At 41.1% G+C, this 72,089-nt stretch overlaps 4 protein-coding genes across 5 annotated transcripts in view; all 4 read right to left on the bottom strand.

The window, feature by feature from the left end:
- LOC143119050 (sialoadhesin-like) overlaps positions 1-4,178 on the bottom strand; it is a 16,586-nt gene extending 12,408 nt beyond the window's left edge. Inside the window, exons 1-8 of the mRNA XM_076280278.1 lie at positions 4,137-4,178; positions 3,916-3,979; positions 3,405-3,734; positions 2,299-2,643; positions 1,964-2,218; positions 1,542-1,811; positions 985-1,066; positions 793-847 (exon numbers count right to left, since the gene is read on the bottom strand). Coding sequence (XP_076136393.1) covers positions 793-847; positions 985-1,066; positions 1,542-1,811; positions 1,964-2,218; positions 2,299-2,643; positions 3,405-3,734; positions 3,916-3,970 — 1,392 coding nt within the window. The 5' untranslated portion in view covers positions 3,971-3,979; positions 4,137-4,178. The remainder of the gene's footprint in view (positions 1-792; positions 848-984; positions 1,067-1,541; positions 1,812-1,963; positions 2,219-2,298; positions 2,644-3,404; positions 3,735-3,915; positions 3,980-4,136) is intronic.
- A 7,779-nt stretch (positions 4,179-11,957) lies between these two features.
- On the bottom strand, positions 11,958-22,573 carry LOC143128982 (HEPACAM family member 2-like). 2 transcript variants are annotated; one of them, XM_076289875.1, is made up of 10 exons: positions 22,545-22,573; positions 22,323-22,386; positions 21,341-21,653; positions 18,962-19,306; positions 18,632-18,886; positions 18,242-18,511; positions 17,566-17,647; positions 17,355-17,409; positions 16,739-16,936; positions 11,958-13,065 (listed from the first exon to the last, which is right to left on the bottom strand). In XM_076289875.1, the coding sequence occupies exons 3-10, from the start codon at positions 21,408-21,410 to the stop codon at positions 13,060-13,062; spliced, it is 1,281 nt and encodes a 426-aa protein (XP_076145990.1). In that variant the 5' UTR covers positions 21,411-21,653; positions 22,323-22,386; positions 22,545-22,573; the 3' UTR covers positions 11,958-13,059. The 2 variants fall into 2 exon arrangements, with proteins under 2 accessions (XP_076145990.1, XP_076145992.1); XM_076289877.1 differs by having other exon boundaries at positions 16,739-16,933.
- A 3,263-nt stretch (positions 22,574-25,836) lies between these two features.
- LOC143128966 (sialic acid-binding Ig-like lectin 14) lies at positions 25,837-30,882 on the bottom strand. The gene is made up of 9 exons (XM_076289874.1): positions 30,849-30,882; positions 30,628-30,679; positions 30,103-30,429; positions 28,671-29,021; positions 28,347-28,601; positions 27,901-28,170; positions 27,270-27,351; positions 27,064-27,112; positions 25,837-26,838 (listed from the first exon to the last, which is right to left on the bottom strand). Exons 2-9 carry the CDS (start codon positions 30,668-30,670, stop codon positions 26,785-26,787), a joined length of 1,431 nt encoding a protein of 476 aa, XP_076145989.1. The 5' UTR covers positions 30,671-30,679; positions 30,849-30,882; the 3' UTR covers positions 25,837-26,784.
- Positions 30,883-35,477: 4,595 nt separating this feature from the next.
- Positions 35,478-70,269, bottom strand: LOC143119042 (uncharacterized). Its single transcript, XM_076280265.1, has 32 exons — positions 70,266-70,269; positions 69,855-70,175; positions 65,288-65,632; positions 64,958-65,212; positions 64,517-64,786; positions 63,892-63,973; positions 63,678-63,729; positions 63,134-63,166; positions 59,468-59,491; positions 59,230-59,293; positions 58,601-58,921; positions 56,225-56,569; positions 55,895-56,149; positions 55,450-55,719; positions 54,771-54,852; positions 54,560-54,614; positions 53,915-54,141; positions 50,996-51,068; positions 49,522-49,573; positions 48,999-49,325; positions 47,563-47,907; positions 46,929-47,060; positions 46,160-46,241; positions 41,689-41,722; positions 41,468-41,519; positions 40,945-41,271; positions 39,512-39,862; positions 39,188-39,442; positions 38,742-39,011; positions 38,111-38,192; positions 37,432-37,483; positions 35,478-36,950 (listed from the first exon to the last, which is right to left on the bottom strand). Exons 1-32 carry the CDS (start codon positions 70,267-70,269, stop codon positions 36,909-36,911), a joined length of 5,481 nt encoding a protein of 1,826 aa, XP_076136380.1. The 3' UTR covers positions 35,478-36,908.
- Positions 70,270-72,089: the final 1,820 nt, after the last annotated feature.

Genomic DNA, 72,089 nt, shown 5'->3' with positions numbered 1-72,089 from the left:
TCCTCCGCCTCGCCATCCATATTAACGGTAACGAACAATGTTGACTATTTGACATTAGGTAGACTATTCAATCTTCACTGCTTCTGCCGCCTGTAGTAGCCTATAGCTGCCAAGACAGACTCGCTAGATAGGCTACAGAGCCAATGATAGGGTATTCTACACACAAGAGACACCGACCGCTCTGTGTACAACGCAGGCTATTTCAAGTGGAGAGAAAATAGTAAATTGAACATACATATTCACATAGCCTTTTGAAAACCAGGACATTCAGTGTCCCGAGAGAGTGGATACATTTCCCGGGACAGGCTATTAAAAAAAAGGACAATTCCTGTAAAACCGGGATGAGTGGAAACCCTAATTCTAGCTCCTGGAGTTTAGGCTGGCCTTACATTGTCTCACTGAGATTACACAAGTAGAACTGGTCTGATGAAACCAGGATTCCTGGAATCACCCTTTCAGTCCTTCCTCTATCTATCTGTGTCCCATCCAGCATATGCACTGCGCAGTTCTGTGTTCTGGGATGTACTCACCTCACATCTGAAAGAAAACTTTTCACAGCGCAACAATGCTGAAAATATGTCATCATACTAATGCCAGTACGGCAGTAGTTGTTTTACACACATTTTAAGTAACTGTTAGTTTTAGATCAAAACTTTTATAGTGCTGCGTTGATCATAAGAATTTGGACAATCCTGTCTGGATTGAATCTATCACGTGTGTCAGTGTGGTCTCTGCCGTCACTGATTTTGAGTTTGTTTGTTTGTCTCTCTTTAGCACAGTCAGTATAATCACCTGTTGCGAAATCGTTGCGCTTCCTGTTGTGGGGGGAGCGCTAGATTTCCGCCTGCTGTTGTGGAGAAGAAAGACTTAGGGCCAGTTCTCATGAAACATCAACAAAATGAACATATAATGTTTTCCGTATTACTATATGTTTCACCACATTATTATATTATGAAAGTCATTTTAAGGACATGTATTTCTCACCTCAGACACAGAAGGCAGGGGAGCAGTAGGAGAGCCACTACAACAAGGATCCCAATAGCTGCAAACTTAGCAGAGTCTTGCCCTGTAAACAGAATATTTAAGCACACTTAATCACAATGTTTCACAATAGTGACCAATCATTACCCTTAGTATATTTCTTGGTCTTTTTGCCTTTATTGTGATAGGACAGTGAAACAACTGACAGGAAGCGAGTGGGAGAGAGATATGGGGTAGGATTGGGAAATGACCCGGGTCGGACTCGAATCCAGGTCCCTGTGGGCACTTGGACCCAAATGTGGTACGGGTGCTGAAACCACTGTACCACTGGATTTTTCACTTATCATTATTAGCACGTTTACTAACAAGTAGGCTTCCAAATGGTGAGAAAACAATGAGAGTGCAAAACTAACTGACACACTATAGTTGACAAACTTGTCTCTACCTATCAACCATAAAACCTGTCAACCATAAAACCAGCCAAAATTAGGCCTAATCATCAATACTAAGTTTAATGGCATTATTCCAGTGAAGAACATAATCTCAACAGGTGATCTTACCTGCTATTGGCACTGACACAGCAGCTGAGTGCTGTTCACCAACACTATTCTGTGCAACACAGTAGTAGAGTCCACTGGTCTCGTAGCTGATGTTAGCGACAACGTAACTCTGGCCTCCTCCTAGCAGTGAGATTTGAGTTCCCGTCTTCCTGTACCAGGTGTAGGTGTGTACTGGTGGATTGGCATCACTCCGGCAGGTCAGATTCACCGACTCACCCGCCACTACTTCACCATGGTGATCCACAAATACAGCAGTGTTCCGTGGTGGATCTACAGTACCAACAGAAAGAACGACACTACCATTCAGACTTTTTTCCTTTACTTGTTTGGTCTCACTTATAATCAGTTTAACATTTGTTGACATTCTATTTGATCAGTTAAATTTAATTGACAAGTTAATATCCAGTAGCTCTTTCACATACATCTGACATCTAAAGCAGCCTCAGGTGATTGATGTTGTTCATGTCCTCTAACAGCACAGGAGTAGCTGCCTGCATCCTCACTGCTGACTGGGTTTAGGTGGAGGGTGTTGTTGATGGCTCTGTGTCTGGTAGGCTGTGTGTTCTTGTACCAGATGAAGGTGGTGTCGGACTTTAGATTGCAGCTGGTCGTATCACAGGTCAGTGTGACATTGCGTCCCTCTGTTACTGTATCAGCTGTCATTGACACCTGCAGTTCTGGCAAAAATGGCAGGAGTTACTCCTCTAAAACCTTTATTATATATTATACAGTAACTTAACTGATGTACAGTACTTACCTGTGACTGAGATTGTTACCCAATTACCAGAGAAGGCCCCTCCTGTTGTGTTTGTCACGTATCTGAATCGATATTGTCCTGAATCACTTTCTCTCACGTCTCTGATTCTCAGAGTGCAGTTATGCTCCTCAGTACTGAGATGTTCCACTCTGCCCTCATAGTCTTCCTCCAGACGCAGGTCTATATGCTCCTGACGCTTCTCCACCTCTCGGTACCAGAGTGTTGTGGTGACTGTCTGGTCTGTGGGGAATCCGTATGTGCAGGGAATGTCCACCATTGAGCCCCTCGAGACACAGAAGCTGGTGGACGAGTAGGACACTCCCCAACAGTTTTTACGTGGAACATCTAGATCGGAAAGCAGGATATATTAAAGTTTTCAACTAAACTTCTCACTCTCATACACACACACAATTACATTTGAATTAACCTGATTTATCTAATGCATCTGGCTCTGATACTGACAATCAACATAAATGAAAAGCAAGAAGCTCAGTAGCCCAGTAGTCCATCAGTTCAGACTCAAAAGTTCAAGTGATAAAATGAAGACTAGTCTTGTCTAAGTTAGTGTAAGATATTAATAAATATGAATTTATATTGGGGTCATCATTGTGTTCCCAGGGCTCTATTACCAGAAATGACAAAGCTTCATATGCTACCCAGTTCTAGGTTCCAATGTTCTATGTTCCCCAGTCTCTGCACATCAGGCAATAAAAAGGTTCCTCAACCCTGTATTCACTTCACATGATATGGGTAATTGTGTGTGTGTTACCCAGCACTGTTGTATGGCTCTTGGTTTAATATACCAATATTAAATGGTTGGAGTGATGGAAACAAAGAAATGGGTGCACATCAGGGGAGTTTAGTTCAAAAATAATATTTATCTTTTCTTATACATGTTTCCAAGCTACACATAGGGCTAGTCTTTAGCTTCCACCATTGTGGTTGATCCTTCTGGCTAAATATACAAAAGAAGAGGGGGTTGGGCTGCAATAATAGCTCACACAGCATGCATCACCACAGCACCCATTTTATACTCTCTCTTGATCCTGGTATAAAACATTTACAATTACAATTAAAGCTATGAACCAAACAAAAAGTGTACTTACTTGAAACAGACAGAGTAACTCCATCTTGTCGTTGGAAATTTGTGGAAGGCGTCCGAATTCTGTAGTCATATACACCAGAGTCGCTAGTTATCAGATTGCTTATTCTCACTCTACACTCTGGAGAGACGTAGCTATACTCAATACGAGTTTCAGATGCTTTCACAAGTGTTGAATGCTTCTGACTATCAGTTTTGTACCAATATCCTTCTTTAAAATAGTAATATTGTGGAAGTGTGTAACTGCAGGTAAGGAGCACTGAGGAGCCTGTGAGAACACAGATGTTCTGAGGAGAGTAGGTCACAGTGAGGGGTGGTGTGTTGGCATGAAGACCTGAAACACAAACACACTCATCATGGGTGCACACACTCATCATAACTCACTGACTAACTCACACACACACACACACACACTCACAGACTTACAACAGTATTAAACTTATGCACACTCCCACAAACATAAGACATTAAAGCAACCCAAGCAAGATATCAGTGTTACTGTATGATATACATACCCAGTGTGCATAACAGCAGAATGATGTATCTTATTCTGTGCGTTTTCTTGTGCATAATGAAAACCTGCCAAGATGTTCATGCATTTTAGAGCCTATTTTATGAATAATATACAGTGTGACAGTCACAGTTTAATAATATAATAGTCATCATAATCAATCTCTCGGTAATACATTGTTTTCACTTGTTCATTCGTATTAAGAACATTTGTGTTGACACTTACCCCAGTTGATACTTCTAAATTGTCTGAGACTACACTGAAACATTAGAGGAAGTGAAAATGCAGCTCTGAAAGGAAACAGGGTATGAGGAGGGTAATTTATCCTTCCCCATTTCACAGATACTCTCTCTCTCGCACACACACACAAACATACATATTCACTTCTCACTCTCTTGTGTAACAGGACTTAAAATTACACAGTATTTAAAATCCATATTGTTGTTCTGGTTCCAGTCTGAAGTCTCAAGTCACCATGGCCCATTGTCCAATCATACAAGGGACAAGCTGGTGACAGAGCTGTCATTTCTCCATCCAGGACACCCACACCTTTCCCACTTCAGTAGAGCAATACACACACACACACACACACACACACACCTTTCCCACTTCAGTAGAGCAATACACACAGACGCACACACACACACACACAACACACGCCTTTCCCACTTAAGCAGAGCAATACACACACACACACACACACACACCTTTCCCACTTCAGTAGAGCAATACACACACACACACACACACACACACACACACACACACACGCCTTTCCCACTTCAGTGGAGCAATGCACTCTTCCAGCTGTAGCTTTTCAACAAGGTCTTACATCTGTCCAATTCTCATCATCTATGGAAAGGTAAAACTCAATTGTTTAACTCGAGGGGAGGTGGAAAATTAGTGTATTTCCCCAAATGGTGGAATATCCCTTTAATGGTTCTTTGTGCTGTGTTTCATACTGCATCCTCTCTGCTGCACAGAGGCTGAGGGCGTCAGTTCACACATACACCACATGAGGAGGGGAGGGACTAACAGCTGATACCATCTCCACACGGTGCTAAAAATGACAGGAAAATGTCACACTCATTTCAAAAGCAGTTTTTTTTCTTTTCCTGTGGCCCATATCGCATGATCTGGCAAGTCCTAGTTGTCATCTCCTCTTGAGTGGGGTAGAGCCCAACGGCTGATGGCTCCTTCTCCTCACACTGGCCGTCTATCTGAGGCCTCTCAGAAGCTTACGCTGGCCATTCGCCTTATTCACTTGGCGGCCAGAATGAGGCTAAAGGGTACATTTGCCATTACACCTCAGTCCAGCAGATGGTGGTGGTAATGCACTCTGTTTGCAAACTGCCAAAAAAAAGCTCACTGAAAAAGAAGAAGGGTTCACTGGCCTGTTCTGTAATGGCAAGTGTACCCTTTAGCCTCGTTCTGGCCGCCGGGTGAATAAGGCGAATTTGTCTGAAGCCTCAAAATCCTGGGCTGAACTTTCCTCTGATGCAGGGCAAGGTGCCACTAATGTGAAAGATGTGAAAGATCCGATCTGAGACACTGCTCTGTTCCTGTGATGCTGAAAGTCAGTTAAACCAATTTGATGCTGTTTTAAGCAACTGACTGTTTCTTGGCTTAAGGTTTGTGTTATAATCATAATGTCTACTGCTGCAGCATTATACTATACTTTCAGAAAGTATACCACTGCCAGTTTTTAGCTGAATCGTTTTAATTATTTGTCTCCTTCATCACGTGACTGACCGCAAGGTGAATTAACACATTGAATCTCAGGTAAACTGACACAGCACTCAAAAAATCCTCTATAGAAATACATGGGGTTAGTTTGTAACGTCAATATGGCAGTTGTCTACGCATATCACACCCCTTCTCGTCGACATGTGAATACATTGAGCCAATCATGTGCTGTGTTGTGAATACATTGAGCCAATAATGTGGTGTGTTGTGAAGACATGTGCCAATCATATGTTGTGATCTCACCGCTGGAGCAAGATTGGTGTCGTAAAGCCTTGCACACGCGCATTTCTGCCGAAACGGATGCCCGATGAGTGCCCAGAAAGCGTTGCAATATGGCTGCCGAGTGGAGGGACTTGCCTAAAAGGACTTTGGCTCAGCCAAACAGTATGAGAATAATGTACCCTCCTAGTGGTGATTGCCAGGACCAGTGAAAGGGCCAAATTTAACAAAGTTGCACGCTTATCTGTCCAGCCAATACCAATATCATGCCTCCTACCAATGGTTTAAAAAATATTGCATCTAAATGCCTTTGCTTTCTGGTTTTAATTCAGTATTTCATCTCTGATACCATTCCTTGTCAAACTAGATGTACCGCAGAGCGGTACAAAATATGACCGCCGCCCAGTCCAGCACATTTTTTCCACAAAAAGAAATCACGCTGAAAGGCCTATATGATTCTAACCGTCTCACTAAATTGCATTATCCACACTCAATTCTCACTGGTATCTGCTAGACAACAAGTACCAAAACATGATTAGTTCATAGATTTCACATGTAAAATTCATTTTATACAACCCCACCTCCATCTTGCCTGTTCATAATTATGAGAAATTCTTGATTGTTTGTGTTATGTTTATGTTATGTGTGTGGGTGTGTGTGTGTGTGAGTGTGTGTGTGTGTGAGTGTGTGTGTGTGTGTGTGTGTCGTGTGCGTGCCTGCGTATGTGCCTGTGCATGGAAGCGTACATATGTCTACTGTGTGAGTATGTGTCATACGCAGTGCCGGCCCAAGCCTTTTGGGGGCCCTAAGCAGAATTTGATTTGGGGGCCCCCTCCCACAACGCAGTCACCTGTGCTTGGCGATAATTGACAACTTCACACTATAATGTCATATTATAAATTAATACAGTGAGGTTATGTATTAATACAGCGACTGATTATGAACTACTGTCCCCCTGGACACAGATGCATAAGGACTAGGGGTGTAAAGATTAACCGATACGTATCGGTATCCGTTTTTAACGTGTAAGATATGGCTACATCGAAACATGAAGCCCCGTATCGGAAAAAAACTGAAATGAACCGGTCGTTATATCGATTTACTTGTTATGAATCGGTTAACAACCTTTTCTGCTCTCTCATTCACGTTCCAAGCAGCGCGTTCATCCCACTTCCGGTTTTGAAACTATACGTGGTACGGAATTGTGGGTAATGCAGTTCGTTTTTGGTTACATTCATTGCCTTAAGTTGTCAAATGACCTCATTACCCATACATCTACTGCAATTTAAGCATGTGACAACTCGCACTCGGTCTGCTTTTGTTTTTCGAAATCCAGCGCGAAATTAAACACTTATAGCATTCCTAAACAGCAACGATAGTCTGTAGAGTAGCCTTACCTTTGATGAAGGGATTTCCTTAATGTTAAATAATAATTTGGCTCTTGCTGCTAAAACGATGCACGAATTATTAGCCAATGATTTTGTTCATATTCACTCAGACTTGTGGCATTATAGGTTTCTGCATTAGGTCTACTGTTGGAACAAAATAAGCCCAGAGAGTTCATTGATTTGTAGGCCTATTTTATGCTTGTAGGGTAGGCTAGGCTATATGAGAAAAGGCCAAGAGTTTCTTAAGCACTTTTATTTCGGTATTGTCTTACCTCAACAAGGCTACAGCTCCATGAAAACAATCAGATATAACTCTATAAAATCTGTGAAAGATCTATAAAGTCTATAAAAAAATATTTTTATGTTGTATTTGGCTGCTGTGTTTGACTGAAATGTAGACTAATCTTTTTTCATTTCAATACAGTATATGAAACAAACCTCAGTTTAGATAATCATATTCACACATTTTTTTGCCTAATTGACAACCATGACCATGATAATTGATAATATAAAATGAATGTGCGCCATGAGCAAATGATCATTCAGAATGCTTTCCATTCTTGAACTGCATCGAATTGCATCGAATCGCATCGCATCGCATCGAATCGTACTGAATCGTTTTTTATAAACATGTATCTTTTCTTGTATCGAATCGTGCCCATGTATCTAGATGCAAATCGTATCGTCTTTTACATGAGAGATTCACACCCCTAATAAGGACCCTCTCCCCCTACCCTGTTTGTGCAAATGTGGGTACAAACGGGTGTGTGTGTGTGTGTGTGTGTGTGTGTGTGTGTGTGGGGGGGGGGGTTAGATGTGATTTCCTGTATTCTGGTGCATTTTTGGGATGGTCAGCTGGAGAAGGGCAGTACCTAAATTTGTTCAGATTCATAGCCTTTTGCTTTTTGACTTATTGGTAGTGAATTCACACAACTACTTGGGGTTCAGGGTCCCTTGACCTCTTGGGCTCGGTAGGCTCATTCAGTAATCCATCCTTGCTCACATGCCAAAAATGTTTTGGGGCTCCAATCTAGACTTCTGGCCCCATGTGCTTGGTAAACCAATGTATTAATATAGTTGTTATTTACACCAACCCTGTCACCTTTTAATCTTAGAGGGTACTAAAATCACAGATTTATTTGAAACATTCATATTCAAAGTGAAGCACTAAGGGTGGTTTACTGAAGTTGAATTGACAAATAACAAAATACAACAGCATTTGTATTTGTTGTAAACAAGTACATCAGTTTAATGACTTGTTTTTCAACAGATTTGCTTTACAAATCCGCAAATGTGCATTAAATGAGCAATTTTCAACTACAAAATAAAAACAAAATAGACAAACATTAATAATCAAAAATAAAATGTCCCAAAAAATAGATAATTATTCCTACTTCGTTCCTGGTTTTTAGGCATCTGCAACTCTGCAGTGGACGAACCTGCAATGATTAAATAAATACATAAATAAATAAAAAAAAAAACGATGTTAAATGTGTCGTGTCATATTAACAGGCTATGTAACTATTTGCCATCAAGAAAACCTCACCTTCTGGTAGGTAGAGTTAGGTAGAGGTAGAGATGTGCTCCAAAGGACTTCAACAGTGTCTCTGAAAAAAAAAAATATTGCATAAGTGCATAGTTGATCGAGCAGAATGAGTTTATTTTGCTATCATTACTTACACTCAAATAACAAGCAATTCCACATGTAACAATTCATATTCTATTGGCAAATGAGGCATAATCAAAAGAGTATACTTAATTGCAGTATGGTGAACGCTTAACATGGTGATCTACTGCAGCCTAAATATTAGGGTAGCACCGCTACATCACTTGCCACTATCTTAATCAAATGTAAGTTTATTTTCATCACAGAAGTCTCCCCACCCAACATGGTATATTTTCTCAAACACTACCATCTCTCTCCAAAGATCTTAGAGCAGAGCGCACTGCTGTTCCATCTTTGCCTATGAAGCTGGAACGTTACCGATGCCCAGAGTCACGCTAGTCAGTGGGTTGGGTTGGGACTTGGAGCCTGGGCTTAGTCTGTTGTTGCTATCAGACTTACCACTATGTCACATATTATAGAGCAGTAATAAACTATCAACACTTTCAGGTGCGAAATCAGAAACAATCCCTCTGTGGTAAATTTGCCTTCAGCTAGCTGCTACGTTTTCATGTAGCTACTGTAGTGCTAATGTCCACTTCAGTCAGCTAGCTAACTTTAATTTACGACATAATAAGCCCACCTAGAGCTAGGGTACATGCTTGATTGAACATCCAAAACAATCCCAATATCCTTGACATCTGAAATACATCTAGATAAATATATATTAATGGGAGACATTTCTCTGTTGATGGCGGAGATTTAGCTCTGGTGATGGCTTATATTAGATCATGACAGCTAGCTAGCTACCTCAAGCACAAAACATACTGTAAATAATCATGCAAAACATACCTGTATCTTGCTCGTTTTTCTCCTCCTCTGTCATTTTCTTCGTTCTGTTTTCGGCACCAGAGGGATACGTCCTTTTTTGTGACTTGTCTTAACATTACCGTCTCTTCCGATTGTTGAACTTGATGCAGTGTCTGCACGAATTGTAGCACTATATGCACCCGAGGTGTCTACTTTATGCGCGTGACTCAAAGGCTGGCAGACACAGTAGCAGTAGGCAGGCATATTGATCATGAAATCATAATTTTCTTGATTTGAATGATAATTGTTTCATTTATTCATTCATTGATGTCACTTGTTTACGTTATTTATTATGTAAAAAAAAAAAAAAGAAAAGAAACTCGATTGGGGGCCCCCTGGTGGCCAGGAGGCCCCAAGCAGCCGCTTAGTTCGCTTATGGCTCGGGCCGGCCCTGGTCATACGTATGATTACTGTGAATGTGTGTGTGTGTGTGTATCTGTTTGTGCACATGTGTGCACATGAACTGGGTTAACATGACCCCTGGAGGCAAATATACGGAAAAAATGGTCATCCTAGGCCCTACAGTTCTCAAGATATTCACAGAGAACTGTGTCTGGCCTACCCTCCTTTCGGGGGGTCCAGTCCAGCGGGGGGGCTACAGATCAAAACGAAAAATGACAGTTCCATGCTATCCATGTGGGGGTACATGCCCACCAAGTTTTGTGTACCCCGGTCTTTCAGTGTCCCGGGAATCCTTGTTGGTGTACGTCACTAAATGTACACATAAATTGTTTTATTGTAAGGCCCCCCATGAACGAAAGTACACAAAACTTGGCATGCATTCGGAGGGTGTCATAATGATCCTACACTTTCAATTTCGTGCAGTTTTGACCATGTCAGCCAGAGATATTGTGATGAAAACACCTAATTTTTTGCTTTTTAATTTTTAACTAGGTGGCACTATACATGAAATAAGTGGTAATGGGATGGGTTGACATGGCCCCTTGAGATCAACATACAAAAAAAAGGTGGACCTCCTAGGCCCTACGGTTCTCGAGATATTCACAGAAAACTGTCTCCGGCCACCTACAGGCCAGTTGGTGTATAGTAACATAAATTAATTGATTGTGTGGCCCCCCATGAACGGAATTCCACAAAACTTGGCGTGCATTCATTGGGTGTAATAATGATCCTACACTTCCAATTTCGTGCAGTTTTGACTATGTTAGGTCACAGATACCTGCGATTACAACACCTCATTTTTACTTTTTTGTGTTTAACTACGGGGCGCTATACATGAAATGAGTGTTTATGGAATGGGTTGACATGGCCCCTTGAGATCAACATACAAAAAAAAAATGGTCCTCCTAAACCTTACAGTTCTCGAGATATTCACAGAAAACTGTGTCTGCCCTACCCTCCTTTCGGGGGGTGCAGTCCAGCGGGGGGGGGCTACAGATCAAAACGAAAAACAATGGTTCCATGCTATCCATATGGGGTTACATGCCCACCAAGTTTCGTCTACCCCGGTCTTTCAGCGTCCCGGGAATCATTGACGGAAATTTGGACATGCGAAAAAAAAAAAAAAAAATCTGACTAAACCTATATGACCGCCACTTCGCTGCGCGGCGGTCATAATAAGACTATAGTACAGGTGACATGTAAATACAAGATTAACTCCTTCACGCTCATGATATGCAACCTCCTGCTCTGTCTTTCTATGAAATCGTGAGAGATGAATGTTCAGTGCATTAATAGCAGTGTTGGGAGTAATGCGTTACAAAAGTAATGTAATTACTGTAATATATTGCTGTTTGCGGTAACGCGGTAATGTAAGGCATTGCAAAAAAAAATTTGGGTAATATTTACTCGGTACAAACTTCAGTAACGCGCGTTACAATGCAGTTTAACCCAAAATTAAGCGCTTGTTTTGTTTTGATACATATTCGCAAACACCACGCGAGAACAACAGAGGAGAAAAAATCCTCCTCGCAAAATAGTAGGCTAGAACGTTATCTCCTGATACTGGTTGAAAATGACTGTGGCTGCAGCAGACTCACAGGCGGACTCTATTTTGCGGGAATACACCGAAGCCTACGCTCATTATTTTCAGCTTGTCAGAGACAAGGCTATGAAGAACATAATAGTTCATAGTGAAACCGAAAGATCTCTCAACTCGCGAAATAGCACAAGTAAATTAATGAAACATCTAAAGTAGTGCCACGCTAATCTGTTTGATTCTTGATAAAACACAAACTATGCTGCGCGGCGGTCATAATAAAGTAGGAATATATATAAGCTTTATTGCAGACACAGGTCCATATCATACACACACATAATACATAGTATAAAAAGGAGATACAAAATACATAGAAAATCACATATTAGCCTGTAGGACATACTGGCATTTGCGCCAATGCCTTCTTAACCCAATAAGTGAATCTGTAGCAGCTTTTCAGAGGATTGACTAGGGCTTCAATTATTTGGTTCTCTGACTTGTCCAGGCGGCACATAAAGCTAAACATCAATTGTTTCAAATGTTTATTTCACCCAAAGTTTCGGTTAAGTTCATAATCATGTCTCTTAATCATCATATTCTGCCACATCTGTTGTATGGAGGAATAATATTCCTGAAAAACAGGAAACAAATAAACAGCTGATGGGGTGACAGGGCACAAACTCAGAGAGAACATAACAGGTGAAAACTATATACAGTATATATATTTACACAAGAAAATAGACAAACAAAATGGATGTTTCCCTTCATATATAAGCAAGAAGTGCATGGACAGAACAACTTCATATCAATGGTAGAAACTGGTTCTTGAGCCCAGTGACACGCATTTGCATATGGGAAGCACTGATGGGAACTGATGCTTATCGTATTCATGTTCTGGGGTGTTTGTTCACTGTACTGTAGATCACAGGGTCCTCTTCAGCTCTATAGACAAACATAAACATCTCATCACATCATCCTCAAAATGACAAAGTGAACATCATTCTCAAAGTAACTAAACACACATCGCGCACAAAGCATCAATATACATATTACACATTACCCCACACGCAAAGCATCAATATGCATGACACATTAACCCACAGACAAAGCATCAGTGTACATGGCACATTACCCCACAGACAAAGCATCAATATATATATTTTCTATAACAATTCAGGTACATAACTTGGTAGTTGCAATGACACTTTTTTTCCAAGAGGCTAGAAGTGCATGGACAGAACAACTTCATATCAATGGTAGAAACTGGTTCTTGAGCCCAGTGACACAGGACATGCATTTGCATATGGGAAGCACTGATGGGAAGCTCATCGTATTCATGTTCTGGGGTGTTTGTTGACTGTACTGTAGATCGCAGGGTCCTCTTCAGCTCTACAGACAAACATAAACATCTCATCACATCATCCTCAAAATTACCAACTGCACATCATTATCAGAGTAACTAAACACACATCGCACACACAGCATCTATGTATATGATATCCTACATTACTAGCCTGGCGGGCCGTCCTATATCATTGAAATGTATAGTCTGGAATCGACCCATTCACCTCGCTTAATCCAAGGGGCGGGCAGAGAATTGTCTTTCAAACTGCCTAGGCATGCAATAGGCCAGTAGCCTGGTAAACCAGACCCTGGAATCTTTCAGATTAAGGGTCTGGCCACGAGTAATGAAAATGGCCCAATTCGAGGGGCGGCACCAAGCATGTGTAACAAGGTGATACATAGGAAGGGCCAATGGGCCAATCACAGTAGCCTGACTACGCCACCCTAAAGCCTAATGCGTCAGGGAATCTTTACGAGATTGTACCGCTTTCAGGTTCGTAACTACACAGTGGAGACACGAATTCCAGGAAAACAATATTTATTAAGACAAAAGGTTGGGCAGTGGGGATCTGAGGGTGGCAACTATGGATGTCCACACCAATATTTTACATGCAAGCATCAAGAAAGGCTCACCTGTTACACAGCAAAGGCACACCGCAAAGCGATAAGCAATACACAAAACCACACCACACGTGTGCTTAGACTAGCCCCCCTCAGAGCCACCTCCCTACTAAATAAACATAAAAGTTACAAACAAAAGGACAAGACAGGCAACACAAAAACCAAACACAAAATAACCAAAGCAAAGAAAAGACAAGACAAGACAGCAGCACGACCCATGTTCCCCATCAGCATGACCGTGCTGCCTAAAAGACCAGAACACAGAAGATTAAACAATGAACACCACAATATACATAACAAAAAAAACAAATGTTTATGGGGAGACAGCATACCTGACGGTAGCACAGACAGGGGGTACACCAGTGGAGTCTACATTACTACTGCCCCTCTTAAGTAGCACTCCACTGGTGCCAGATTGATTATATGCCCCGCCCCCTTCATTAGCACTTGCAGGTGCTATGGTAAATAGCAGGCAGAGAAGGTCTACCTGCTACACATGCATTTGAAACTCTCACTGCACGCAGTTGGATAACGCTACAACCAATCACAACAATTCACGGTGTGACGTATCCAGTCCTTCTTGCAAAGGAACGATTTGAGGGCGATTTTCTGCTCCTCTTTTAGTTGAAAAGCCAAATCTAAATCCTTTATTGTAGCGGCCAAAGCCGTTTCAAACAACTGGTGTTCATCGGTAGCCATCTTGCAATGTTTTCTAGATCAGCGGTCCCCAACCACCGGGCCGCGGCCCGGTACGGGCCGCAGGACATTCCTAACCGGGCCGTAGCCTACGACATGAGTTTAAAAAAAAAATGCATGCAAACTAAACTAAATTTAATTCGCAATAATGTCACGTTTTTACATGGCATAGGCCTATATGCAGTTGTTTGATTGCACGCATGTTTGCATTATGCAAGGTCTATTTTCTTACGTCTGTCTGTCCCGCCTTCAACACTTTTACATACAGTAATTGCCTTCAGCGCTGCACAGCCTCAGGGCAGCTCACTTCACTTGATCAGTTCTTGGCGAACGGTAGTGTCACACGAAGTTAGCTAAACTGCTAGAATGAACAACAAAAAACAAGCATCTTTAGCAGGTCACTGGCCAGAGTGTTTGAGTTGCGAGAGCCGCTGCAGAGATTTCTTACAGAAAAAAGTCACCGTTAGCTGCACATTTTAGTGATGAGGATTACCTGTGTGACATATTCGGGTTGCTTAATGACCTCAACCTGTCACTCCAGGGGAGAATGACGACTGTCTTTAAACTGGCAGATAAAGTCGCTGCATTTAAAGCCAAGCTTGATTTGTGGGGACGACGAGTGGACCGGGGTGTATTTGATATGTTCCAAACAGTAGTGGGGGTTTTGGCAAACCAATGAGTGGGTCCGCAACCCATTTGTCAATATCCCGAATAGACCTAACTTGTCAGCGCAGGAGGAAGAGCAGTTGATCGAAATTGCAAATGACGGTGGTCTTAAGAGTGTGTATAAGGAAACCTCTCTGGCGGGTTTTTGGATCAAAACCAAAGCAGAATATCCCGAGATAGCCGTAAAATCGCTGAAAACGTTTCCCACCCCGTATCTATGCGAGGCCGGGTTTTCGGCAATGACTGCAACTAAGACCAAATTGCGCAATCGACTGGACATTTCAAACACACTGAGGGTGTCACTGTCTCCCACTGATTATATTCATAATGCACGTTTAGTCCCAATCTTTTTCCCGCTGTTGTTGCAGGTAGTGTGTGCTTCACCTCACTGTGTGCTGAGTGTGTTTCACAAATTTTTTAGTAGGATTGGGATAAATGCAGAGACCAAATTTCCCTCACGGGATCAAAAGAGTATATATACTTATACCTATACTTATTTTGCGAGAGAGACGCTCATGGCTTTCTCCAATGCTTCATAAGACGCATTCAAAGTTTTGACTTTCAATCCAAGGGCGACATATCGGATGCTTTCAGGACAATTTGCTTTTGTTTTAAATTATCCAGTAACCTTCATTTAAACGTGAATATGTGCTTGGTAGGCCTAATCAAAAAGACAATAATATGTGACATGCCCATGCCATCTATTGCCTGCTTAGAGGAGTTTATTGGCCGTTTTCAACACCTTTATCGTGTGAGAGGGACGCTCATGGCCCTCCAATGCGCCCACAGGCGTTTCACATGACGCATTTGGTACGTGTCCATAATCGCGGCAAAGCCCACCGCGGCGCACATAGCCCATGTTTTGTTCCCATATTTTGTCAAGCATGCTCACACTTATAGATGTAGCTTCAAGTTGTTCAATATTCATAGTTCATATTGTTCAATTTTCACTTCTTCAAGTTCACGTTTTTCACAAGAGATCGTTACCTTCACTGTTCCTACATAACTGGAGCTAGTTCTTTTCAAGTTATGCATGCACAACACATATGGAACATTGGATCATTGCTCGTGGCCAGAGTATCTTGCGGGCACAATTCAAATTGTGCTCTCACGAGAACTCTGGATTTCCAGGGTAATAGGCCAGCGCTACGACCAATCAGAACAAAGCGGAGCAAGTTGATATATCAAACTTTTACCGTATCCGGTTGGCAAAACGGCAAATACATCCTTGTTCGAAAGGAATGACTTAAGTGCATTGTGTTGCTTAACTTTCAAAGAAAAGCACAAGTCCAACTCCTCCAAAGTTGACGCCAATGCCGATTCAAACAACCGCTCTTCGTTCGCCATAGCCACCTTCCTTGTTGTTCACCGTCGCAGGACTGTCGTCATCCTGTTAAGCCCGCCTTAAGACTCTCTAACAAAATAGAGCGCTGTGATTGGATGACGTCCACGGCGTCAGCCAATAGAAATCCCTATGGTTTGCTACTAGACGTACAGGCTGAGCAAATGAATTTGCCGCCGCTAGGGTGTGTCTAGATTTCTAGGCTACTACATTACCTCACAGACAAAGCACTCTGAAGTTTGAGTCTAGCAGTGTTGGTTGTGTATGTTTGCGTTTAAAAAGGTGAGTAAAAGTGTAAAAATATTACCTACGTTTCTCTCCTAACAAAACACTACAGATATGTCACATTATGTTTGTGCATTAAGTTAGTATGATGAAGGTAAAACTACTCACTGGAAAGTGTCCTTTGGTCTGGAGAAATTCACTGAAGAGTACTGAACGTCCTCCTGTGTTGTTTGGGTGCGAGGACGCTGAACATCGGCGTATGGGCGTAACGTTGGCATACTGGACGTCATCGTCTGCTTTTGTGTTCCGGCTGCATGAGGGGTCGGAGGTCAATACGTTGTTGTACACCGGGCTTGAGTCTGCCTGCTGGAGGAAAAGAGGAAGTTGTCCAAACAACAACTAAAAAAAGAACAACTAATTGTAGGCTATCTACTGTAGCTCCAGAGTTGTAGGCTATCTAGCTCCTAGAGTTTAGCCTGGCCTTTGGACATTTTCTCACTGAGATTACACAAGTTGAACTGCTCTGATGAAACCGGGCTACCTGGAATCTATATTTCTTTTCACAGCACAACAATTCTGAATATATATGTCAGCATATTAGTAAGCTTCTGGCAGTGGCAATGCCTTTTAGGTAACTAGCTCGCTAGTGTTAGACCAAAACATTTATAGTGCTGCATTGAGATCATAATAATAAGGATAATTCTACCTGAATCTATCATGTGTCAGTGTTGTTTATGCAGTCATTGATTAGTTTGTTTGACAGTCTCTCTTAAGCACGGCTCACCTGTTGCGAAATCGTCGTGCTTGCTGTTATGGGGGGAGCGCTGGATTTTTGCTTGCTGTTGTGGAGGACAAGGGTTTAGGGCCAATTTTCATGAGAAATCAACAAAATTAACGTATCATACCTTATCAGTGTTGTTAGAACATTATTACATTGTTACTATAATGACTGTTGTTCACATATAAAATTAATGTGAAGGGAAATTATTTCTCACCTCAGCCATAGAAGGCCCAGAATCAGTAAAAGAGCTACTACAATAAGGATCCCAATAGCTGCATATTTAGCCAAGCCTTGCCCTGTAAACAGAATATTTAAGTACACTTAAACACAATATTCAATAATACTGACCAATCATTACCCTTATATTTTAGTCCAAGTAGTGGGCTTGGATCATGAACCTTTGGAATATGAGACAGGAGAGCTAGCGAGCATGCTAGTAGTTCTGTTCTGTACGGTTTTACTCCAAGAGTAGGGCTCATGTCCCTGTTTGATCACCAGTTTTTCAATCACTCTTGTCTCCCTTTGCTGATTCAACACGATTGAGTTTTGGTTGTCTTTGCCTTCAAGGTCATAAGAGAACTTAGGGCAACACAATGACAATGTGGTGATCTGCTGTGGGAGAGGGAGTAGGCTAACACATGTGAATGCTATATTATGCTATGCAACATGCAGTTCTGTACCTAATAGCTATTGCACTTATCAATAGTAGTATGTTTACTTGCTCCAAAAAAATAGAAAATAATAATTTATCATGAGAGTGCAAAACTGACTCTGACACACTGTGATGAAAAATTTGAAATCTCTCTGTAAAGAGAATAGGCTTTGTCATCATTACAGAGTTTATGAATAACAGTATGACAGTGAAAAACAGTCTCGAGAGGTGATCTTACCTGCTATTGGCACTGACACAGCAGCTGCGTGCTGTTCACCAACACTATTCTGTGCAACACAGTAGTAGAGTCCACTGGTCTCATAGCTGATGTTAGCGATGATGTAACTCTGGCCTCCTCCTAGCAGTGAGATTTGAGTTCCCGTCTTCCTGTACCAGGTGTAGTTGTGTACCGGTGGATTGGCATCACTCCGGCAGGTCAGATTCACCGACTCACCCGCCACTATTTCACCATGGTGATCCACAAACACAGTGGTGTCCCGTGGTGCATCTGCCAACAATGAGATCCAAAATAATATTCAGACTTTTTTCATTTATCTATCCAATTAATGACATTATGACTTAAAATTTATTTAAACAGTTAACATCCAGTAACTACTTTCTCACATACATCTGACATCTAAAGCAGCCTCAGGTGATCGATGTTGTTCATGTCCTCTAACAGCACAGGAGTAGCTGCCTGCATCCTCACTGCTGACTGGGTTTAGGTGGAGGGTGTTGTTGATGGATCTGTATCTGGTAGGCTGTGTGTTCTTGTACCAGATGAAGGTGGATTTGGCCTTAAGGTTGCAGCTGGCTGTATTACAGGTCAGTGTCACATTGCTTCCCTCGATAACTGTACCAGCAGACATTGACACCTGCAGATCTGCAAAAATGGCAGGAGTTATGCTCTTAAACTTTATTATTTATTATAAGTTATGTTATATTCTAAGTTACTTACCTGTAACTGAGATTGTCACCACATCACCAGAGAAGGCCCCTCCTGTTTTGTTTGTCAAGTATCTGAATCGATATTGTCCTGAATCACTTTCTCTCACGTCTCTGATTCTCAGAGTGCAGTTATGCTCCTCAGTACTGAGATGTTCCACTCTGCTCTCGTAGCCTTCCTCCAGACGCAGGGCTATATGCTCCTGACGCTTCTTATCTTCTCTGTACCAGAATGATTTGGTGACTGTCTGGTCTGTGGGAAATCCGTATGTGCAGGGAATGTCCACCGTTAGGCTCCTCAAGACACAGAAGCTGGTGGACGAGTAGAACACTCCCCAACAGTCCTTACGTGGAGCATCTAGATTGGATGATAGGATACATTACATCATTCAACTAAACTTTTTACTCTCATACTCACACACAATTACATCTTGGGTCCTATGCTCTTCAGCCTGTACCATTTGGGTGACATTATAAGAAAGCATAACATCTCTTTCCACCTCTATGCAGATGACTCACAGCTGTACTTGCCTCTAAAATTTAGGGATTCCATACAATCTCTCCTGGTCTGTCTTGAAGACATTAGAATTTGGTTGGCTAACAACTTCCTCCAGCTAAATAGGGACAAGACAGAAGTCACCAGTTTGCAGCTGGTCCAAAATGCAGCTGCGCGTCTACTAACTGACACCAGGAGACTTGAACATATCACCCCTATTCTGGCCTCCTTGCACTGGCTCCCAGTTGTTTTTAGGATTCAGTTTAAAGTTTTATTATTTGTTTTTAACCCATTTACTCCTAAAATGCCTGCTAAAAACGCCTATAGAATCCTATGGCATTCTAGACTAAATAACCTTATTTCCTGAGGGTTTTCTGAAAACATACAAAAAATTGTCAACGTCTACCAAAATGTAATATCTAAGCCTCTGTAGCACCTAGAAACATGAAATAAAAATCATGTTGCGCTACGCAGCATCCAGCGGGAGGGTCAATGTTGCGGTACGCAGCATCCAGCGGGAGGGTCAATGTTGCGTCATGCAGCATCCAGCGCGAATGGGTTAAGGCGCTTAATGGGCAGGCCCCAACCTACATCACCGACCTTGTACAGCCCTTCTCAGCTCAAAGGTCCCCGAGATCCTCAGACAAAGGGCTTCTGCATGTACTGTACCTCGCTCACGGCTCAAACAGAGGGGTGATAGAGCCTTTGCAGTTGCTGCTCCACGTCTGTGGAACCAGCTCCCCCTGGATATTAGATCTACTCCCTCCATTTCTGCCTTCAAATCCAGGCTAAAAACCCATCTTTACTCCATGGCCTTCCTTGTTCCCTAACCCTGTACTCCTGCTCATCCTATGTATGTCTGTGTTGTGTGCCCTGATATTGAAGTTTTCCTTATATTTATGTTTTATGTTCTTATGACTATTGGCTCAATGTGTTTTTCTGTATTATCTGTCGTAGTCTTTATCTTTAGTTGTCCGCTGTACAGCACTTTGATCAGTTTATGCTGTGTTTAAATGTGCTTTATAAATTAAACTTACTTACTTACTTACATCTGAATCAACCTGATTTATCTAATGTTTCTGATAATCAACCTAAATGAAAGGCAAGAAGCCCTGTAGTCAGTCATCAGTTCAGACTCCAAAGTTAATGTGTTATCATGAACCTTTACCTTCATCCATTTGAGTGTCCTACAATACGTGTCGATTATATTTCAATTACAGTACATTGTCAATTATATTTCAAGGCACAACAGGGAATTGAACCTACAACTATTCAGGCTAGCCCAGCTCCTTATAGCCACTACACTACCACCGTCCCAATGAATGAAGATTAAAATGGGTCTGTTGGTCTTGGCTAAGTTAGTGTACCATAGATATTCCCTAGGTTCACAGGGTCCTATTCCCAGATAACATGACCAAGCTCCATATGCTAGCCAGTTCTATAGTCCAATTTCCCAGGGTTTTATGTCCCCCTGTCTAGCATAGCATATTATTAAGGCAATAAAAAAGTTTCCCAACCCTGTATTCGCTTCACACGATATGGGTAACTGTATTGCCCAGCTCTGCTATATATATATATATATATATTACATGATGGTTGGGAGTAATAGCAAAAAACGGGGTGTCTAGAGTCTAGAGATTTGAATATCTTTCATCCTTATACATGTTTCCAAGCTACAAGTAGGCCTAGTATTTAGCTTCCACCATTGTGGTTGAACCTTCTGGTTACTTCTGCAAAAGAAGAGGGGGTTGGGCTGCAATAATAGCTCACTAACAGCATGCATCACCACAGCACCCATTTTATACTAGTGCAAAATAAATAAACCCTCTCTTGATTCTGGTATAAAACATTTACAATTATAATTAAAACTATGAACTAAGCAAAAAGTGTACTTACCTGAGAGTAACTCCATCCTTGCCTTGGAAGGTTGTGGAAGACTTGTCGGTTGTTGTAATCCTGTAGTCATATACACCAGAGTCGCTAGGAATCAGATTGTTTATCCTCACTCTACAATCACGAGAGGAGGAGTCATACTCAGTACGAGGTTCAGATGCTTGTAGACGCGATGAATTTTTATACCAAAATCCTGCTTTAAAATAGTAGTTTTGTGGAAGTGTGTAACGGCAGGTAAGGAGCACAGAGGAGCCTGTGAGAGCACAGGTGTTCTGAGGAGAGTAGGTCACAGTGAGGTGTGGTTGGGCATGAAGACCTGAAACACAAACACACTCATCATGGACACATACACACTCATCATGGGTGCACACACTCTCTCTCCATCACTCACTGACTAGCTCACCCATGCACATACTGTACATGCTCTCTCTCTCTCACACACACACACACACACACACACACACACATACACACAAGCACACACGCACACACAAACACAAGAAGCCACATTTAACCTAAACGACGCCTGTGTGTGTTTGCATGTTAATCAAAACCTTCATGAGTTAGCTTTTTCTGGATCAACAAACTGACACACACTTGAAGTATAAGTATATACTATTTTGATCCCGTGAGGGAAATTTGGTCTCTGCATTTAACCCAATCCGTGAATTAGTGAAACACAAACAGCACACAGTGAACACACAGTGAGGTGAACCACACACTAATCCCGGCGCAGTGAGCTGCCTGCTTCAACTGCAGCGCTCGGGGAGCAGTGAGGGGTTAGGTGCCTTGCTCAAGGGCACTTCAGCCGCGGCCCACTGGTCGAGGCTCGAACTGGCAACTCTCCGGTTACAAGTCCAGAGTGCTAACCAGTGGGCCACGGCTGCCCACAAATAATAAACAATCTTATGTTTGTTGAACAAACATAAGATGGTAAAGCAACCCAAGCAAAATATCAATATACAATATAATGTACTGTACATACCAAGTGTGCATAACAGCGACATGATGCATCTGATTTCATGCATTTTCTTGGGCATAATGTAAACCTGCCAGGATGGTCATGCATTTTAGAGGAGCCTTTTCACTGCTAATAGGCTCACAGTTTCATTCATACATCATCATCATCATCATCTCAACTCGGCGATACGTTTTTCGCTTGTCTATTCATATCAATTGAAATAAGAATGTTTGCGTTGTTACTTACCCCAGTTGATACTTCGTTTTGTGACTACAGTGGAACTTAAGAGGAACTGAGAATGCAGCTCTGAAAGAAAACGGAGGGTTATTAGTGCTCTGATGAGATCATTTCTACTTCCTCGTTTCTATGACACTGACACACTCACTCACTCACACACACACAGAGATACAGATATACAGTGATGGTCAAAAGTGTTGGCTGGCACCCATGCTAAAGTTGAGTAAAAAGGGGAATATAAAATCATCTTTTGGAAATTACATCTTAATGCCTTAAGTAAAACATGAGGAAATATCCAACTTTTAAGGACACCAATTTTCTTTGTGAATGAATAATGTATCACACATAAATAAATGTTCTTCGTTAAAATACAGGGGTCATAAGTATTAGCACCCTTAAATTCCCTTAGAGGCAGGCAGACAGTTATTTCATGGCCTTTGGAATTAAAATAGCCCCACATCATCACATACCCTTCCCCATAACTAGAGATTGGCATGGTGTTATTTCCGTTAACCTATTAGCTGGTTTGATGCTCATTGAGCTCAAAGCAAATCAAACCAGCTAATAGGCCTCACAATCCTGGGCTGAACTTACCTCTTTTGGATGCAGGGCAAGCTGCCACTAATGACGTAAATTCAAAAGATCCAATCTGAGATACATGGCTCTGTTCCTGTGATGCTGAATGTCACTTAAACTAATTTGATGTTGTTTTAAGCAACTGAGTGTTTCTTGGCTAAGGGTTTGTGTTAGCTCATAATGTCCACTGCTGCAGCATTATACTACCCTTTCAGTAAGTATGCCCTTGTTAGTCATTAGCTACAATTTGAATTTGTTAACTTCTTCATCACATGATATCTCATGACCACCAGGCCAGGTGAATCTGCTCACTGAATCTCATGAGAAGCTCAGCCAAACAGTGTTTGTGAATAAGGTCACCACCTAGTGATGATTACCAAGGAACTGTGCAAGGGCCTAATTTAACAAAGGTGCACCCTTACGTGTTACAATGCATAGGTGGAAAAGTTGGGTTTGAGTATTTTCATGTGTCACTAAAAGGACCCGATATAAAGGTAAAGCCGCACGTCTCACTTATTTGTCATATATAACCCTAAGTTGGCTATTTTAGGCAGGTCTCCCCATTAGAAGTTGACACGAGTTCAGAGGTATTTTGTTTATGCCTAGCAGGGGCGTAGCCAGGATTATTTTATAGGGGGGGCCAGCTGGGTCCAGACTTTTTATTGGGGTGGCACTTGGGAATCAAAACTACTATTTAAAAACTACTCAAAAAGTTTTGAAGATTAGGATAGCCTATTTTAATAATGGTAATAAATTGTGTAAAGCCAACACTGATACACAGGTCAGTTTGTTGTCCACTCCAAATCATTTTCCATAAGCCAATGCTATAAAAAAAGTACATTATGATAATGCACCTTACTTAATCAGTCTTATTCAAATGATGTTAAAGAACAATAATAAATACTACAAATATTGTATTCAGATATTTAATCTTATACTGATGGCCAAACTATATTTCTTTCTGATATCCACTCTAAGTACTTGGCTGTAAGTAACATGGCTCTGAATTAAGAAATTTACCCTTAGAACCCTAGACTGAAATAAATGCCATTTTTATTTAGTAATGAAAAATGCCCTTTCTGCGCTCCATATCTGTGACACGCACTGATCTGACCTGACTGAACCCGAGTTTGCGTGTTCTGTGTGTACACTCATGATGATTCTAAAACAACTTTTTACTGCATTGTCATGAACAAAGTGAAGGCAAAAAGGTGTTTTTTTGTCGAATAAATTGGGATGCAATGTGAGTCTCGAATTGGATGCCATGCAGGAATTTGCTGGGATCTCAAAACCGCATTATGAACATACTTTGCCATAGAGAAACACATGATAGCGTTGGATTATGAACATGCCTTGCCACTACAACACACAAAAACGTGGGGAAAGTGGAGCTATATGAAGTTATTATTTTGATGTCATTTCGTCTGTTTTATAACCCAGAAGGATGTACTTGGTATCAAATGATAGCTCTGTATCTCCTCTTTCATCTGACATGCGTGGCATATCTATCCGATCACGGGTTCGTGAATAGGGCCTAATTCAAACGATAGTTGGTTTTTGTACATGATGTTATTTTGCAGTCACGTTGTCTGTTTTTATAGCCCAGAAGCATCGATATACTTGGTACCAATAGATAGCCCTGTCTCTCCTCTTTCTTCTGATATGCTTGCCATATCTATGCGATCACGGGTTCGCGAGTAATTCAAACGAGAGTAGCCTAATGGGTGCGCTTGTTTGTTTTCATACTTGATCGCACAGGCAAGAGTTTAGTCTCGTTGGAAAGCCCCACTTCTGCTCTGTCACGCAATTAAAGTTTCATCTCGCTGCGATGAACAGTTCTGGAGCAATGTAACAAAGAACTCAGGCAAAGCAGCCTCTGCCTGACCAGCTATGGCAAGAACAACACGCAGTCAGCAAATTATGTTTTTTATATAAAGTAGCCTAGCCTAGGCCCCATTAGCCTACTTTTATTGGAGCCATGATATGTGCCTAATATGCTTGCATTTCACCCGAATTTTATCGAAATATTTTTGTAACAGCGTTACCGCAGGCATCCGATTATTTCTGGTCAGCCCCACACGTCAATGTCAGAGCCTACCTAAGGACAGCCCAACGCAGCTCACTTGGCTATGATTCGTGACACATCCTAACATCTTATTAGCATTAATGTTCCAACTCATCATCAACTCATGTTGTTACTGCATGAGGTTAAGTAGTAGTCAGTGTTTTTAACAGATGACTTGAATTGTCCCGCTGCTGCTGCTGCACTAGGCCTAGCCTATCACGATTTGATCACAACCGTGGGCTACACTTCCTGACTGGGCCAATGGTCGTAGATAGAGTGCAGTAATTGGTTCAGTCCCTGCTTTGCAAAGTGTTGGCAAAGTGCCGTCGAAAACGGCAGCAATTATTTTTTTCTTTTTTACTTTTCACTGAACGGAGCTGGGGGGGCCAGCAGGGTGGCCAAGCTTTGACCAGTGGTGGCCGTGGCCCCCCCTGGCCACCACGTAGCTCCGCCCCTGATGCCTAGGCCCTGTCAGTATGGCTAACGTGCGGATAGTTTTGGTCCCAGAGGTTATCTGGAACATGGAATATAGTATAGAATTACCGCAAGCATTGGTTTCATTGTGATGATCTGCAGAATCACCACAACCAAACATTAGCTTTCTAACACAGAATCACACCTGTCCCATAGAAATGGGAATAAGAACACCAGAGAAAAAGGTTAGAATAAAGTAAACTTTTATATGATGATATATTGATTACATGATAAAAAGCAAGAGGCACATTAATCTAACCTGAATGATCTGAGTACTAAAAACACAGCATTGGAGAAAGAGGTAAAGGAAAAGAAGGGATAGAAAATAATTAGTCACGCTGCCCGATCTTGTGAGGCTCCTTGGCCTCGCTGTCTTCTCCTGGACCCAGTGGTTTGGGATGGCTGCTCTTGAGCAGGTGCGCTGGGACCGCTCTGTGGATAGCGTTTAGTAGGTGGCCCGACGAGGATGACGTGAGGCGAAATGAAAGAGTAAAGAAAAGTACAAGAAGAGTCGGGAACATGTTGGAGGGGGATAAAAGGGGTGATTGTAAAGAGAAAGAGAAATGAAATTGAAGTAAAGACCAATTAGAAGTCCAAGCCCCAGACTACGGGAGAATGTGCCTTTTAAAGGAGGAAAAATCATCCCCTAACAAATCATCGGCTACTAAAAATCCACAAGTTACAAACATTGCCCACAAAAAGGTTGCCTCTCCCACAGAGTTCAGAGTCAAGTCCAAGTCATGTAACAGAGTGTTGGATACAATGGAAAGGAAATAACATAAAAACAAGCAAAAGGCAGATATAATGGTATGCATCTTGAATTCAATCTACACACAGGATACATCATGAATTCAGGTCTAACTCTTATAAAGTTGGTCACCGTTTCTCATAAGTTTGCATTACAGTTCATACATGGCAGTAGTATAGGTGACATAGTATATGCTTCAATATGAAACCCTTTAATAATTCAGTTCAAAGATGAAATGCACTCTTGTCCAACAAGGCAGCACTCTGCCACCCCTCACCCTGCGCTCTACAGGCTGCCTAATCAATATCACCAGTATACCCACTGCAGAAACCTAGACTACACCACTGGGAGATAGCAATACAAGCGTCTGCATCTGCATTCAGTCTTCATAAGGAGTCAGAGGTCACTATGTTGTCGTACACCGGGCTTGAGTCTGCCTCCTGGATGAAAAGAGGAAGTTGAGGAAACAGTAACTCCAAAAATAAAAAAAATATCTAGCTCCTAGAATTTAGTCTTTTAAGCAGCTTGCTAATTTTGGACCAAAACGTATAGTGCTGCAATAAGAATAATAATTAGGACAATCCAGTCTAGACTGAATCTATCGTTTGGGCCGTCCTTGATTAGTTTGTTTCATAGTTTCTCTTTAGCACAGTCAGTTTGCTCACCTGTTGTGAAATCGTGCTGCCTGTTTTGTGGGGAGCGCTAGATTTACACCTGCAGTTGTGGAGAAGAAAGACTTAGGACCAGTTATCATGGGAAATCAACAAAACATATAATACCATATTATATATTTACCACATTATTGTATTGGTTCCATAATGACTGTTGTTTACACACAAAAAAAGTAATTTAGAGGAAAATGTTTTCTCACCTCAGACACAGAAGGTAGGGGAGCAGCAGGAGAGCTACTACAATAAGGATCCTAATGGCTACATACTTAGCCCAGCCTTGCCCTATAAACAGAATCACAGTGTTTCACAATAGTGACCAATAAAACTACTCTTAAAGCTTAACAGTAGTATTAGTCAAAGTAGTGGGCTTGGATCATGAACCCTTGGAATATGAGGCAAGAGAGCTAGTGAGCATGCTATTAGTTCTGTACCATATGGTGTTTACTCTGAGAGTAGGGCTCATGTCCCTGTTTGGGCACCAGGTTGCCATCACTCTAAGTTTTCTCCCTTTCCCTTTGCTGATTCAGCATGATATCATTTTAGTTGTCTTTGCCCTCAGGATCACAGGGAACATAAGGCACCACAATGCCAATGTGGTATTCTGTTGTGGGAAAGGGAGTACGCTAACACGTGTGAATGATCAGTTGCTTGCATGTACAGTACATGCCTTGAAACCATACAGTTTTTTAATCGGTACCCACTTGCTTTTACACTAATCCATAGTAGCATGTTTACTTAGGACTCCAAACAGGGAGAAAACAATCATTTGTCATAAGAGTGCACAATTGACTCCGACACACGATTGAATAATCTGACAAAAGGTGATCTTACCTGCTATTGGCACTGACACAGCAGCTGAGTGCTGATCACCAACACTATTCTGTGCAACACAGTAGTAGAGTCCACTGGTCTCATAGCTGATGTTAGCGACAACGTAACTCTGGCCTCCTCCTAGCAGTGAGGTTTGAGTTCCCGTCTTCCTGTACCAGGTGTAGGTGTGTACAGGTGGATTGGCATCACTCCGGCAGGTCAGATTCACTGACTCACCCGCCACTATTTCACCATGGTGATCCACAAACACAGCGGTGTTCCGTGGTGCATCTGCCAACACAAAGACCAATAATTACATTCAGACTGTTTTTCCTCTTATCTATTCGGTCCATTTCAAAGGCTGGCCATTTTTTGTCTCATACTGAATAATCAGTTTAACCTTTGTTGGCATTAATCAGTTTCATTTTATTAAACAGTTAATATCCAGTGGCTGCTCTCTCACATACATCTGACATGTAAAGCAGCCTCAGGTGATTGATGTTGTTCATGTTCTCTAACAGCACAGGAGTAGCTGCCTGCATCCTCACTGCTGACTGGGTTTAGGTGGAGGGTGTTGTTGATGGCTCTGTGTCTGGTATGCTGTGTGTTCTTGTACCAGATGAAGGTGGTGTCGGACTTTAGATTGCAGCTGGTCGTATCACAGGTCAGTGTGACATTGCGTCCCTCTGTTACTGTATCAGCTGTCATTGACACCTGCAGTTCTGGCAAAAATGGCAGGAGTTACTCTCTAAAACCTTTATTATACATTATAACTTAACTGATGTACTTACCTGTGACTGAGATTGTCACCAAATCACCAGTGAAGGCCCCTTCTGTTTTGTTTGTCTTGTATCTGTATCTGAATCGATATTGTCCTGAATCACTTTCTCTCACGTCTCTGATTCTCAGAGTGCAGTTATGCTCCTCAGTACTGAGATGTTCCACTCTGCCCTCATAGTCTTCCTCCAGACGCAGGTCTATAGGCTCCTGACCCTTCTCCACCTCTCGGTACCAGAGTGTTGTGGTGACTGTCTGGTCTGTGGGGAATCCGTATGTGTAGGGAATGTCCACCGTTGAGCCCCTCGAGACACAGAAGCTGGTGGACGAGTAGGACACTCCCCAACAGTCCTTACGTGGAAGATCTAGATCGGAAAGCAGGATATATTAAAGTTTTCAACTAAACTTCTCACTCTCATACACACACACAATTACATTTTAATTAACCTGATTTATCTAGTAATGCCTGATAATGACAACATGCTAAAATGAAGAATAAAATGCATCTGTTGGTCTTGACTAAGTTATGAATATTGGGGTCATCCCTATGTTCCCAGGGTCCTATATTCTTTATATTCTACTGTCCTTATTGCTTGTTGTGTTTTTTTTATATATTACAAACTTTTAATTACTTTTTCTGCTGTTAGTGATTGCTGTGTGTGATGTCTGTATGCTACTGAGACCTTGAATTTCCCCTTGGGGATCAATAAAGTATCTATCTATCTACAGTATCTATCTATCTAATTGCATTTGAATTAACCTGATTTATCTAATGCCTCTGGCTCTGATACTGACAATCAACATAAATGACAGGCAAGAAGCTCAGTAGCCCAGTAGTCCATCAGTTCAGACTCAAAAGTTCAAGTGATAAAATTAAGACTAAAATGAGTTTGTTAGTCTTGTCTAAGTTAGTGTAAGATATTGTGTTCCCAGGGTTCTATTCCCGAGAAATGACAACGCTTCATATGCTACCCACTTCTAGGTTCCAATGTTCTATGTTCCCCAGTCTATGCACATTAGGCAATAAAAAAGTTCCTTAACCCTGTATTCACTTCACATGATATGGGTAATTGTGTGTGTGTTACCCAGCACTGTTGTATGGCTCTCAGTTTAATAGGCCAATATTAAATGGTTGGAGTGATGAAAAAAAAATGGGTGCACATCAGGGGAGTTTAGACATTTAAAAAATAATATTTATCTTCTATTCTCATACATGTTTCCAAGCTATATGTAGGGCTAGTCTTTAGCTTCCACCATTTTGGTTAAACCTTTTGGTTACTTCTGCAAAAGAGAGGGGGTTTTGGGCTGCAATAATAGCTCACTAACACAGCATGCATCACCACAGCACCCATTTTATACTAGTGCAAAATACACTCTCTCTTGATCCTGGTATAAAACATTTACTATTACAATTAAAGCTATGAACCAAGCAAAAAGTGTACTTACCTGAAACATAGAGAGTAACTCTATCTTTTCCTTGTAAGGTTGTGATATGTCTGCTAATTCTGTAGTCATATACACCAGAGTCGCTAGGAATCAGATTGCTTATTCTCACTCTACACTCTGGAGAGGTGTAGCTATACTCAATACGAGTTCCAGATGCTCGTACATACGTCTCATGTTTCTGACTATCAGTTTTGTACCAATATCCTCTAGAAAAACTGTAGGGTGGTGGAAGTGTGTAACGGCAGGTAAGGAGCACTGAGGAGCCTGTGAGAGCACAGATGTTCTGAGGAGAGTAGGTCACAGTGAGGGGTGGTTGGGCATGAAGACCTGAAACACAAACACACTCATCATGGGTGCACTGCACACACTCATTCTCCAGAACTCACTGGCTCACTTACACACACACACACATGCACACTCACAGACTTACAACAGTATTAAACTTATGCACACTCCCACAAACATAAGACGGTAAAGCAACCCAAGCAAGAGATCAGTGTTACAATATGATATACATGTACATACCTAGTGTGCATAACAGCAGAATGATGCATCTGATTCTGTGCATAATGAAAACCTGCCAGGATGTTCATGCATTTTAGAGTCTATTTTATGAATAATATGCAGTTTCTCAGTCACAGTTTAATAATATAATATTTTTTCATCATAATCATCATCATCTCAACTCGGTAATACACTGTTTTCACTTGTTCATTCGTATTATGAACATTTGTGTTGACACTTACCCCAGTTGATACTTCTAAATCGTCTGAGACTACACTGAAACATTAGAGAAAGTGAAAATGCAGCTCTGTAAGGAAACAGGGTATGAGGAGGGTAATTCATCCTTCCTCATTTCACAGATACTCTCTCTCTCACACACACACACAAACATAAATATTCACCTCTCACTCTCTTGTGTAACAGGACTTACAATTACACAGTATTTAAAATCCATATTGTTGTTCTGGTTCCAGTCTGAAGTCTCAAGCCACCATTGTCCATTGTCCAATCATACAAGGGACAAGCTGGTGACCGAGCTGTCATGTCTCCATCCAGGACACCCACACTTTTCCCACTTAAGCTGAGCAATACACACACACACACCCACACCTTTCCCACTTCAGTAGAGTAATACACACACACACCCACACCTTTCCCACTTCAGTAGAGTAATACACACACACACACACACACACACACACACCAACACCTTTCCCACTTCAGTAGAGTAATACACACACACACCCACACCTTTCCCACTTCAGTAGAGCAATACACACACACACACACACACACACACACACACACACACACACACACCCATGCCTTTCCCACTTCAGTAGAGCAATTAACACACACACAAACACACACACGCCTTTCCCACTTCAGCAGAGCAATGCACTCTTCCAGCTGTAGCTTTCCAACAAGGTCTTACATCTGTCCAGTTCTCATCATCTCCTTCCCTCTGCTGATACCAATGTGTCAGAACCAGAACCAACCGGCTCCATCACCAGCTCACCTCTCTCATTATAACACAAATCTAATGGATGCCAACGACTAGAACAAGAAAGGGAAGTACACTGTTTGTGCTTTTACGTTTTTTTTTTTTTTCTCTTAATTGTTGGTTTTTGCATAATATTTTACTTACCATTTTGTTTTCAATGTGCATTAATTTATCCCTAGTATACAGTGGGTGTAGCAATAGAAATAGTAACGGTGGTTCTTAAAGCGATACTCCACTTTTCATCCAGCCGTTCTCTGAGTCTGACAGTAGCACTTCTAGCTCCAGCTCATTGAATCAGATTAGACCGTTAGCTTATAGGAGAGATGCTAATGGTCTAATCTTATCTGATTCAATGAGCTGGAGCTAGAAGTGCTACTGTCAGACTCAGAGTACGGCTGGATGAACTGGGGAAAGGTAAAACTCAATTGTTTAACTCGAGGAGAGGTGGAAAATATGTGTATTTCCCCAAATGGTGGAATATCCCTTTAATGGTTCTTTGTGCTGTGTTTCATACTGCATCCTCTCTGCTGCACAGAGGCTGAGTGCGTCAGTTCACACATACACCACATGAGGAGGGGAGGGACTAACAGCTGATACCATCTCCACACGGTGCTAAAAATGACCCTCATTTCATGTTTCCTTTCTGTGGCCCATATCGCATGATCTGGCAAGTCCTAGTCGTCATCTCCTCTTGAGTGGGGGAGGAGCCCAACAGCTGATGGCTCCTTCTCCTCACACTGGCCGTCTATCTGAGGCCTCTCAGAAGCTTATGCTGGCCATTCGTCTGAGGCCTCACCATCCTGGGCTGAACTTACCTCTTGTGGATGCAGGGCAAGCTGCCACTAATGATGTAAATGCAAAAGATCCAATCTGAGATACACGGCTCTGTTCCTGTGGTGCTGAATGTCAGTTAAACTAATTTGATGCTGTTTTAAGCAACTGAGTGTTTCTTGGCTAAGGGTTTGTGTTAGCTCATAATGTCTACTGCTGCAGCATTATACTACACTCTCAGAAACTATACCACTGCCAGTTTTTAGCTGAATCGTTTTCATTATTTTTTCTCCTTCGTCACGTGACTGACCACAAGGTGAATTCACTCATTGAATCTCAGGCAAACTGAGAGGCTCAGCTAAACAGTGTATGAAAATATTGTCTCCACCCTTATCTGTTTCAGTGCATAGATGACTGGGTTTGAGTATTTTCATGTGACAGTGATTTGGACACTATAAGATGTCCCTGGTGTTGAGGGAGTCGACCTCTCGCGTGTGTACAGTTTTAACAATTGCAATAAAAATATTTTGTCCATATTGGATGTTTTGGGCCCTATTCATTTAAAATTCAGAAACCTATGGTTTCTGTTTTATGGGGGAGGGTGTGACGGCCTGTATAGCCTTCTGCTTGTTGTCTACTTGTTTTCAGGTGTGCTCAGGACTTAATGAGCTGATGAGTCCAGATAAGAGGACTGCTTCCTCTCCCCTTAGGAGGGCCATTCTTACTTTGGGTTTTGCACATGCAACACTGCACTCAGACACATTACAAACACGCAACATCCATGCATTACTGATGACTGACTTTGACCCACCTCACACTGTTTGTTTGTTATTTGGTTAGTTTGGTTAATAAATCCATATTTTAGTTGAAGATCCAACCTCTCGACTCCCTCTTTTGTTGTGGCCTTACCCCTAGGTCATAACACTGGTCACACATAGAATAACATGGGCATACTTTGTTAATCATACTATGATCAGAGACTTTCTAATGTGGAGACACAGCACTCATAAAATCCTCCATAGAAATGCATGGGGTTAGTTTGTGGCCGTTGTCTACACATCCCCTTCCTCTGCAAAACGTCAACATGTGAATACATTGAGCCAATCATGTGGTGTGATGTGAATACATTGAGCCAATCATATGGTGTGTTGTGAAGACATCGTGCCAATCATGTGTTGTGAACTCGCCGCTGGAGCAAGAATGGTGTCGTGAAGCCTTGCGCACACGCATTTCTGCCGAAATGGATGCCCGATGAGTGCCCAAAAAGCGTTGTCAAATGGCCGCCGAGTGGAGGGACTTGCCTAAAAGGACTTGTGCCTGTGTAGTCTTCACCTCACCTAGCCTCATCTGAGTCTTGTTAAGTTATTAGTCTGATTAGTGCCTTGTTCCATGTTCACCTGTGTCTAATTGTTTTTGCTCTATCGTCTGTGTTCTTTAACTAGATGTACCGCAGAGCGGTACAAAATATGACCGCCGCCCAGTCCAGCACATTTTTTCCACAAAAATAAATCACGCTGAAAGGCCTATATGATTCTAACTGTCTCACTAAATTGCATTATCCACACTCAATTCTCACTGGTATCTGCTAGACAACAAGTACCAAAACATGATTAGTTCATAGATTTCACATGTAAAATTAATTTTATACAACCCCACCTCCATCTTGCCTGTTCATAATTCTGAGAAATTCTTGAATTGTGTGCATGTGTGCATGTACATGTTTATGTTATGTGTGTGTGTGTGCGTGCTTGTGTGTGTGCCAGCGTATGTGCCTGCGCATGCAAGCGTACATATGTCTACTGTGTGAGTATGTGTCATACGTATGATTACTGTGAATGTATGTGTGTGTGTGTGTATCTGTTTGTGCACATGTGTGCACATGAAATGGGTTAACATGACCCCTGGAGATATTCACAGAGAACTGTGTCTGCCCTACCCTCCTTTCGGGGGGTCGTCCAGCGGGGGGGCTACAGATCAAAACGAAAAACGATGGTTCCATGCTATCCATGTGGCTACATGCCCACCAAGTTTCGTGTACCCCGGTCTTTCAGCTTCCCGGTAATCCTTGACGGAAATTTGGGCATGCGAAAAAGAAAAAAAAAATCTGACTAAACCTATATGACCGCCGCTTCGCTGCACGGCGGTCATAATTACCTTCTTGTGTATTTAAGGTCTTGTGGTTGTCTTTGCTTCGTCGTTATGATTTTGTCATGTTGCCCATGTTTCCTGGATTCTGGAAAGTAAAATCGTGTTTGGATGTATTCTCAAGCCTCTTGTCATGCATTTGGGTCCCAACCTACTCAGCAGCCTGACACTAAGCTTTGAATGTGTCTGTAACCTGTACTGTGCTGATCACTCAGAGTGCCATATTTAACTGGACTCAAACCCACAAACCTGCAGAGTGGTGGGAGGTGAATTGATCCCCCTTCTCCCAAGTACACAACACAAAAACAAGTTCATCCATAGTTGCTGTGATTAACAGTTTGCAAGAAAATAAAATTGAATTGACATCAAATGTATATATTTGCATTCTGCTACTTTCCTCTTTGGCTTAGTGTGTGTGTGAGGACCACTTAAGTAAAACCGCAGCCATTGCCCCATTTTTGTTAGTGTGTCATGTCTCTATTTAGAGAGGGTGCTAGTTTGTGCACTGGATTCACGCCCCGAAACTCTGCAATCTGCTTTGCGATTGTTGGACTTTTATTTTGACAAGTTGTCATCTTTCTGTCTTCCACATTCATAAACGGTTTGGTACTGTATGAATGTTGAGTCATGTCTCATGAAACAGTCATGAATGCTTTATGTGCAGTTTATGACAGCTGCTATGAATGTGTTATAAACTCACCCATCAAGTAAAGTGTTACCAAAATACCTTTGCAAAGAAAATAACGGTAACACTTTACTTGACAAGTGAGTTCATAACACATTCATAGCAGCTGTCATAAACTGCACATAAAAAATTCATGACTGTTTCATGAGACATGACTCAACATTCATACCAAACCTTTCGTGAATGTGGAAGACAGAACGACAAGAACTTTGCCGTTTTTGGTCCAAATCCTTACCTTACCTGACCACATCACATCTGAGTCAATTGGCTACTCCAGTGCCAAAAAGACAGAACATGGTCAAGCAAATAATTTTTGTTTCATAAAAATGTATTTGTTTTATGATGTAACCTTTGCACATGATTTCTTATCTTTTGCTACTGGGAATGTCCAACCATTCCAGGATACACAAATACGGGTCAGCTGAATGTAGGCTAGTTTACCTCCCAGTGTTAAACTCAGTGATTACGAATACTTCACAACTTGTATAGTAAAGTGACATTCGATGTAGACTTCATAAGATATTCATGACATATTTACAAAGGCTGGAGAGAATAAATTAATGGTATTCAGGTTACACAAATACGATGTTGGACTTTTATTTTGACAAGTTTTCGTCATTCTGTCTTCCACATTCATGAAAGGTTTGGTATGAATGTTGAGTCATGTCTCATGAAACAGTCATGAATGCTTTATGTGCAGTTTATGACAGCTGCTATGAATGTGTTATGGACTCACCCTTCAAGTAAAGTGTTACCAAAATAACTTTGTATTTACATGAAATTGACATATTCACACAACATTTTTTTCAGTTGAATAGCTCACAAACTTACAAACTCACCACTTGACAAACTGAACAAAGTGACACATACAAAAAGCCAACATGCAGAGAGAACAGTGTGAAAGTCTCCAGCTGCAAAAACAGATGCAACACCCGTCTAGCCACTGGAGGAAGAGGAAGGGGCACACACGTGTTGGGGACATCTTGCTCTGCTCATTCAGTTACACAGGAACACTTTTTATAAGTTATATCTTTGGCCTTTTTGGTTTTATTAGATATGACAGTGAAGAAAAGAAATGTGCAAAAAAAAAATTACAGCTCACCACATGATAAACCATGACAAACACTAAACAATATAATCTCATAGAACTAGGAACCTGTAATGTGTTCATTTGTACAATTAGGTGCTCTTGAGTAATCCAATTTTGAAATCACAGCAAATGTCACTGTTGTCTCCGACACTGGGCTGACACCTGACATTAACCTATCATGTACAGTAATTACACCCCAAATAATGTACATAACAATGATTCAAATGTTAGTCAAAGCATGCACAGATCAACTGTGCCTTGGGGCATAGGACATCTGCACATAAGCACAGGTCACATACTTGATGTAAAGACTGATACAAGAAATATGCAAACGTTATCAAATTACATTAATATGCCAGACATGGGTAGCCTAGGCTGTCCTGAAAAAAAAAAACTAGACATACTGTAGCATGCACAGATGGCCCTTATAATGAACAAGTTATGAATGAAAAAATTGTCCAATAAGGCAGCTCTCCCGCAACCCTGAACTCTACAGACCTAATCAATACCACCAGTGTACCCACTACAGCACACTAGACTACAGCACGGGGAAATAGCAATTAAGGGATACAATACATTTAGTCTTTGCGTTCTGTCTTCATAAGGGGTCAGACGGCTGTGTCGTCGTACACCGGGTTTGAGTCTGCCTGCTGGAGAAAAAGAGAAAGTTGAGGAAACAAAACAAAAAAATATTTGATCCAGCTCCTAGAATCTAGTCTGACTCTACCAGCCTGTTTCTCTTAGTTCATTTTCTCACTGAAATAAGTTGAACTGTTCTGGTGAAACCAGGCTACCTAGAATCCCCCTTTCAGTCCTTCCTCTATCTATCTGTGCAGTTCTGTGTTCTGGGATGGAACTCACCTCACATCTCAAAACTTTTCACTGAAAATAACATACTATATGCCAGAATGTTAGCAAGATTCTAGCAGTGTGAAAAAGACTCTGGGTGTTTGCAAGGTTTTACATGCCATTTAGGTGGCTAGCTCACTAGTTTTAGACCAAAACTTGTATAATGCTGCATGAAGATAATAATAATTAGGGCAATCTGGACATTATCACGTGTCAGTGTTGTTTGGGCCGTCATTGATTAGTTTCTTTCACCGTCTCTCTTTAGCAAGTCAGTATGCTCACCTGTTGTGAAACAGTTGTGCTGCCTGTTTTTTGGAGAGTGCGAGATTTACACCTGTGGTTGTAGAGGATAAAGAATTACGGCCAGTTATGGTGACAAATCAACAACATTAACACATTATACAATATTAGTGTATCTTCACCACATTATTGCATTGTTTTTTTTTTGTAATTCAACTTTGTATTTGGTTTTCATGTATGAAAGTATAATCATACAATAACATAACATCACATAGAACAATATAAACATAAAACATACAAACAAACAACAGACAGCACTGATAGTGTATGATGTGTCCCCTTTTGAGTCAAATATTAAAGTAAAAAAAAAAAAAGATAAGACATATACATATGCATAAAAATTATAATTTTAGCAGCCATTGCAGCACCTCCTCTCCCTATAGCATACCCACAATACCATAGGCAAAAAATAAATCCCATGACTTCTTAAAGTTCTCGTTTTCATTATTGACTCTTGCCAGCATGTCCTCATAAGATACTATCTCTGACATAAGTAACAACCATTGTTTAAATTCTGGAGGGGAGGTACTTTTCCATAGTCTGAGAATCACTCTGGCAGCTGTTATAACTCCCACTTTTATTACTGCAAGCATTACTGCATTGTTACCATGATGACTGTTGTTTACATGAAAAGGTCATTTGAAGAACATGTTTTTCTCACCTCAGACACAGAAGACATGGGAGCAGCAGGAGAGCTACTACAATAAGGATCCTAATGGCTACATGCTTAGCCCAGCCTTGCCCTATAAACAGAATCACAATGTTTCACAGTAGTGACCAATGAAATTACTCTTATAGCTTAACAGTAGTATTAGTCAAAGTAGTGGGCTTGGATCATGAACCCTTGGAATATGAGGCAAGAGAGCTAGTGAGCATGCTATTAGTTCTGTACTATATGGTGTTTACTCTGAGAGTATGGCTCATGTCCCTGTTTGGGCACCAGGTTGCCATCACTCTAAGTTTTCTCCCTTTCCCTTTGCTGATTCAGCATGATATCATTTTAGTTGTCTTTGCCCTCAGGGTCACAGGGAACATAAGGCACCACAATGCCAATGTGGTATTCTGTTGTGGGAAAGGGAGTACGCTAACACGTGTGAATGATCAGTTGCTTGCATGTACAGTACATGCCTTGAAACCATACAGTTTTTTAATCGGTACGCACTTGCTTTTACACTAATCCATAGTAGCACGTTTACTTAGGACTCCAAACAGGGAGAAAACAATCATTTGTCATAAGAGTGCACAATTGACTCCGACACACGATTGAATAATCTGACAAAAGGTGATCTTACCTGCTATTGGCACTGACACAGCAGCTGAGTGCTGATCACCAACACTATTCTGTGCAACACAGTAGTAGAGTCCACTGGTCTCATAGCTGATGTTAGCGACAACGTAACTCTGGCCTCCTCCTAGCAGTGAGGTTTGAGTTCCCGTCTTCCTGTACCAGGTGTAGGTGTGTACAGGTGGATTGGCATCACTCCGGCAGGTCAGATTCACTGACTCACCCGCCACTATTTCACCATGGTGATCCACAAACACAGCGGTGTTCCGTGGTGCATCTGCCAACACAAAGACCAATAATTACATTCAGACTGTTTTTCCTCTTATCTATTCGGTCCATTTCAAAGGCTGGCCATTTTTTGTCTCATACTGAATAATCAGTTTAACCTTTGTTGGCATTAATCAGTTTCATTTTATTAAACAGTTAATATCCAGTGGCTGCTCTCTCACATACATCTGACATGTAAAGCAGCCTCAGGTGATTGATGTTGTTCATGTTCTCTAACAGCACAGGTGTAGCTGCCTGCATCCTCACTGCTGACTGGGTTTAGGTGGAGGGTGTTGTTGATGGCTCTGTGTCTGGTAGGCTGTGTGTTCTTGTACCAGATGAAGGTGGTGTCGGACTTTAGATTGCAGCTGGTTGTATCACAGGTCAGTGTGACATTGCTTCCCTCTGTTACTGTATCAGCTGTCATTGACACCTGCAGTTCTGGCAAAAATGGCAGGAGTTACTCTCTAAAACCTTTATTATATATTATAACTTAACTGATGTACTTACCTGTGACTGAGATTGTCACCAAATCACCAGTGAAGGCCCCTTCTGTTTTGTTTGTCTTGTATCTGTATCTGAATCGATATTGTCCTGAATCACTTTCTCTCACGTCTCTGATTCTCAGAGTGCAGTTATGCTCCTCAGTACTGAGATGTTCCACTCTGCCCTCATAGTCTTCCTCCAGACGCAGGTCTATAGGCTCCTGACCCTTCTCCACCTCTCGGTACCAGAGTGTTGTGGTGACTGTCTGGTCTGTGGGGAATCCGTATGTGCAGGGAATGTCCACCGTTGAGCCCCTCGAGACACAGAAGCTGGTGGACGAGTAGGACACTCCCCAACAGTCCTTACGTGGAAGATCTAGATCGGAAAGCAGGATATATTAAAGTTTTCAACTAAACTTCTCACTCTCATACACACACACAATTACATTTGAATTAACCTGATTCATCTAGTAATGCCTGATAATGACAACATGCTAAAATGAAGAATAAAATGCATCTGTTGGTCTTGACTAAGTTATGAATATTGGGGTCATCCCTATGTTCCCAGGGTCCTATATTCTTTATCTTCTACTGTCCTTATTGCTTGTTGTGTTTTTTTATATATTACAAACTTTTAATTACTTTTTCTGCTGTTAGTGATTGCTGTGTGTGATGTCTGTATGCTACTGAGACCTTGAATTTCCCCTTGGGGATCAATAAAGTATCTATCTATCTACAGTATCTATCTATCTAATTGCATTTGAATTAACCTGATTTATCTAATGCCTCTGGCTCTGATACTGACAATCAACATAAATGACAGGCAAGAAGCTCAGTAGCCCAGTAGTCCATCAGTTCAGACTCAAAAGTTCAAGTGATAAAATTAAGACTAAAATGAGTTTGTTAGTCTTGTCTAAGTTAGTGTAAGATATTGTGTTCCCAGGGTTCTATTCCCCAGAAATGACAACGCTTCATATGCTACCCAGTTCTAGGTTCCAATGTTCTATGTTCCCCAGTCTATGCACATTAGGCAATAAAAAAGTTCCTTAACCCTGTATTCACTTCACATGATATGGGTAATTGTGTGTGTGTTACCCAGCACTGTTGTATGGCTCTCAGTTTAATAGGCCAATATTAAATGGTTGGAGTGATGGAAAAAAAAAATGGGTGCACATCAGGGGAGTTTAGACATTTAAAAAATAATATTTATCTTATATTCTCATACATGTTTCCAAGCTATATGTAGGGCTAGTCTTTAGCTTCCACCATTTTGGTTAAACCTTTTGGTTACTTCTGCAAAAGAGAGGGGGTTTTGGGCTGCAATAATAGCTCACTAACACAGCATGCATCACCACAGCACCCATTTTATACTAGTGCAAAATACACTCTCTCTTGATCCTGGTATAAAACATTTACTATTACAATTAAAGCTATGAACCAAGCAAAAAGTGTACTTACCTGAAACATAGAGAGTAACTCTATCTTTTCCTTGTAAGGTTGTGATATGTCTGCTAATTCTGTAGTCATATACACCAGAGTCGCTAGGAATCAGATTGCTTATTCTCACTCTACACTCTGGAGAGGTGTAGCTATACTCAATACGAGTTCCAGATGCTCGTACATACGTCTCATGTTTCTGACTATCAGTTTTGTACCAATATCCTCTAGAAAAACTGTAGGGTGGTGGAAGTGTGTAACGGCAGGTAAGGAGCACTGAGGAGCCTGTGAGAGCACAGATGTTCTGAGGAGAGTAGGTCACAGTGAGGGGTGGTTGGGCATGAAGACCTGAAACACAAACACACTCATCATGGGTGCACTGCACACACTCATTCTCCAGAACTCACTGGCTCACTTACACACACACACATGCACACTCACAGACTTACAACAGTATTAAACTTATGCACACTTCCACAAACATAAGACGGTAAAGCAACCCAAGCAAGAGATCAGTGTTACAATATGATATACATGTACATACCTAGTGTGCATAACAGCAGAATGATGCATCTGATTCTGTGCATAATGAAAACCTGCCAGGATGTTCATGCATTTTAGAGTATATTTTATGAATAATATGCAGTTTCTCAGTCACAGTTTAATAATATAATATTTTTTCATCATAATCATCATCATCTCAACTCGGTAATACACTGTTTTCACTTGTTCATTCGTATTATGAACATTTGTGTTGACACTTACCCCAGTTGATACTTCTAAATCGTCTGAGACTACACTGAAACATTAGAGAAAGTGAAAATGCAGCTCTGTAAGGAAACAGGGTATGAGGAGGGTAATTCATCCTTCCTCATTTCACAGATACTCTCTCTCTCACACACACACACAAACATAAATATTCACCTCTCACTCTCTTGTGTAACAGGACTTACAATTACACAGTATTTAAAATCCATATTGTTGTTCTGGTTCCAGTCTGAAGTCTCAAGCCACCATTGTCCATTGTCCAATCATACAAGGGACAAGCTGGTGACCGAGCTGTCATGTCTCCATCCAGGACACCCACACTTTTCCCACTTAAGCTGAGCAATACACACACACACACCCACACCTTTCCCACTTCAGTAGAGTAATACACACACACACCCACACCTTTCCCATTTCAGTAGAGTAATACACACACACACACCCACACACACACACACACACACACACCAACACCTTTCCCACTTCAGTAGAGTAATACACACACACACCCACACCTTTCCCACTTCAGTAGAGCAATACACACACACACACACACACACACACACACACACACACACACGCCTTTCCCACTTCAGTAGAGCAATTAACACACACACAAACACACACACGCCTTTCCCACTTCAGCAGAGCAATGCACACACACACAAAAAAGCACCTCTCCCACTTCAGTAGAGCAATGCACTCTTCCAGCTGTAGCTTTCCAACAAGGTCTTACATCTGTCCAGTTCTTATCATCTCCTTCCCTCTGCTGATACCAATGTGTCAGAACCAGAACCAACCGGCTCCATCACCAGCTCACCTCTCTCATTATAACACAAATCTAATGGATGCCAACGACTAGAACAAGAAAGGGAAGTACACTGTTTGTGCTTTTACGGTTTTTTTTTCTTTCTCTTAATTGTTAAGTCGTTATGATTTTGTCATGTTGCCCATGTTTCCTGGATTCTGGAAAGTAAAATCGTGTTTGGATGTATTCTCAAGCCTCTTGTCATGCATTTGGGTCCCAACCTACTCAGCAGCCTGACACTAAGCTTTGAATGTGTCTGTAACCTGTACTGTGCTGATCACTCAGAGTGCCATATTTAACTGGACTCAAACCCACAAACCTGCAGAGTGGTGGGAGGTGAATTGATCGATCCCCCTTCTCCCAAGTACACAACACAAAAACAAGTTCATCCATAGTTGCTGTGATTAACAGTTTGCAAGAAAATAAAATTGAATTGACATCAAATGTATATATTTGCATTCTGCTACTTTCCTCTTTGGCTTAGTGTGTGTGTGAGGACCACTTAAGTAAAACCGCAGCCATTGCCCCATTTTTGTTAGTGTGTCATGTCTCTATTTAGAGAGGGTGCTAGTTTGTGCACTGGATTCACGCCCCGAAACTCTGCAATCTGCTTTGCGATTGTTGGACTTTTATTTTGACAAGTTGTCATCTTTCTGTCTTCCACATTCATAAACGGTTTGGTACTGTATGAATGTTGAGTCATGTCTCATGAAACAGTCATGAATGCTTTATGTGCAGTTTATGACAGCTGCTATGAATGTGTTATAAACTCACCCATCAAGTAAAGTGTTACCAAAATACCTTTGCAAAGAAAATAACGGTAACACTTTACTTGACAAGTGAGTTCATAACACATTCATAGCAGCTGTCATAAACTGCACATAAAAAATTCATGACTGTTTCATGAGACATGACTCAACATTCATACCAAACCTTTCGTGAATGTGGAAGACAGAACGACAAGAACTTTGCCGTTTTTGGTCCAAATCCTTACCTTACCTGACCACATCACATCTGAGTCAATTGGCTACTCCAGTGCCAAAAAGACAGAACATGGTCAAGCAAATAATTTTTGTTTCATAAAAATGTATTTGTTTTATGATGTAACCTTTGCACATGATTTCTTATCTTTTGCTACTGGGAATGTCCAACCATTCCAGGATACACAAATACGGGTCAGCTGAATGTAGGCTAGTTTACCTCCCAGTGTTAAACTCAGTGATTACGAATACTTCACAACTTGTATAGTAAAGTGACATTCGATGTAGACTTCATAAGATATTCATGACATATTTACAAAGGCTGGAGAGAATAAATTAATGGTATTCAGGTTACACAAATACGATGTTGGACTTTTATTTTGACAAGTTTTCGTCATTCTGTCTTCCACATTCATGAAAGGTTTGGTATGAATGTTGAGTCATGTCTCATGAAACAGTCATGAATGCTTTATGTGCAGTTTATGACAGCTGCTATGAATGTGTTATGGACTCACCCTTCAAGTAAAGTGTTACCAAAATAACTTTGTATTTACATGAAATTGACATATTCACACAACATTTTTTTCAGTTGAATAGCTCACAAACTTACAAACTCACCACTTGACAAACTGAACAAAGTGACACATACAAAAAGCCAACATGCAGAGAGAACAGTGTGAAAGTCTCCAGCTGCAAAAACAGATGCAACACCCGTCTAGCCACTGGAGGAAGAGGAAGGGGCACACACGTGTTGGGGACATCTTGCTCTGCTCATTCAGTTACACAGGAACACTTTTTATAAGTTATATCTTTGGCCTTTTTGGTTTTATTAGATATGACAGTGAAGAAAAGAAATGTGCAAAAAAAAAATTACAGCTCACCACATGATAAACCATGACAAACACTAAACAATATAATCTCATAGAACTAGGAACCTGTAATGTGTTCATTTGTACAATTAGGTGCTCTTGAGTAATCCAATTTTGAAATCACAGCAAATGTCACTGTTGTCTCCGACACTGGGCTGACACCTGACATTAACCTATCATGTACGGTAATTACACCCCAAATAATGTACATAACAATGATTCAAATGTTAGTCAAAGCATGCACAGATCAACTGTGCCTTGGGGCATAGGACATCTGCACATAAGCACAGGTCACATACTTGATGTAAAGACTGATACAAGAAATATGCAAACGTTATCAAATTACATTAATATGCCAGACATGGGTAGCCTAGGCTGTCCTGAAAAAAAAAAACTAGACATACTGTAGCATGCACAGATGGCCCTTATAATGAACAAGTTATGAATGAAAAAATTGTCCAATAAGGCAGCTCTCCCGCAACCCTGAACTCTACAGACCTAATCAATACCACCAGTGTACCCACTACAGCACACTAGACTACAGCACGGGGAAATAGCAATTAAGGGATACAATACATTTAGTCTTTGCGTTCTGTCTTCATAAGGGGTCAGACGGCTGTGTCGTCGTACACCGGGTTTGAGTCTGCCTGCTGGAGAAAAAGAGAAAGTTGAGGAAACAAAACAAAAAAATATTTGATCCAGCTCCTAGAATCTAGTCTGACTCTACCAGCCTGTTTCTCTTAGTTCATTTTCTCACTGAAATAAGTTGAACTGTTCTGGTGAAACCAGGCTACCTAGAATCCCCCTTTCAGTCCTTCCTCTATCTATCTGTGCAGTTCTGTGTTCTGGGATGGAACTCACCTCACATCTCAAAACTTTTCACTGAAAATAACATACTATATGCCAGAATGTTAGCAAGATTCTAGCAGTGTGAAAAAGACTCTGGGTGTTTGCAAGGTTTTACATGCCATTTAGGTGGCTAGCTCACTAGTTTTAGACCAAAACTTGTATAATGCTGCATGAAGATAATAATAATTAGGGCAATCTGGACATTATCACGTGTCAGTGTTGTTTGGGCCGTCATTGATTAGTTTCTTTCACCGTCTCTCTTTAGCAAGTCAGTATCCTCACCTGTTGTGAAACAGTTGTGCTGCCTGTTTTTTGGAGAGTGCGAGATTTACACCTGTGGTTGTAGAGGATAAAGAATTACGGCCAGTTATGGTGACAAATCAACAACATTAACACATTATACAATATTAGTGTATCTTCACCACATTATTGCATTGGTTTTTTTTTTGTAATTCAACTTTGTATTTGGTTTTCATGTATGAAAGTATAATCATACAATAACATAACATCACATAGAACAATATAAACATAAAACATACAAACAAACAACAGACAGCACTGATAGTGTATGATGTGTCCCCTTTTGAGTCAAATATTAAAGTAAAAAAAAAAAAAGATAAGACATATACATATGCATAAAAATTATAATTTTAGCAGCCATTGTAGCACCTCCTCTCCCTATAGCATACCCACAATACCATAGGTAAAAAATAAATCCCATGACTTCTTAAAGTTCTCGTTTTCATTATTGACTCTTGCCAGCATGTCCTCATAAGATACTATCTCTGACATAAGTAGCAACCATTGTTTAAATTCTGGAGGGGAGGTACTTTTCCATAGTCTGAGAATCACTCTGGCAGCTGTTATAACTCCCACTTTTATTACTGCAAGCATTACTGCATTGTTACCATGATGACTGTTGTTTACATGAAAAGGTCATTTGAAGAACATGTTTTTCTCACCTCAGACACAGAAGACATGGGAGCAGCAGGAGAGCTACTACAATAAGGATCCTAATGGCTACATGCTTAGCCCAGCCTTGCCCTATAAACAGAATCACAATGTTTCACAGTAGTGACCAATGAAATTACTCTTATAGCTTAACAGTAGTATTAGTCAAAGTAGTGGGCTTGGATCATGAACCCTTGGAATATGAGGCAAGAGAGCTAGTGAGCATGCTATTAGTTCTGTACTATATGGTGTTTACTCTGAGAGTAGGGCTCATGTCCCTGTTTGGGCACCAGGTTGCCATCACTCTAAGTTTTCTCCCTTTCCCTTTGCTGATTCAGCATGATATCATTTTAGTTGTCTTTGCCCTCAGTGTCACAGGGAACATAAGGCACCGCAATGCCAATGTGGTATTCTGTTGTGGGAAAGGGAGTACGCTAACACGTGTGAATGATCATTTGCTTGCATGTACAGTACATGCCTTGAAACCATACAGTTTTGTAATCGGTACCCACTTGCTTTTACACTAATCCATAGTAGCATGTTTACTTAGGACTCCAAACAGGGAGAAAACAATCATTTGTCATAAGAGTGCACAATTGACTCCGACACACGATTGAATAATCTGACAAAAGGTGATCTTACCTGCTATTGGCACTGACACAGCAGCCGAGTGCTGTTCACCAACACTATTCTGTGCAACACAGTAGTAGAGTCCACTGGTCTCATAGCTGATGTTAGCGATGATGTAACTCTGGCCTCCTCCTAGCAGTGAGGTTTAAGTTCCCGTCTTCCTGTACCAGGTGTAGGTGTGTACCGGTGGATTGGCATCACTCCGGCAGGTCAGATTCACTGACTCACCCGCCACTATTTCACCATGGTGATCCACAAGCACAGCGGTGTTCCGTGGTGCGTCTGCCAACACAAAGACCAATAATTACATTCAGACTGTTTTTCCTCTTATCTATTCGGTCCATTTCAAAGGCTGGCCATTTTTTGTTTCATACTGAATAATCAGTTTAACCTTTGTTGGCATTAATCAGTTTCATTTTATTAAACAGTTAATATCCAGTAGCTGCTATCTCAAATACATCTGACATCTAAAGCAGCCTCAGGTGATCGATGCTGTTTGTGTCCTCTCTAACTGCACAGGAGTAGCTGCCTGCATCCTCACTATTGACTGGGTTTAGGTGGAGGGTGTTGTTGATGGCTCTGTGTCTGGTATGCTGTGTGTTCTTGTACCAGATGAAGGTGGTGTCGGACTTTAGATTGCAGCTGGTTGTATCACAGGTCAGTGTGACATTGCTTCCCTCTGTTACTGTATCAGCTGTCATTGACACCCGCAGTTCTGGCAAAAATGGCAGGAGTTACTCTCTAAAACCTTTATTATATATTATAACTTAACTGATGTACTTACCTGTGACTGAGATTGTCACCACATCACCAGAGAAGGCCCCTCCTGTTGTGTTTGTCACGTATCTGAATCGATATTGTCGTGAATCACTTTCTCTCACGTCTCTGATTCTCAGAGTGCAGTTATGCTCCTCAGTACTGAGATGTTCCACTCTGCCCTCATAGTCTTCCTCCAGACGCAGGTCTATAAGCACCTTACGCTTCTTATCCTCTCTGTACCAGAGTGTTGTGGTGACTGTCTGGTCTGTGGGGAATCCGTATGTGCAGGGAATGTCCACCGTTGAGCCCCTCGAGACACAGAAGCTGGCGGACGAGTAGGACACTCCCCAACAGTCCTTACGTGGAAGATCTAGATCGGAAAGCAGGATATATTAAAGTTTTCAACTAAACTTCTCACTCTCATACACACACACAATTACATTTGAATTAACCTGATTTATCTAGTAATGCCTGATAATGACAACATGCTAAAATGAAGAATAAAATGCATCTGTTGTTGGTCTTGACTAAGTTATGAATATTGGGGTCATCCCTATGTTCCCAGGGTCCTATATTCTTTATCTTCTACTGTCCTTATTGCTTGTTGTGTTTTTTTATATATTACAAACTTTTAATTACTTTTTCTGCTGTTAGTGATTGCTGTGTGTGATGTCTGTATGCTACTGAGACCTTGAATTTCCCCTTGGGGATCAATAAAGTATTTATCTATCTATCTACAGTATCTATCTATCTAATTGCATTTGAATTAACCTGATTTATCTAATGCATCTGGCTCTGATACTGACAATCAACATAAATGACAGGCAAGAAGCTCAGTAGCCCAGTAGTCCATCAGTTCAGACTCAAAAGTTCAAGTGATAAAATTAAGACTAAAATGAGTTTGTTAGTCTTGTCTAAGTTAGTGTAAGATATTGTGTTCCCAGGGTTCTATTCCCCAGAAATGACAACGCTTCATATGCTACCCAGTTCTAGGTTCCAATGTTCTATGTTCCCCAGTCTATGCACATCAGGCAATAAAAAAGTTCCTTAACCCTGTATTCACTTCACATGATATGGGTAATTGTGTGTGTGTTACCCAGCACTGTTGTATGGCTCTCAGTTTAATAGGCCAATATTAAATGGTTGGAGTGATAGAAAAAAAAGAAATGGGTGCACATCAGGGGAGTTTAGACATTTCAAAAATAATATTTATCTTATATTCTCATACATGTTTCCAAGCTATATGTAGGGCTAGTCTTTAGCTTCCACCATTTTGGTTAAACCTTTTGGTTACTTCTGCAAAAGAGAGGGGGTTTTGGGCTGCAATAATAGCTCACTAACACAGCATGCATCACCACAGCACCCATTTTATACTAGTGCAAAATACACTCTCTCTTGATCCTGGTATAAAACATTTACTATTACAATTAAAGCTATGAACCAAGCAAAAAGTGTACTTACCTGAAACATAGAGAGTAACTCTATCTTTTCCTTGTAAGGTTGTGATATGTCTGCTAATTCTGTAGTCATATACACCAGAGTCGCTAGGAATCAGATTGCTTATTCTCACTCTACACTCTGGAGAGGTGTAGCTATACTCAATACGAGTTCCAGATGCTCGTACATACGTCTCATGTTTCTGACTATCAGTTTTGTACCAATATCCTTTAGAAAAACTGTAGTTCGGTGGAAGTGTGTAACTGCAGGTAAGGAGCACTGAGGAGCCTGTGAGAGCACAGATGTTCTGAGGAGAGTAGGTCACAGTGAGGGGTGGTTGGGCATGAAGACCTGAAACACAAACACACTCATCATGGGTGCACTGCACACACTCATTCTCCAGAACTCACTGGCTCACTTACACACACACACATGCACACTCACAGACTTACAACAGTATTAAACTTATGCACACTCCCACAAACATAAGACGGTAAAGCAACCCAAGCAAAAGATCAGTGTTACAATATGATATACATGTACATACCCAGTGTGCATAACAGGAGAATGATGCATCTGATTCTGTGCATAATGAAAACCTGCCAGGATGTTCATGCATTTTAGAGTCTATTTTATGAATAAAAATAGTATATTTTCACTTGTTCATTCGTATTAAGAACATTTGTGTTGACACTTACCCCAGTTCATACTTCTAAATCGTCTGAGACTACACTGAAACATTAGAGGAAGTGAAAATGCAGCTCTGTAAGGAAACAGGGTATGAGGAGGGTAATTTATCCTTCCTCATTTCACAGATACTCTCTCTCTCACACACACACACAAACATACATATATACCTCTCACTCTCTTGTGTAACAGGACAATTACACAGTATTTAAAATCCATATTGTTGTTCTGGTTCCAGTCTGAAATCTCAAGCCACCATTGCCCATTGTCCAATCACACAAGGGACAAGCTGGTGACCGAGCTGTCATGTCTCCATCCAGGACACCCACACCTTTCCCACTTAAACAGAGCAATTAACACACACACAAACACACACACGCCTTTCCCGCTTCAGCAGAGCAATGCACACACACACAAAAAAGCACCTTTCCCACTTCAGTAGAGCAATGCACTCTTCCAGCTGTAGCTTTCCAACAAGGTCTTACATCTGTCCAGTTCTCATCATCTCCTTCCCTCTGCTGATACCAATGTGTCAGAACCAGAACCAACCGGCTCCATCACCAGCTCACCTCTCTCATTATAACACAAATCTAATGGATGCCAACGACTAGAACAAGAAAGGGAAGTACACTGTTTGTGCTTTTACGGTTTTTTTTTCTTTCTCTTAATTGTTGGTTTTTGCATAATATTTTACTTATCATTTTGTTTTCAATGTGCATTAATTTATCCCTAGTATACAGTGGGTGTAGCAATGGAAATAGTAACGGTGGTTCTTAAAGCGATACTCCACTTTTCATCCAGCCGTCCTCTGAGTCTGACAGTAGCACTTTTAGCTCCAGCTCATTGAATCAGATTAGACCGTTAGCTTATAGGAGAGATGCTAACGGTCTAATCTTATCTGATTCAATGAGCTGGAGCTAGAAGTGCTACTGTCAGACTCAGAGTAGGGCTGGATGAACTGGGTAAAAGGTAAAACTCAATTGTTTAACTCAAGGGGAGGTGGAAAATTAGTGTATTTCCCCAAATGGTGGAATATCCCTTTAATGGTTCTTTGTGCTGTGTTTCATACTGCATCCTCTCTGCTGCACAGAGGCTGAGGGCGTCAGTTCACACATACAGTATGCCACATGTGGAGGAGGGGAGGGACTAACAGCTGATACCATCTCCACACGGTGCTAAAAATGACCCTCATTTCATGTTTCCTTTCTGTGGCCCATATCGCATGATCTGGCAAGTCCTAGTCGTCATCTCCTCTTGAGTGGGGGAGGAACCCAACAGCTGATGGCTCCTTCTCCTCACACTGGCCGTCTATCTGAGGCCTCTCAGAAGCTTACGCTGGCCATTCGTGCATTCGGCCTCACCATCCTGGGCTGAACTTTCCTCTTGTGGATGCAGGGCAAGGTGCCACTAATGTGAAAGATGTGAAAGATCCGATCTGAGACACTGCTCTGTTCCTGTGATGCTGAAAGTCAGTTAAACCAATTTGATGCTGTTTTAAGCAACTGACTGTTTCTTAACTTAAGGTTTGTGTTAGCTCATAATGTCTACTGCTGCAGCATTATACTATACTTTCAGAAAGTATACCACAGCCAGTTTTTAGCTGAATCGTTTTAATTATTTTTTCTCCTTCGTCACGTGACTGACCGCAAGGTGAATTCACACATTGAATCTCAGGTAAACTGAGAAGCTCAGCCAGAGACTTTCTAATGAGGAGACACAGCACTGAAAAAATCCTCCACAGAAATGCATGGGGTTAGTTTGCAGTTGTCTACGCATATCACGCGCATTTCTGCCGAAACGGATGCCCGATGAGTGCCCAAAAAGCGTTGCAATATGGCTGCCGAGTGGAGGGACTTGCCTGAAAGGACTTTGGCTCAGCCAAACAGTGTATGAGAATAATGTCCCCTCCTAGTGGTGATTGCCAGGACCAGTGAAAGGGCCTAATTTAACAAAGTTGCACGCTTATCTGTCCAGCCAATACCAATATCATGCCTCCTACCAATGGTTTAAAAAATATTGCATCTAAATGCCTTTGCTTTCTGGTTTTAATTCAGTATTTCATCTCTGATACCGTTCCTTGTCAAATAAAGTAGGAATATATAAGCTTTATTGCAGACACAGGTCCATATCATACACACACATAATACATAGTATAAAAAGGAGATACAAAATACATAGAAAATCACATATTAGCCTGTAGGACATACAGGCATTTGCACCAATGCCTTCTTAACCTAGAAGTGAACCTGTAGCAGCTTTTCAGAGGACTGACTAGGGCTTCAATTATTTGGCTCTCTGACTTGTCCAGGCGGCACATAAAGCTAAACATCAATTGTTTCAAATGTTTATTTCACCCAATGTTTACAAAGTTGTTAAGTTTCGGTTAAGTTCATAATCATGTCTTTTAATCACCATATTTTGCCACATCTGTTGTATGGAGGAATAATATTCCTGAAAAACAGGAAACAAATAAACAGTTGATGGGGTGACAGGGCACAAACTCAGAGAGAAAATAACAGGTGAAAACTATATACAGTATATATATTTACTAGGGCTGTCAATCGATTAAAAAAATTAATCTAATTAATTACATACTCTGTGATTAATTAATCTAAATTAATCGCATATATAATATTTGCTGTGAAAGTATTTTAAATATTTAAATTCAAATTAATCATTGAATAATCAGCATTAGTGACATTAAAGTTCAAAAACTCTTTTATTATTATTTTAATAATGGCCATAATAATCTATGATATGACCTAATATGCTGAGGAAATAAATTCAAAAGTGCTTCGGGAAGAAGGTATTTCAGGCCACAGATATAACCTAGGGGACACAATGAAAATAAATTAACACTCCCCTCAATGTCAACACTAATTCTTTGCATTGATGTGCGACTTTAGAGTTGATGAACTCCAGTGATATGCAAATTCCTTGCTGCAGACATTGCAGAGGACTTTATTTTAATCAACACCATCAGGCCGTTTTTTAAAAGTAAATGTTCCAATCAATGATCTAGGCAGCACATTTTCTTCTCTCTCCTTCTTTTTACAGTCTAATGGTTACTGACTACAATGGCTTGGGGTCAAAGGTCATACGGAATCGATTAATCTGTGTTATTTTTTTTAATCAGTTAATTTTTCTCAAATTAATTAATCGAAATTAATCAGTTATTTTGACAGCCCTAATATTTACACAAAAAATAGAATGGATGTTTCCCTTCATATATAAGCAAGAAGTGCCTGGACAGAACAACTTCATATCAATGGTAGAAACTGAGCCCAGTGACACAGGACATGCATTTGCATATGGGAAGCACTGATGGGAACTGATGCTCATCGTATTCATGTTCTGGGGTGTTTGTTGACTGTACTGTAGATCACAGGGTCCTCTTCAGCTCTACAGACAAACATAAACATCTCATCACATCATCCTCAAAATTACCAACTGCACATCATTATCAGAGTAACTAAACACACATCGCACACACAGCATCTATGTATATGATAGCTTACATTATTAGCCTGGCGGGCCATCCTATATCATTGAAATGTATAGTCTGGAATCGACCCATTCACCTCGCTTAATCCAAGGGGCGGGCAGAGAATTGTCTTTCAAACTGCCTAGGCATGCAATAGGCCAGCGCTACGACCAATCAGAACAAAGCGGAGCAAGTTGATATATCAAACTTTTACCGTATCCGGTCGGCAAAACGGCAAATAAATCCTTCTTCGAAAGGAATGACTTAAGTGCATTGTGTTGCTCAACTTTCAAAGAAAAGCACAAGTCCAACTCCTCCAAAGTTGACGCCAACGCCGATTCAAACAACCGCTCTTCGTTCGCCATAGCCACCTTCCTTGTTGTTCACCATCGCAGGACTGTCGTCATCCTGTTAAGCCCGCCTTAAGACTCTCTAACAAAATAGAGCGCTGTGATTGGATGACGTCCACGGCGTCAGCCAATAGAAATCCCTATGGTTTGCTAGACGAACAGGCTGAGCAAATGAATTTGCCGCCGCTAGGGTGCGTCTAGATTTCTAGGCTACTACATTACCTCACAGAGAAAGCACTCTGAAGTTTGAGTCTAGCAGTGTTGGTTGTTATGGGAACAGCGTTTTTGGTTTTGTATGTTTGCGTTTAAAAAGGTAAAGTGTAAAAATATTACCTACGTTTCTCTCCTAACAAAACACTACAGATATGCCACATTATGTTTGTGCATTAAGTTAGTATGATGAAGGTAAAACTACTCACTGGAAAGTGTCCTTTGGTCTGGAGAAATTCACTGAAGCGTACTGAACGTCCTCCTGTGTTGTTTGGGTGTGAGGACGCTGAACATCGGCGTATGGGCCCACCTCTGCTTTGTCCGAGCCCTTAAACTTAACGCTGGTATACTGGACGTCATTGTCTGCTTTTTTGTTCCGGCTGCATGAGGGGTCAGAGGTCAATACGTTGTTGTACACCGGGCTTGAGTCTGCCTGCTGGAGGAAAAGAGGAAGTTGTCCAAACAACAACTAAAAAAAGAACAACTAATTGTAGGCTATCTACTCTAGCTCCAGAGTTGTAGGCTATCTAGCTCCTAGAATTTAGCCTGGCCTTTGGACATTTTCTCACTGAGATTACACAAGTTGAACTGCTCTGATGAAACCAGGCTACCTGGAATCTATATTTCTTTTCACAGCACAACAATGCTGAATATATATGTCAGCATATTAGTAAGCTTCTGGCAGTGGCAATGCCTTTTAGGTAACTACCTCGCTAGTGTTAGACCAAAACATTTATAGTGCTGCATTGAGATCATAATAATAAGGATAATTCTACCTGAATCTATCACGTGTCAGTGTTGTTTATGCCGTCATTGATTAGTTTGTTTGACAGTCTCTCTTTAGCACGGCTCACCTGTTGCGAAATCGTCGTGCTTGCTGTTATGGGGGGAGCGCTGGATTTTTGCTTGCTGTTGTGGAGGACAAGGGTTTAGGGCCAATTTTCATGAGAAATCAACAAAATTAACGTATCATACCTTATCAGTGTTGTTAGAACATTATAACATTGTTACTATAATGACTGTTGTTCACATATAAAATTAATGTGAAGGGAAATTATTTCTCACCTCAGCCATAGAAGGCCCAGAATCAGTAAAAGAGCTACTACAATAAGGATCCCAATAGCTGCATATTTAGCCAAGCCTTGCCCTGTAAACAGAATATTTAAGTACACTTAAACACAATATTCAATAATACTGACCAATCATTACCCTTATATTTTAGTCCAAGTAGTGGGCTTGGATCATGAACCTTTGGAATATGAGACAGGAGAGCTAGCGAGCATGCTAGTAGTTCTGTTCTGTACGGTGTTTACTCCAAGAGTAGGGCTCATGTCCCTGTTTGATCACCAGTTTTTCAATCACTCTTGTCTCCCTTTGCTGATTCAGCACGATTGAGTTTTGGTTGTCTTTGCCTTCAAGGTCATAAGAGAACTTAGGGCAACACAATGACAATGTGGTGATCTGCTGTGGGAGAGGGAGTAGCCTAACACATGTGAATGCTATATTATGCTATGCAACATGCAGTTCTGTACCTAATAGCTATTGCACTTATCCATAGTAGTATGTTTACTTGCTCCAAAAAAATAGAAAAAAATAATTTATCATGAGAGTGCAAAACTGACTCTGACACACTGTGATGAAAAATTTGAAATCTCTCTGTAAAGAGAATAGGATTTGTCAAAATTACAGAGTTTATGAATAACAGTATGACAGTGAAAAGCACTGTCTCATCAGGTGATCTTACCTGCTATTGGCACTGACACAGCAGCTGAGTGCTGTTCACCAACACTATTCTGTGCAACACAGTAGTAGAGTCCACTGGTCTCATAGCTGATGTTAGCGACAACGTAACTCTGGCCTCCTCCTAGCAGTGAGATTTGAGTTCCCATCTTCCTGTACCAGGTGTAGTTGTGTACCGGTGGATTGGCATCACTCCGGCAGGTCAGATTCACCGACTCACCCGCCACTATTTCACCATGGTGATCCACAATCACAGTGGTGTCCCGTGGTGCATCTGCCAACAACAAGATCCAAAATAATATTCAGACTTTTTTCATTTATCTATCCAATTACTTTCAAAGGCATTTTTGTCACTTATAATCAGTTTAACCTTTGTTGACATTCTTAATGACATTATGACTTAAAATTTATTTAAACAGTTAACATCCAGTAGTTGCTCTCTCACATACATCTGACATGTAAAGCAGCCTCAGGTGATCGATGTTGTTCATGTCCTCTAACAGCACAGGAGTAGCTGCCTGCATCCTCACTGTTGACTGGGCTTAGGTGGAGGGTGTTGTTGATGGATCTGTATCTGGTAGGCTGTGTGTTCTTGTACCAGATGAAGGTGGATTTGGCCTTAAGGTTGCAGCTGGGTGTATTACAGGTCAGTGTCACATTGCTTCCCTCGATAACTGTACCAGCAGTCATTGACACCTGCAGATCTGCAAAAATGGCAGGGGTTATGCTATTAAACTTTATTATTTATTATAAGTTATGTTATATTCTAAGTTACTTACCTGTGACTGACATTGTCACCACATCACCAGAGAAGGCCCCTCCTGTTTTGTTTGTCAAGTATCTGAATCGATATTGTCCTGAATCACTTTCTCTCACGTCTCTGATTCTCAGAGTGCAGTTATGCTCCTCAGTACTGAGATGTTCCACTCTGCTCTCATAGTCTTCCTCCAGACGCAGGTCTATATGCTCCTGACGCTTCTTATCTTCTCTGTACCAGAATGAATTGGTGACTGTCTGGTCTGTGGGAAATCCGTATGTGCAGGGAATGTCCACCGTTAGGCTCCTCAAGACACAGAAGCTGGTGGACGAGTAGAACACTCCCCAACAGTCCTTACGTGGAGCATCTAAATCGGAAGATAGGATACATTACATCATTCAACTAAACTTTTTACTCTCATACTCACACACAATTACATCTTGGGTCCTATGCTCTTCAGCCTGTATATGCTCCCATTGGGTGACATTATAAGAAAGCATAACCTCTCTTTCCACCTCTATGCAGATGACTCACAGCTGTACTTGCCTCTAAAATCTAGGGACTCCATACAATCTCTCCTGGTCTGTCTTGAAGACATTAGAATTTGGTTGGCTAACAACTTCCTCCAGCTAAATAGCGACAAGACAGAAGTCATCATTTTTGGTCCTCCCAAGGCAAGATGCATTGTAGTGCAAAATTTAGGTCACCTCACCCCATTTATCAAACCCTATGCCAGAAACCTGGGCGTCATCCTCGACATCCTCAGAGCAATCTCCCACCTCAAATCTTTCCTATCTCACAATGACCTTGAAAAAGTTATCCATGCCTTTATTACATCACGACTGGATTATTGCAAATCCCTCTACCTTGGCCTCCCCCAGGCCCCCCAGTTTGCAGCTGGTCCAAAATGCAGCTGCGCGTCTTCTAACTGGCACCAGGAGGCTTGAACATATCACCCCTATTCTGGCCTCCTTGCACTGGCTCCCAGTTGTTTTTAGGATTCAGTTTAAAGTTTTATTATTTGTTTTTAAGGCACTTAATGGGCAGGCCCCAACCTACATCACCAACCTTGTACAGCCCTACTCAGCTCAAAGGTCCCCGAGATCCTCAGACAAAGGGCTTCTGCATGTGCCGCGCTCACGGCTCAGAGGGGTGATAGAGCCTTTGCAGTTGCTGCTCCACATCTGTGGAACCAGCTCCCCCTGGATATTAGATCTGCTCCCTCCATTTCTGCCTTCAAAACCCACCTTTACTCCATGGCCTTCCTTGTTCCCTAACCCTGTACTCCTGCTCATCCTATGTATGTCTGTGTTGTGTGCCCTGATATTGAAGGTTTCCTTATATTTATGTTTTATGTTCTTATGACTATATTGGCTCAATGCGTTTTTTCTGTATTATCTGTCTTAGTCTTTATCTTTAGTTGTCCGCTGTACAGCACTTTGGTCAGTTTATGCTGTGTTTAAATGTGCTTTATAAATTAAACTTACTTACTTACATCTGAATCAACCTGATTTATCTAATGTTTCTGATACTGACAATCAACCTAAATGAAAGGCAAAAAGCCCTGTAGTCAGTCATCAGTTCAGACTCCAAAGTTAATGTGTTATCATGAACCTTTACCTTCATCCATTTGAGTGTCCTACAATACGTGTCGATTATATTTCAAGTACAGTACAGTACATTGTCAATTATATTTCAAGGCACAACAGGGTATTGAACCTACAACTATTCAGGCTACTGCATGCTGCATGCTAGCCCAGCTCCTTATAGCCACTACACTACCACCGTCCCAATGAATGAAGATTAAAATGGGTCTGTTGGTCTTGGCTAAGTTAGTGTACCATAGATATTCCCTAGGTTCACAGGGTCCTATTCCCAGATAACATGACCAAGCTCCATATGCTAGCCAGTTCTATAGTCCAATTTCCCAGGGTTTTATGTCTCCCCCTGTCTAGCATAGCATATTATTCAGGCAATAAAAAAGTTTCCCAACCCTGTATTCGCTTCACACGATATGGGTAACTGTGTTTGTATTGCCCAGCTCTGCTATATATATATATATATATATATATATGTATATATTACATGGTTGGAGTGACAGCAAAAAACGGGGTGTCTAGAGTCTAGAGATTTCAATATCTTTCATCCTTATACATGTTTTCAAGCTACAAGTAGGCCTAGTCTTTAGCTTCCACCATTGTGGTTGAACCTTCTGGTTACTTCTGCAAAAGAAGAGGGGGTTGGGCTGCAATAATAGCTCACTAGCACAGCATGCATCACCACAGCACCCATTTTATACTAGTGCAAAATAAATAAACCCTCTCTTGATATCTCTTGGTATAAAACATTTACAATTATAATTAAAACTATGAACCAAGCAAAAAGTGTAGCTACTTACCTGAAACACTGAGAGTAACTCCATCCTTGCCTTGTAAGGTTGTGGAATACGTGTCGGTTGTTGTAATTCTGTAGTCATATACACCAGAGTCGCTAGGAATCAGATTGTTTATCTTCACTCTACAATCACGAGAGGAGGAGTCATACTCAATACGAGGTTCAGATGCTTGTAGATGCGATGAATTTTTATACCAAAATCCTTCTTTAAAATAGTAGTTTTGTGGAAGTGTGTAACTGCAGGTAAGGTGCATTGAGGAGCCTGTGAGAGCACAGATGTTCTGAGGAGAGTAGGTCACAGTGAGGGGTGGTTGGGCATGAAGACCTGAAACACAAACACACTCTCTCTCCATCACTCACTGACTAGCTCACCCATGCACATACTGTACATGCTCACTCTCTCTCTCTCTCTCACACACACACACACACACACACAACCACACACACACACGCACACACACACAAGAAGCCACATTTAACCTAAACGACGCCTGTGTGTTTTTGCATGTTAATCAAAACCTTCATGAGTTAGCTTTTTCTGGATCAACAAACTGACGCACACTTGAACAAACATAAGATGGTAAAGCAATCCCAAGCAAAATATCAATATACAATATAATGTACTGTACATACCAAGAGTGCGTAACAGCAACATGATGCATCTGATTCCATGCATTTTCTTGGGCATAATGTAAACCTGCCAAGATGGTCATGCATTTTAGAGGAGCCTTTTCACTAGCTAATAGGCTCACAGTTTCATTCATACATCATCATCACTATAATCATCATCATCATCATCTCAACTCGGCGATACGTTTTTCGCTTGTCTATTCATATCAATTGAAATAAGAATGTTTGCGTTGTTACTTACCCCAGTTGATACTTCGTTTTGTGACTACTGTGGAACTTAAGAGGAACTGAGAATGCGGCTCTGAAAGAAAATGGAGGTTTATTAGTGTTCTGCTGAGGTAATTTCTACTTCCTCGTTTCACTGTCGCTCACTCACTCACTCACACACACACAGAGATACAGATATACAGTGATGGTCAAAAGTGCTGGACTGGCACCCATGCTAAAGTTGAGTAAAAAGGGGAATATAAAATCATCTTTTGGAAATTATATCTTAATGCCTTAAGTAAAAAATGAGGAAATATCCAACCTTTAAGGACACCAATTTTCTTTGTAAATGAATAATGTATCATAAATAAATAAATGTGCTTCCTTAAAATACAGGGTTCATAAGTATTGGCAACCCTAAATTCCCTTAGAGGCAGGCAGATTTTTATTTCATGGCCTTCGGAATTAAAATAGCCCCACATCATCACATACCCTTCCCCATACCTAGAGATTGGCATGGTGTTATTTCCGTTAACCAATTAGCTTGTTTGATGCTCATTGAGCACAAAGCTAATCAAACCAGCTAATAGGCTCACAATCCTGGGCTGAACTTACCTCTTGTGGATGCAGGGCAAGCTGCCACTAATGATGTAAATGCAAAAGATCCAATCTGAGATACATGGCTCTGTTCCTGTGATGCTGAATGTCAGTTCAACTAATTTGATGTTGTTTTAAGCAACTGAGTGTTTCTTGGCTAAGGGTTTGTGTTAGCTCATAATGTCTACTGCTGCAGCATTATACTATACTTTCAGTAAGTATGCCCTTGTTAGTCATTAGCTACAATTTGAATTTGTTTCCTTCTTCATCACATGATATCTCATGACCACCAGGCCAGGTGAATCCGCTCACTGAATCTCAGGGAAACTGAGAAGCTCAGCCAAACAGTGTTTGTGAATAAGGAAGTGTGCAAGGGCCTAATTTAACAAAGGTGCACCCTTACGTGTTGTTACATTACAATGCAAAGGTGGAAAAGTTGGGTTTGAGTATTTTCATGTGTCAGTGATTTTAACACTAAAAGGACCCGATATAAAGGTGAAGCCGCACGTCTTACTTATTTGTCATATATAACCATAAGTTGGCTATTTTAGGCAGGTCTCCCCATTGGAAGTTGATCAGGGTTGCACGAGTTCAGAGGTATTTTGTTTATGCCTAGGCCCTGTCAGTATGGCTAACGTGCGGATGGTTTTGGTCCCAGAGGTTATCTGGAACATGGAATATAGTATAGAGTTGGCACAAGCATTGGTTTCATTGTGATGATCTGCAGAATCACCACAACCAAACATTAGCTTTCTAACACAGAATCACACCTGTCCCATAGAAATGGGAATAAGAACACCAGAGAAAAAGGTTAGAATAAAGTGAAACTTTTATATGATGATATATTGATTACATGATAAAAAGCAAGAGGCACATTAATCTAACCTGAATGATCTGAGTACTAAAAACACAGCATTGGAGAAAGAGGTATAAATGAAAAGAAGGGATAGAAAGTATTTAGTCACGCTGCCCGATCTTGTGAGGCTCCTTGGCCTCGCTGTCTTCTCCTGGACCCAGTGGTTTGGGATGGCTGCTCTTGAGCAGGTGCGCTGGGACTCTGTGGATAGCATTTAGCAGGTGGCCCGACGAGGATGACGTGAGGCGAAATGAAAGAGTAAAGAAAAGTATGAGAAGAATCAGGAACATGTTGGAGGGGGATAAAAGGGGTGATTGTAAAGCAGATAAATGAAATTGAAGTAAAGACCAAGTAGAAGTTGAAGCCCCAGACTATGGGAGAATGTGCCTTTTAAAGGAGGAAAACACATCCCCTAACAAATCATGGGCTACTAAAAATCCACAAGTTACAAACATTGCCCACAAAAAGGGTGCCTCTCCCACAGAGTTCAGAGTCAAGTCCAAGTCATGTAACAGAGTGTTGGATACAATGGATAGGAAATAACATAAAAAGAAAGAAAAGGCAGATATAATGGCATGCATCTTGAATTCAATCTACACACAGGATTCATCATGAATTCAGGTCTAATTCTTATGAAGTTGTTCACCGTTTCTCATAAGTTTGCATTACAGTTCATCAAGGCCGTAGTCATGATGTCAACATTGGGGGGGACCAAATCTGTGGCGGGGTCTGAGGGACCCACAAACAGAATTTTAATACATTTCCTACCATGCAAAAATATTATTAAAAATCACAAACAAGTCGTTAGTTAGGTCAGTCAATTAGGTTATTTCAAACCTTTGACGGACATAGGCATGGCATGGATGGATTATGAACCCCTGGACACAGATGCCCCCCCCCCCCCCCTCTGGTGAGTTTTGTGAAAAGAGAAGGGTGCATAAGAAGCAACTTGGGCTTCAGGGCCCCCTGAGCTCTTGGGCCCATTAAGCCCATTCAGTAATCCATCCCTGGACCCGTGACTCCATTTGTGTTCAAAATGTATACTTTAAAAGAAATTACAAACTAGAGTATTTTATGATAACCTCTATATTACACAGAATGTGGTTCTTTGACTTATTACTTACACCTGAAGATTTTTTTTAACTAAGGCTTAGACTCATACGGAGCCTAATAAGATTTTGTCTTTTAATTTAGATTTTATTATGCTGGCGGCTAATCACACAATTTTAACGTAGTTTGAAAGGGACAGGATTCAGGAATAGGCTACTAAGACAGGCCCCTTAACTCATTAACTGTAGGCTATCACGTATTGTAAACGTTTTTTCCAACTTGTGTGCCGTCGCCACATTTGATCACGTTTTGCCTGCATGGATGCGCGATTGAGTGCGCATCTAAATAATATGCAAGAGGCCTATAAACGGTAATTTCTGGCATTACTACTAGCATATGAATGCATTATTTATGTTGAAAGACGTGAAAGAAATGACACAGGCTTGCACAAATTCATCATTTAAAAAAAAAACGTTTCACTTTCACTATCATTGCGAGAATAGGCTACAATATGGAAAATGTTCCCTTTAAGTCTGATCGGCTCCAAACATGTATGGGATTTCCTTAGCCTGTGCTACACCTTTCCAAGAAGTTTTGTGAAAATTGTACCGGTAGCTTTTGCGATATTGTTGTCAGCCCTACCTCACCGCAGTAGGGTGCAGTAAATGGAAGCTTTTGATTGCGCACGCCACTAACGAAAAAATGAAAATCACCAGGACAAACCACTCAGGGGTGTAGGCTACTGTGGAACCATAGGTCACTAATTTGTGCGTTATTTACGTTTGATTACATTTCAGATGCGTATTGGTTTCCTGTAGGCCTAGTATAGCGCTTTATTTTTTCATTATTTTTCTATGTCCGTATATTGGGGGGGACATTTTGGTCATATTTGAATATTGGGGGGGACACGTCCCCCTCAATGTCTATGGTGACTACGGCCCTGCAGTTCATACATGGCATTGGTATAGGTTACAATAGTATATGCTTCAATATGAAACCCTTTAATAATTCAGTTCAAAGATAAAATGCACTCTTGTCCAACAAGGCAGCACTTTGCCACCCCTCACCCTGCGCTCTACAGGTTGCCTACTCAATATCACCAGTATACCCACTGCAGAAACCTAGACTACACCACTGGGAAATAGCAATACAAGCGTCTGCATCTGCATTCAGTCTTCATAAGGGGTCAGAGGTCACTATGTTGTCGTACACTGGGCTTGAGTCTGCCTCCTGGATGAAAAAAGGAAGTTGAGGAATCAGTTATTCCAAAAATTTAAAAAACAAATGTCTAGCTCCTAGAATTTAGTCTGGCTCTACCAGCCTGTTTCTGTTTCAGCCTGTTTTCTCATCTGAGATTACATAAGTTGAACTGGTCTGGTGAAACTAGGCTACCTAGAATCATCCTGGCAGTCGCTCCTCTATCTATCTGTGTCCCATCCAGCATATGCACTGTGCAGTTATGTGTTCTGGGATGTAGGCTACTCACTTCACACCTGAAAGAAAACTTTACTGAATATACTGTATGTCAGCATGTTCACAAGTTTGAAGCAGCACTAATAAGGCTCTAGGTGTTTGCAGGTTCTACATGTCTTTTAAGCAGCTTGCTAGTTTTGAACCAAAACATATAGTGCTGCATTAAGAATAATAATAAGGACAATGCAGTCTGGACTGAATCTATCGTTTGGGCCGTCATTGATTAGTTTGTTTGATAGTTTGTCTTTAGCACAGTCAGTTTGCTCACCTGTTGTGAAATCGTTGTGCTGCCTGTTTTTTGGGGAGCGCTAGATTTACACCTGCAGTTGTGGAGGAGAAAGACTTAGGGTCAGTTATCATGGGAAATCAACAAAACATATCATACCATATTACGGTATATCTTTACCACATTATTGTATTAGTTCCATAATGACTGTTCTTTACACACAAAAAAAGTAATTTAGAGGAAAATGTTTTCTCACCTCAGACACAGAAGGTATGGGAGCAGCAGGAGAGCTACTACAATAAGGATCCTAATGGCTACATACTTAGCCCAGCCTTGCCCTATAAACAGAATCACAATGTTTCACAATAGTGACAAATAAAATTACTCTTATAGCTTAACAGTAGTATTAGTCAAAGTAGTGGGCTTGGATCATGAACCCTTGGAATATGAGGCAAGAGAGCTAGTGAGCATGCTATTAGTTCTGTACTATATGGTGTTTACTCTGAGAGTAGGGCTCATGTCCCTGTTTGGGCACCAGGTTGCCATCACTCTAAGTTTTCTCCCTTTCCCTTTGCTGATTCAGCATGATATCATTTTAGTTGTCTTTGCCCTCAGGGTCACAGGGAACATAAGGTACCGCAATGCCAATGTGGTATTCTGTTGTGGGAAAGGGAGTACGCTAACACGTGTGAATGATCAGTTGCTTGCATGTACATGTCTTGAAACCATACAGTTCTGTAATCGGTACCCACTTGCTTTTACACTAATAGTAGCACGTTTACTTAGGACTCCAAACAGGTAGAAAACAATAATGTGTCATAAGAGTGCACAATTGACTCAGACACACTATGATTGAATAATCTGACAAAAGGTGATCTTACCTGCTATTGGCACTGACACAGCAGCTGAGTGCTGTTCACCAACACTATTCTGTGCAACACAGTAGTAGAGTCCACTGGTCTCGTAGCTGATGTTAGCGATGATGTAACTCTGGCCTCCTCCTAGCAGTGAGGTTTGAGTTCCCGTCTTCCTGTACCAGGTGTAGGTGTGTACCGGTGGATTGGCATCACTCCGGCAGGTCAGATTCACCGACTCACCCGCCACTATTTCACCATGGTGATCCACAAACACAGCAGTGTTCTGTGGTGCATCTGCCAACACAAAGACAGACAATAACATTTAGACTTTTTTCTTTGTCTGTTTGATCCATTTCAAAGGCTGTTAATTCTTTGTCACGCATGATCAGTTTAACCGTTGTTGTTGACATTCATCAGTTAAATTTAATTGACAAGTTAATATCCAGTAGCTGCTCTCTCACATACATCTGACATGTAAAGCAGCCTCAGGTGATCGATGTTGTTCATGTCCTCTAACAGCACAGGAGTAGCTGCCTGCATCCTCACTGTTGACTGGGCTTAGGTGGAGGGTGTTGTTGATGGCTCTGTATCTGGTAGGCTGTGTGTTCTTGTACCAGATGAAGGTGGTGTCGGCCTTAAGGTTGCAGCTGGGTGTATTACAGGTCAGTGTCACATTGCTTCCCTCGATAACTGTACCAGCAGTCATTGACACCTGCAGATCTGCAAAAATGGCAGGGGTTATGCTCTTAAACTGTATTATTTATTATAAGTTATGTTATATTCTAAGTTACTTACCTGTGACTGAGATTGTCACCACATCACCAGAGAAGGCCCCTCCTGTTTTGTTTGTGAAGTATCTGAATCGATATTGTCCTGAATCACTTTCTCTCACATATCTGATTCTCAGAGTGCAGTTATGCTCCTTAGTACTGAGATGTTCCACTCTGCCCTCGTAGTCTTCCTCCAGACGCAGGTCTATATGCTCCTGACGCTTCTTATCTTCTCTGTACCAGAATGAATTGGTGACTGTCTGGTCTCTGGGAAATCCGTATGTGCAGGGAATGTCCACCGTTGAGCTCCTCAAGACACAGAAGCTGGTGGACGAGTAGAACACTCCCCAACAGTCCTTACGTGGAGCATCTAAATCGGAAGATAGGATACATTACATCATTCAACTAAACTTTTTACTCTCATACTCACACACAATTACATCTTGGGTCCTATGCTCTTCAGCCTGTATATGCTCCCATTGGGTGACATTATAAGAAAGCATAACATCTCTTTCCACCTCTATGCAGATGACTCACAGCTGTACTTGCCTCTAAAATCTAGGGACTCCATACAATCTCTCCTGGTCTGTCTTGAAGACATTAGAATTTGGTTGGCTAACAACTTCCTCCAGCTAAATAGCGACAAGACAGAAGTCATCATTTTTGGTCCTCCCAAGGCAAGATGCACTGTAGTGCAAAATTTAGGTCACCTCACCCTATTTATCAAACCCTATGCCAGAAACCTGGGCGTCATCCTCGACACCGAACTCTGCTTTGACAAACAGATTAGCTCTGTTGTCAAAAAATGTATCAGCTCAGAACAATCTCCCGCCTCAAATCTTTCCTATCTCACAATGACCTTGAGAAAGTTATCCATGCATTATTACATCACAGCTGGATTATTGCAAATCCCTCTACCTTGGCCTCCCCCAGGCCCCCCAGTTTGCAGCTGGTCCAAAATGCAGCTGCTCGTCTTCTAACTGACCCATTCTGGCCTCCTTGTACTGGCTCCCAGTTGTTTTTAGGATTCAGTTTCAAGTATTATTATTTGTTTTTAAGGCACTTAATGGGCAGGCCCCAACCTACATCACCAACCTTGTACAGCCCTACTCAGCTCAAAGGTCCCCGAGATCCTCAGACAAAGGGCTTCTGCATGTGCCTCGCTCACGGCTCAAACAGAGGGGTCATGGAGCCTTTGCAGTTGCTGCTCCACGTCTGTGGAACCAGCTCCCCCTGGATATTAGATCTGCTCCCTCCATTTCTGCCTTCAAATCCAGGCTAAAAACCCATCTTTACTCCATGGCCTTCCTTGTTCCCTAACCCTGTACTTCTGCTCATCCTATGTATGTCTGTGATGTGTGCCCTGATATTGAAGTTTTCCTTATATTTATGTTTTATGTTCTTATGACTATTGGCTCAATGTGTTTTTCTGTATTATCTGTCGTAGTCTTTATCTTTAGTTGTCCGCTGTACAGCACTTTGGTCAGTTTATGCTGTGTTTAAATGTGCTTTATAAATTAAACTTACTTACTTACTTACATCTGAATCAACCTGATTTATCTAATGTTTCTGATAATCAACCTAAATGAAAGGCAAGAAGACCTGTAGTCAGTCATCAGTTCAGACTCCAAAGTTAATGTGTTATCATGAACCTTTACCTTCATCCATTTGAGTGTCCTACAATACGTGTCGATTATATTTCAAGTACAGTACATTGTCAATTATACCGCCGTCCCATTGAATGAAGATTAAAATGGGTCTGTTGGTCTTGGCTAAGTTAGTGTACCATAGATATTCCCTAGGTTCACAGGGTCCTTTTCCCAGATAACATGACCAAGCTCCATATGCTAGCCAGTTCTAAAGTCCAATTTCCCAGGGTTTTATGTCCCCCTGTCTAGCATAGCATATTATTAAGGCAATAAAAAAGTTTCCCAACCCTGTATTCGCTTCACACGATATGGGTAACTGTATTGCCCAGCTCTGCTATATATACTGTATATGTATATATATATATATATATATATATATATATATATTACATGATGGTTGGGAGTAATGGCAAAAAAACGTGGTGTCTAGAGTCTAGAGATTTGAATATCTTTCATCCTTATACATGTTTCCAAGCTACACGTAGGCCTAGTCTTTAGCTTCCACCATTGTGGTTGAACCTTCTGGTTACTTCTGTAAAAGAAGAGGGGGTGGGGCTGCAATAATAGCTCACTAACACAGCATGCATCACCACAGCACCCATTTTATACTAGTGCAAAATAAATAAACCCTCTCTTGATTCTGGTATAAAACATTTACAATTATAATTAAAACTAGAAAATGCAATTCCAGGGAATTACCATTGCATGTAAATGCAAAAAAGATGCTGTGTATAACATTAAATTACTTACAGTATGATTATTCAGATTACATAGACGTGTCCAGTATTCTTGAAAACCACTTACTTGATTAGATGTTAGCTTAGAGTATATGACAATCAGTAAAAATAAATTGTTAATTCAATATTGATCAACATTCTTTGTTTTAATACAGCAGAATGATACTCAGAATACACTAATGAACACTTAACAACCAATGTAAGCTTGAAGTAAAAAAAAAAAATCACAGTTGTGTGTGTGTGTGTATATATATACAGAACTTGATAATGCCAATCATATTATCCTAAGACATATCTATTTATCAGTGGTAATTCTGAAATGGCAGCAAGAGCTAGAGGTCTCAGTTAATTGTAATAAATAGGTCACTTTTGATGGTGATATAGACTGAAGAACAAGATTCAGCCCTTCAGATGATCAGTTTTAGACAGAACTTAGGTTAAAATCTTAATTTTCACACAGCACAGCTCAGGTCTAAAAACAGAAGTCTAACAGCACAGCTAAGTTTCACAGATGTCACAGCACATGATTCAAATGTTTGCATGCTTCATATAGTTGTCGGCATAGTCCTCCTGCAACAATATAATACTCAGAATGTCTCAGTGTAGATCTCAGATCTACGTCTATAGTTCAAAGGTATGTGCAGATATGTTGAGATATGGTCACATGTTTTTTAGGAATTAATGTTAGTGTTAATGTCAGCGATGTATGGTTGGCAGGATGTGCACACAGACAGGCACACACATAATGTAATACACGGTCATCACCACACTGGTCTGGTCTGGTCCCTAAAAGACAAAAGCAAACAAGTTAGAGTTATACCAAAAACATGGAATGTGTACAATTGTGCAATACAACTTAGATATTTAAGTGAGGTTGTTGCACCATAAATCTGTAATGGTAGTTAAATATACTAGCCTATAGTATTTCACGGCAAACAAAGCAACATGTTTGACGTGTTTTATTAATTTGACAGCCAAACAGTTTAAAGTAAACAGCTTAGAACACTTTGTAGGCAAAGGGTGTGTTGTTGCTGTTGATAATCATAAACTGAGTCTTAAGGATGGACCATTCTGATATTAAGCATCTTGATAACCAACTACACTATATCTTACAGCTTGCTAGGTCTGTTATCCACATTTTTTCTACAGATTACGATGTAGGCCTACTTTAGGATGTAGCCTACAACAACTGGGAAGCTTTAATTTATAGGCCAGAATAATGCAGAAATGAGTAGCCTAGGCCAAGTAAACATACTCTGTAGCTATGTTGACAGCACAAACGTTATACCTCAACTTCTGTAGTGTGTTTTAACAATACTTTGGTCATATGGTCCGTTTCCAAACAGTAAGGTTTTAATCAGGTCCCTTTCCACAGGTTATCAAGAGCCAGATAGTATAACGCTAGTTAAAACGCTACTGGTTAGTGAGCAAATGTAACGTTAACGTCAGTGCTCAGCTGGGAGCGACGTTAGGTTTGAATGTTGTTAGCTAACGTTATCGAAACCTACAGCTAACCGGTCAATTTAAAGTGACGACTTATTAACGTTGATTAGGTGGGTTTCATAACTTTCCTTACATAATAAATATCAACGGATAGGATAAGTGCTAACGTTAACTATTCCCCTAACGTTAGAACTACCGAGTTTGGCTACTTGTGACCTATCATTTCATACATAGCCTAGGCCTATAGTAGAATGCTACATAACAATGTTTGACGACATAAATGAGTCAAATACCAAAAATCGGACCACTTACCTTGTTTGTAGTTAGAGAAATGTGCCTCTGGAGGAGAGTTTTACGAGCAAGTAAAGTATCACGGCAGGTCAAAACATTCAGAAGATTCACAGCTCCAGTGATAAAAAGATTGCAGCGGACCAGCTGTTGATTGCTATCAGGTGCAGGTCACGTCATAATGCTAAAAGTTGCCGCCACGGCGGTCAATGTTAAGTCTATGGGATTTTATCGCTCTTTTATCGTAAATATCTTAAAAAGTATAAAGTTTACAAATATGAAAAATACATTCTACGATTGTCCGTTACAAGAGCTTTGTAGGAGTCTTTGAATGAGGTCAGACGGTTCAGCGGTTTCAGTCGCATTAAACGTTGAATTTGGTCGGAAGAAGAATAATAAGAAGAACAGCGATAATAGTCCATTGCATTTACATGCAATGCAACTACAGTATGAACCAAGCAAAAAGTGTACTTACCTGAAACACTGAGAGTAACTCCATCCTTGCCTTGTAAGGTTGTGGAATATATGCTGGGTGTTGTAATCCTGTAGTCATATGCACCAGAGTCGCTAGGAATCAGATTGTTTATCTTCACTCTACAATCACGAGAGGAGGAGTCATACTCAGTACGAGGTTCAGATGCTTGTAGACGCGATGAATTTTTATACCAAAATCCTGCTCTAAAATAGTAACTTTGTGGAATTTCGTAACGGCAGGTAAGGAGCACTGAGGAGCCTGTGAGAGCACAGGTGTCCTGAGGAGAGTAGGTCACAGTGAGGGGTGGTTGGGAATGAAGACCTGAAACACAAACACACTCATCATGGGTGCACTGCACACACTCATCATGGGTGCACACACTCTCTCTCCATCACTCACTGACTAGCTCACCCATGCACATACTGTACATGCTCTCTCTCCCTCACACACACACACACACACACACATACACACAAGCACACACGCACACACAAACACAAGAAGCCACATTTAACCTAAACGACGCCTGTGTGTGTTTGCATGTTAATCAAAACCTTCATGAGTTAGCTTTTTCTGGATCAACAAACTGACACACACTTGAAGTATAAGTATATACTATTTTTGATCCCGTGAGGGAAATTTGGTCTCTGCATTTAACCCAATCCGTGAATTAGTGAAACACAAACAGCACACAGTGAACACACAGTGAGGTGAAGCCAACCCGATCACACTCGCCATGCGTATGATTCCGGACGCAAACCTGTGCACGCCAATGCGTACAGTAATGTACGCAATTGTCAATAATTCGCACATGCGCGATAGCCTGAAATAGGCTTCCTCGAGCTTGCAATGGTTTTCACAGGTAGGCTACAGTAGGCTAGCTTAAATCCGTTCATTTGCTCGTGTTTGCTATTGTTTCTGTTTCAAAATGTGTGTTTAAACTGCTACCCTATTTTAGTTGGATAACATGACCTATCACGCACATCTGTAGGATATTTAATATTTATTGGCGATAGTGTTTTGTTTTTTTAATTGGTATAAGCGAGCGTGCCTTTAATAGGCTACGAGCGAGCCTAATTTTAATAATAATAGCCTGGTAAAGCTGTAATATTTTAATTTGAGCCTTGTTAAACATCCGCGATATATTTAGTAGTTTGTTTGAGATTTGTGGACTGTTTGGAAGGTGACTGCTATAAAGTTCTCGGACATACTTTTTTAAAAAAGTGGCGAAAGTCCAGTTCAAATCGGAGAAATTTTCCATCACGTCCTATTGATGTCATTAGTTTGCGACATAATTGTTCACTCCTCGGCTGCGCAGCCCAGATGGATGCATAGGGATGGATGTTGTGGTCAGCCTTGGTAAATTGGTACAAAAGTATGTCTTTTTTCGTGGTCAGTTAAACTCCTGTTCTGCCTTGTTCGCTTCCAAGTTTTGCAAGTATAAGAAAACAAGGAGATCACGTCAATAGGCCTAGGTTTTAAAACAACAGCTGGCAGCAGTCTGCCTGCCCCGTGTCTTACCATGCCGCCGGTGATGTAAGTAAGCAATGTCCCGTTTAATGTCAATATAACTTACTGTTCACCTTGATAGTTGGCTATTGGGTAATGTTTCCATTTTCTTTTCTAGTGTACTTTGATAATAAAACGATACATTTTCAATGATGGAATGGATCATTCTATACACATCGATGTTACATGCACGCAATGAAAAAGCTAATAAGCTAGCGCTGGCAATAGGCAAACTTCATCAAAATGGACAGTTCAAAACAAACGTTGAATCTTATAATTCTCTGTTGCAGTAACTTAGAAGAGATGGATATTATAACAATATTGCAGTATTACTACAATATTTTCTTCAAATAAATCAACTGGCCGATACAATACTGCACTGAGGTAGCCATCTAGTCATGAGTTTGTGGTTGTAGCTGTTGAGATGCCCAGCTGTTATGGGGAAACAAAAATAACATTGCACCAAAGAATTGTCTTGTTTACAGGGCAATCCATGTATTAGTGAACACATGATGATTTCCTGTGGCCCAGTGGTCAGATAAATAAATGAATGAATTATTGAAAAAAATATTCTTCCCCTTTCAGAAAGAAGCTGTTCTGATGTGTTTTCCTTTCCACCCCAAATCCCTATCCCACATAATTTGACCAGTGGTCCTTGGTATGTCCATCTTGCATTTGCATTGAACACATTCATATTTTTAATTTTCTTTCTCTCAAAATGTATTG

The sequence above is a fragment of the Alosa pseudoharengus genome, unplaced genomic scaffold (assembly GCF_046254945.1).
Source record: "Alosa pseudoharengus isolate Yale_2024_CS ecotype anadromous, Long Island Sound unplaced genomic scaffold, YU_APseudo_1.1 YU_APseudo_1.1_scf_1, whole genome shotgun sequence".
NCBI lineage: Eukaryota > Metazoa > Chordata > Actinopteri > Clupeiformes > Clupeidae > Alosa > Alosa pseudoharengus.
This window is presented reverse-complemented; position numbering and strand designations above follow the sequence as displayed.

Coding starts and splice junctions, on each gene's coding strand:
- LOC143128982 (XM_076289875.1), bottom strand. CDS start 21,410: ATGACTACAGGATTACAACAACCGACAAGTCTTCCACAACCTTCCAAG. Junction 18,512..18,631: donor GGCTGCTTTAGATGTCAGAT/GTATGTGAGAAA, acceptor CATTGTTGGCAG/ATGCACCACGGGACACCACT. Junction 16,937..17,354: donor GCACGACGATTTCGCAACAG/GTGAGCCGTGCT, acceptor CTTTTCCTCCAG/CAGGCAGACTCAAGCCCGGT.
- LOC143119042 (XM_076280265.1), bottom strand. Junction 56,150..56,224: donor GGTGACAATGTCAGTCACAG/GTAAGTAACTTA, acceptor CCATTTTTGCAG/ATCTGCAGGTGTCAATGACT. Junction 54,142..54,559: donor GCACGACGATTTCGCAACAG/GTGAGCCGTGCT, acceptor CTTTTCCTCCAG/CAGGCAGACTCAAGCCCGGT.
- LOC143128966 (XM_076289874.1), bottom strand. CDS start 30,670: ATGCACAGAATCAGATGCATCATTCTGCTGTTATGCACACTAG. Junction 30,430..30,627: donor TCTGCTGTTATGCACACTAG/GTATGTACATGT, acceptor TTTGTGTTTCAG/GTCTTCATGCCCAACCACCC. Junction 28,602..28,670: donor GGTGACAATCTCAGTCACAG/GTAAGTACATCA, acceptor CATTTTTGCCAG/AACTGCAGGTGTCAATGACA.